The sequence below is a fragment of the Chenopodium quinoa genome, unplaced genomic scaffold (genome assembly GCF_001683475.1).
Source record: "Chenopodium quinoa cultivar QQ74 unplaced genomic scaffold, ASM168347v1, whole genome shotgun sequence".
Classification (NCBI taxonomy): Eukaryota; Viridiplantae; Streptophyta; class Magnoliopsida; order Caryophyllales; family Amaranthaceae; genus Chenopodium; species Chenopodium quinoa.
The window spans coordinates 1570839-1642927 of record NW_018745650.1 but is presented as its reverse complement, the minus strand read 5'-3'; the positions used below and the strand labels follow the sequence as shown (position 1 = coordinate 1642927).

The 72089-nt window shown below is 37.2% G+C and overlaps 4 protein-coding genes and 1 long non-coding RNA gene across 6 annotated transcripts in view; 4 read left to right on the top strand and 1 right to left on the bottom strand.

The window, feature by feature from the left end:
- LOC110717049 overlaps window positions 1-4659 on the top strand; it is a 10867-nt gene extending 6208 nt beyond the window's left edge. Inside the window, exon 2 of the long non-coding RNA XR_002510663.1 lies at window positions 4243-4659. This is a non-coding gene — a long non-coding RNA (uncharacterized LOC110717049). The remainder of the gene's footprint in view (window positions 1-4242) is intronic.
- Window positions 4660-19443: 14784 nt separating this feature from the next.
- On the top strand, window positions 19444-21481 carry LOC110716870. Its single transcript, XM_021895521.1, has 2 exons — window positions 19444-20124; window positions 20818-21481. The coding sequence occupies exons 1-2, from the start codon at window positions 20105-20107 to the stop codon at window positions 21194-21196; spliced, it is 399 nt and encodes a 132-aa protein (XP_021751213.1). The 5' UTR covers window positions 19444-20104; the 3' UTR covers window positions 21197-21481.
- Window positions 21482-31718: 10237 nt separating this feature from the next.
- Window positions 31719-32755, top strand: LOC110716928. Its single transcript, XM_021895580.1, has 2 exons — window positions 31719-32050; window positions 32185-32755. The coding sequence occupies exons 1-2, from the start codon at window positions 31946-31948 to the stop codon at window positions 32509-32511; spliced, it is 432 nt and encodes a 143-aa protein (XP_021751272.1). The 5' UTR covers window positions 31719-31945; the 3' UTR covers window positions 32512-32755.
- Window positions 32756-34611: 1856 nt separating this feature from the next.
- Window positions 34612-36039, bottom strand: LOC110716890 (protein FAR1-RELATED SEQUENCE 5-like). The gene is made up of 2 exons (XM_021895541.1): window positions 35326-36039; window positions 34612-35283 (listed from the first exon to the last, which is right to left on the bottom strand). The coding sequence occupies exons 1-2, from the start codon at window positions 36037-36039 to the stop codon at window positions 34612-34614; spliced, it is 1386 nt and encodes a 461-aa protein (XP_021751233.1).
- A 15796-nt stretch (window positions 36040-51835) lies between these two features.
- Window positions 51836-57545, top strand: LOC110716811 (probable E3 ubiquitin-protein ligase RHY1A). 2 transcript variants are annotated; one of them, XM_021895453.1, is made up of 3 exons: window positions 51836-52224; window positions 56441-56622; window positions 56759-57545. In XM_021895453.1, exons 1-3 carry the CDS (start codon window positions 51955-51957, stop codon window positions 57165-57167), a joined length of 861 nt encoding a protein of 286 aa, XP_021751145.1. In that variant the 5' UTR covers window positions 51836-51954; the 3' UTR covers window positions 57168-57545. The 2 variants fall into 2 exon arrangements, with proteins under 2 accessions (XP_021751145.1, XP_021751144.1); XM_021895452.1 differs by having other exon boundaries at window positions 51838-52224; window positions 56750-57545.
- The last annotated feature ends 14544 nt before the right edge of the window (window positions 57546-72089 follow it).

The window sequence follows — 72089 nt, the reverse complement described above, 5'->3', positions numbered from 1 at the left end:
TCGTGTTTTTGCAACCAAACGTGATTGTCAACATGATTTCATTATTGATTTGAAAAGAAATGAAATGCATAATTACTAGCAAGTAGCAATTACTGTATATATTACAATGTTGATTGTACTAGGATTGTAGGATTATAATACTCAATTTTAATGTAATATTGGTTTGATGATCTTTTTATAACGTACAATTCTCAATAATACAATCACTGCTTCCAAAAATGCATTTTGAATGTATAGTTATGTTTTGCAACAAAACGAGACTGTATGTCAACTTGATTGCATTATTTTATTATAGGAATAGTTATATTTTATTGTTATACTAATACTATAATACCCAATTTCAATATTTAGCTAAGAGTGTAGGGACGTCATTCACATGCATAATTAGCAACCACTTTTGTATTATCATGTGATAATCAGTAACTAATTTATATGCAATGTCAAATTTGGTGTGCAAAGGGGTTAGTAATAAGGAACGAAGCTAAGGGAAATGAGCATTATGATCTCATTATACACATAAATTGTATCAAAAAATTGAATCATATATATCATGTGATCAATAATCAATAATGCTTATGTACTATTATATGCAATAAATTGTATCAAAAAATGTGTCTGATGTGCTCGAGGGGATGGAGCAAGAAAAGAGAGGTGGAGAAGAACAAGAAGTCCATTTTAATGAAGAGGAACCTAGTCCCACTTTTAAATGTAGTCCTACTGAACCTCCACCATTAGCAACACGATCTACTACCAAAACAAAGAAAGTAAGGACGAAAACCATTGAAGCCTTGAAGAAATTTCGAACAAGTTTGCAAAAATTAGTGACGTGATGTAGAGGTGAAACTAATACGGTTTAAAACCGAATTGAACCGCAAATCAAACCAAATTAGTAACGTGATTCGGATTTTTTCTTAATATGATTCGGTGCGATTTGAGAAATTAAAAAAAATTGCGGTTTGCAGTTTGTTTTGGTTTTAGGATTTGAAAAACCGAAAAACCAAAACTCAAATTGAAGTATAGGCCCATATTTAAATGGAAAAATTAATGGGAATAATCCCACCTTTGGATTATTTTTAAATAATCCCACCTTTGGGCCCCGATCTTTTTTAATGGTCCCAACCGGTCAAGTAAGTTGTTATAATAATTTACCTGACACGTGGCGACATGTGATTGATAAAAAAATTAATAATTAAAAAATAATAATAAAAAAAAACAGAATAAAATACTCCCAGCCACCACTACTATAAATAAGCCGATTTCCGACGGACACGTATTTACGTCGAAAAAATTAGAAATTCCGATGAATTTTTATTCCGCAGGAAATCCGTCGGCAATTTCCGAAGGAATATAAATCTGTCAGAAAATATGGGCTTTCCAACGGAATATTCCGTCGCAATAGAAATTTCCGACGGAAATAAAATCTGTTGGAATTTTATGACGAAAATAAAATCCGTCGGAAATTTCCGACAAAATATTTAATTTTCCTGCTGGAATATGCCGTCGAAATGTAATTATATAATAAAAAAAAAACCATTAAAACCCTAAACAATCGCCCCTCCCCCTTTATTTCATCAGTTCTCTTTCTCTCTCCTTCTACTGATTCTCTCTCCTCCTCCTTTCTCATTTCATCTTTTCTCTCTCCTCCTCCTTCTCTTCCTCTCTCCTTCTTCTTCTCTTCCTCTACGCCCCTTCTCTTCTTTTTCTCTCCTTCTCCTTCTCTTCTTCTACGCCCCTTTTCCTCTCTCGTTCTTCTTCTCTTTCCGTCATTTTCACCGACATCGACAACAACAAACACCACCATTTTCATGGTCATTTTCGCCATCAACAACAAACACCACCATTTTTGCCATCAACATCAACAACTCAAGGTTTTCAAGTCAAATTCGACCATGAAAACTCTAGATCTAGAGTTTTCACGGTCGAATTTGGCCTCATAAACCCAATTTCGAGGTTTTGTGTGGTTGAATTAAGGTATGATCTTGTTTTTTTTTTTGTAATTAATTTTGTTGTTTTTTAGGTTTTTTTTTAAAAAAATTTATGGTGGTGGTGGTGGATGTTGGAGTTCGGATTTTGGTGGTTGGGTTGGCGAGGTTGTGGTGGGTAGATCCGGGTTTTGGTTGGAATTTTTTTATTTTTTTTTTGGTGGTTTCGGTGGTGGTTTGGGAGGGTGTGGAATGGCGAGGTGGGTGGTGGTGGTTTGTAGATCTGGTGAGGTGAGTGGTGGTTTCGGTGGTGGTATTTGGGTGGTGGGGAGGGGATACGGGTTAGGGTTAGGGTGGTGAGGAGGGGATACAAGTTAGGCTTAGGGTGGTGGGTGGGTTTTTCGATTGGACATGGTGGTGGTGGGTGGTGTGGGAAAAGGGGTTGGACGTGGTGGTGGTAGGTGGTGTGGGCCGGTGGTATGGGATAGGGGGGCTTGTGGCTGGTGGTGTGGCCGGGCTGGTGGTGGTGGGTGGTGGGAGCTATTTTTTTTGTTTTTTTTTTATTCGCTTTTCCGACGGAAATTTCCGTCGGAATATACCTCTTCCGACGATATATTTTTCGTCGGAAAATTGCGACGGAATCTCAATTAAAGTAAAAAAAAGCGCCGACAGAAATAAATTCGTCGGAAATTCCATCGGAAACTAGCCTTCCGACGGAAATTCTGTCGGAAAAGGTCGAATTTCCTACGAAGGGTTTTGCGACAGAACATTCCGACGAAATTCCGTCGGAAGACCAATTTCCGACGGAATTTCGATTGATTCCGACGGATTATTTCCGTTGGAATCAAGTTGTTTTCTGGTAGTGCACCCCTGTTATTTCCTCTTTCCCCTGCCCTTACCCTCTTTCTCACCTCCATGAATTCCGACATACTCCCAGCCACCCCAGCCACCTTCACCGCCCTTCCCAACTTCCCTAGCCACCCCAACCACGACCACCCACCCTCATTCTTCACCTCCACCCGAAACCCAACCACCCCTCTACTCGACCCCAACCACCGCTAATTTACCACCTTTCTACCCCACTCGAAACACCCGAAAATCACCTATAATCGTAAACCATAAACAACAAAAACCCACCCACCACATACACGCTCACTCCCACACCCACACCCACTCAACCCGAAAACATGCGAAACCCAACCAAGAGCAACCCACCCACGCCCCAAAACACAGAAGTCATCCCATATAGCTTGAAACTCACTAGATCTGAACCATCCCTTTTTTTTTTAAAAAAAAAAAGAAAGAGATGAAGAAAGAGGAACATGAAACCGGTGGTAGATTGAATGAGCTTGATTTGGGGATTTTAAACTCAATATCATCTGAGCTTTTTTCCTTCATCTCTTTGCTAAGTGTTTCCGGTTTCTAGCGTTTCGACGAGGGTGGATTAATTGTTGTTGCTAGCTGATGGCGAGGTGGAGAGAGAGAGCAGCAACAGGGTTTGGAAGTGGCGGTAATGGGGCTGCTGCTGTCTTGAGGTTGTGCGTGAGAAGGTGTGGCTGATTGGTGGTTGTTTGTTGCAGGTTGGTGGCTGATTGGTTGCGCAGGGTGGAGGTGCGTGGGCTGAGAGAGGAGGTGTGGTGTTTTGTGTGGTGGCTGCATTGGTTGGAGTTGCGAGGATTTTCAAGTGTTGGCCGGAAAGAGTGGGAAAGGAGACTAGTTGGCCGGAAAATGGGAATTGAGGCTACCGGAATCCATGGGGGACTTGGTTGTGGCTTAGGGGAAGGCGGGTCATGGGTTGTTAGGTTGCTGGTTTATTTTATTTTTTTAATTTTTTTTTGACCAATTAAGAAACTACACGTGTAAATTAAACTTTAAAAAAAAAAAAAATTTACATACCCAACCGATTTCAGGTAAAATGGGACCATTAAAAAAGAATGGAGGGTAAAGGTGGGATTATTTAAAAATAATCCAAAGGTAGGATTATTAAAAACGAACGGCCTAAAGGTGGGATTATTCCCATGAATTTTTCCTATTTAAATTATAACCCAAATTTGATTTTCAGCCTTACAATATAAGGCCAAAAATAGGTTATGTTGAGTCAAACTAAAAAAAAGTTACAAATCAAAGCTCAAATCGGCCCCAAAAATTGTGCTGTTTTTTTTTTTTTTTTTTTTTTTTTTTTTTTTTTTTTTTATATATAAAAAAACCGAATTAAAAACATTGTGGTTTAGTTTGACCAAAAAATTATACGGTGCCATGCGGTTTGAAAAATCCCAAACCGAATTAATATCGTTTGGTTTTGGTTTGTGCTATAAACTAGACCATAAATCGAACTTTCACCCCTAACGTGATGGGAGGTGCAAGTGAACACATTGGTCGTCTTGCTAGTTGTTTTCAACACGAATCTAATTCTGCAGAAAGAAGAATGAAAGTGACAAGAGAAATCATGAAAATGGAATGATTATCTCCAAATGTGGTTCTCAAAGAAGATTTCTCTTAATCCTCTTCAGTCGATTTCTTTTTCAACCTTCCAGATGACTACAAATATGCTTATGTCCAAGGTTTGTTGATTTCCGATTAAAAGATATTTGTGTAAATATACTATGAAGAAGGAGAGAGTAGTACCTAAAAAGATAATATGTATTGCTCTGAAAGTTTCTTAATTAGTAGGAACTATTATTGTTATATTTTGTGATGATACACTAAATTACAACACTAATATATATATGTCGGTTAATTACTGTTGTTGCTGTGCCGATCATAATATTTTGTGCAGCTTACAGATTTAGAATAGCTAGAATAAATGTATATTTTTTGAAGGCTTGTAACTGACTATTAATTTTATGGCTTTCATCAAGTGTGTGTGTATATATATATATATATATATATATATATATATATATATATATATATATATAAGGGAATGAAGGAGAAAATATTTCATGGCTCTTCTTAAAAAAAACTATACTAGTTGATGCATGCAAGTAGAAATGTGATGTTTATTTTGCAGCTGATGTGGACTAGTGGAGCATGTAGTTTAATTTCCATATGATTGAGCTTTGATATAGTGGACTAGCTTAGTGGAGCATGAAGCAGCCATGAATGGATGCAAAGAACGTTATTAAACTCTTATTAAAGAAAGAAAGAAAAAAATGAATAAAAAAAGAATTAAGAATTGTTTGTTTGTGACAAGTTTCAAAAAATAAGGAATGTTTTATAATTTTGATAAAAGGTAGTTAAAGTTGTTAAAATTCATGGAAAATGTAGCAAGTGCACCAAACAAGATAGGAGAAGTAAAATCCTAGGAAGTTAAAATTTTCAAGTATCAACCAAACAACCTTTAGCCAATTTCTAGGAATTACATGAGGTAATTAAATTTTCATGTATTGCAAATTCCTATGGGAAATAACTTCCCATTGCAACCAAGCATTGACACAGTATGAAAAGGTGCAATGTTGGTTTAAAAGAAAGGAAAATACATCCTCTGTTGTTAAAAGATTGTCCTAAATCTCAATTTTTTTATTTTTTTTCAGTAGAAAATGCAAAAAATATCAATTACATTTTTTTTTCTTTCAAGAAGCAAGTGCAATAAAAGTGTTGGAAATTACTGAGTGAAATACAAAGAAATTAAAGAAGAGTAAAAATGAAAAGTGAGAAAGTCCCGTATAAGAAGAATACCAAGCTTGCTCCTTATTTGTTACTTGAGTGGTTTACTATTATTTGTTAGAGAAGTGGTAGGAGGGATTATGGACTATACACGTGCAGCGATGGTGGGCTGCAGAACAATATGAGTTGAGCCGAACGAGTTTTAATTAGGTTATAATCGGACGTGAACAAGCTTACAATTAAATGCAATTGACGAGCTTAATATTTTTTTTCAAACTTATTTGTTAACTTAATTGAGTTAACGTTTTTACTAAACTTGTTTGAGAAAAATTCATAAACGCATTAGATCATTTACACCCCTACACGAATACGCGGCGGCCAAGTCAAGCTCGAACTCTGTCTTAGAATTTTTGATTTTTTTAATTAATTATTGCACCATAGGGATTGAGCATAAGTGTTTGGTAGTTGAAAAAAGGATGAGAGAAAGAGGTAAAATATACAAAGTCGTCCATGTGATTGTAAAAATAAAATAAAAAGTCAAGTGTTGAAACGTAAATGTAGATTAGGCATATGCAATGTGAACATACATATTTATTTTCTTAGATATGTGTAATATTTGTGAAATTTCTTTAAAAGACAAGTGGTAAAATATTAAAAACAAACTGATGAAGTACAATTATTAGATTTTTCCTCCTATTATGATCCCTACTCATATTCGCTCACACACTTTTATTTTATTACTACCTTAGTTTCATATTGCAACAAAGAGTTTTGCACGAATTGCTAGCAAGCAAAATTTGTTAAGGTTTTTTAAGAAAGTGATTAAAGGGCATATGATTAAAAAATGTTCTTTGATGCGCATTATTATGAAAAATCATTTAAATTCTGTTTCGGTCAGAAAACAATGGACCTTCAGCAGGCCCTTCAGATGAGTGGAGATGAATCCCAATTTGAGTGATGACCGAATTGAGGATTTCCTGCACAGCCAAACACACGTAAACTGGCCTCGGGGGTTGTGCCGAGGAAGGCCCCTCCGATGCCGAAGTCAGTACGGATGCAAGATAATGAGAGAAAAGCTATGCAGGAGAGTTTGTTGTTTGAGGCATTTAATGTCTATCCATATAATTGTACAAGAATGAAAGCTTTTATACCTTGCTCCAATTAGATGGATTGGGCTTGAGGAATCAAATGGGCTGCCATTTGATTGGGCCTTGCTATACCTGACTTGGCAAATATGTAAAAGAGTGTTGAACCTTGCCTTTTGGGCTATAATTATTTTCATTGTGGACTGGGCCCAAATATAAGTTATTTGGACCCCAAACAACTTGCTCCCCAGACCCGATTCGTGAGGATAACGGGTCGGGTTTCAGCAGTTGAGGGATTTGGAGGGAAATAAATGAAAATAATTTGAATGTTTTTGAGAATTTGTACAGTTATAATAACCGTAAATGATAATTAATTAACCTTAATGACGGTTAACTAATGATAATGGGGAAGTGGAGTACACTTAGTGGAAAATCAATTCTGGTGGTTAGTAATTGGTTTGGGAAGAATTTGAAGAGTTCGTGAATTAAAATCAAGTTAGTGGGATTTTTTGCCAGGTATTTAACTTGCATTTGCATCATTATTTCCGGCATTCCCAAATTAAACACACTTCGCTATTTGCTTTCACTTCCCAGCGAACTCGCACAAATTCCCTTTTCTCTTTCACCAATTTCCGCATTTTCCGAAGCATTTCAGTGAAATTCGTTGCTCCGAACCACTAAATCGGCGAATTCCGAGTCAGATAGAGGTAATTTTCTCCGAATTTCATTCGGATTTCCCCTTTCTTTAAGCTATTCCCCTTTTTCTTGTCTTTTTCGCGTCGCCGCCGATTTTATAATGGCCTGTAACCTTGGAAAAAGACCACTGGAGTATGAGGACGAGGCTTCCGAGGAAGAAGTGCCGCAACTAGTTTTGAAGCGCAACCGTCCTCTGCCAATGATGTCGTTTCCGAGCGGCCGTAACCCTAATGCCCGAATCGAGGTCGGTTCGTCCTCGAGTGGCGAGGGATTACGGGTCATTCCTTTGAATAGTGCCCCTCCTAATGAACCAGTTGAAGCCAGTACTTCTGGCCGAAGGGTTTTCTCAAGGCCTCGGCCTTTGACCCCTGAAGAGAGGGAGTGGACCGATGAGCATGAGAATTCTGGTCTGCTGATGATCGAGCCATCCTCATGGTGGCTGGAAAATAATGCTCGGTACCGATTCGCCGAGCAGCTAGAAGTATATTACGACATAATGGAAGCCGATGGGTATTGGTGCCGAATGCCCACGGTGCTGGAGAGAATTTATCAGGCCCATCCTGGCTATATTGGGGTGTATGTTTGGCAGCTACAAAACGGGCTGCGGTTTCCAGTTCACCCATTCGTCATCAAAGTTCTGAATGGGTATAATATCTCTTTGGCTTAGCTGACCCCAGTTAGCATCAAGAGGGTCATGACCTATCTCTGGGTGTGCTTTTTCTATGGGCTAGAGCCGAGTGTCCATTGCTTTCGGTGCACACATAGGCTGTCGCCGAACACCTAGTCAAGCAAATGGCATGGCCAAGGCTGGTGGCACATAGAGGACGAGAAGGGTTACTTGACCTCCTATTCGAATGATACCTCGGACAAATTCTGGAGAGGTCAATGGATCTGGGTGCGAGAACCTTCGGACGAGGGCCACCCTAATTACTTCGGGGGGCCTCGCTACACTAGGAAGCCCGATCCATCCATGTCAAGCATCGGCGATGACGATTTCACCGAAGCGGATCGTCAGCAGATGGAGCTTTTTGGCCGATCCTCAAATCCTGGCGCAACTGGCCGAATGACAGTTGTGCCAATTATCTGGCTGCCATGCTGCCATTACATCTTCCAAGAGAAGATGTTAGCAGTTGTCGGCCTCAGCCGAAGATACCAAGGTGGTAAGTGATTCGGCTGGGGCCGAAGCTTTTACTTTTTTCTTTTTCAGTTTTTGCGGTCTGAAGCTTTTTATCTGAACTAATGTTTTGTTCTGACAATTTTTCAGCGATCTGCGAAGAGACTTCTGGTATCGACTACGAGGTGCTGGGGATCAACCAGACTAGAGAGCCGATCACCAATACCCCTCTTATCACCGCTAGAAAGGATCGGCCACTGACGCTGCAGGTGAGGAAGCTTGAAGTGGTCAGCGCTTTTGAGTACTTGGCGCAGAAGCCCTAATACAAGAAGCTTGACCCTTTCTTCCTGCATTCAGCAGAAGAGGAAGCTGCTGCTGCTGCTGCAGCTGCAGGAGGTGACGTTGCATATCAACCACCCCCTCTATCCGAGCCTCAGAGGGAGGAAGATTCAGAAGAAGAGAATACCGAAGAGTTATTCGGTCCTTCAGTAAGTTCCTGATTCTTTTGCGTTTCTTCCATAATTCGTATGAAATTTTCTAAGTATATAACTTCAGCGTTTTGCTTTCTTGGCTTGTGAAGCATTTTTCTGAGTACGTAGCCATGTAGTTTCAGCCCTTAGGTATGCATATTACACGTAGCCTTTCTTGAATTTGTATGAATATTTTGCTAAGTGTAGGTCTTCGGATGCATATCTGTCTGATGCAGTTTGTTTTGCCAAAACTGTTAAGTATGTGGCTTCGGCTGAAATATCTGCGTGCTTCTGCCTTGAGTTTTACTTGCTGTTGTTTTGTTTTGTTGTGTTTGTTTTTTTTTTGTTTCTTACTCGTCTTCCTGCCCCCTCTTTCTTTTCTTCTGCAGTCCGAAGGGGAAGAAGTTGAGAAAGAAGAAACTGCTCCCTCTTCCGAACCTACTGCCGAGGATATGGCTGGCGGGAGAAGAAGGCCTCTGGTTCGCCCTGGTCAATTCAAGGCGCCAGAGCTCCCTGTAAAAAGGCCTCGGCTGGAAGAGGTCCAAGAAGAAGCAGCTGAAGTCACTTCCCCCTCTCGTGAAGTTTTCATTGAAGTGGTCGATTTGCAGGCCGACCTTTCACCTCCTCGACACATATCTGAGCCATTTTCTGAGGAGGTTCGGCATGAGGTGGAAGTGTTAGGTATCCGAACTGAGGATCCTAAACTTGCTGAGAAGGAGAACGAGCCTGAGCTGACTGATGGTGACGTGCCTACACATAAAGATGTCCCTTCCATTTCAGCTGCTAACTCGTTCTAGACCTTTCAGTCAGCTGAGATGGGGTTCGGCTCGATGCCTCTGGTCCCTGTTCCTGTCCATGCCCGAGCAATTTTTGAAGATATGCGCGACTGTGCCCTCTCTTTCTTCGGCAATTTGGGCAACCTTTCAGCTGTTGAAAGGGCCAAGGCGTGGATGCAGGGCGCCGCTGCTGGAGCTGCTGAGTCCTTAGAGAACGTGCCCCATCCTCTTCTCGAGAACCAAAGGGTTCTGATGCAGGTGACCTTCCAACACTTGCCTCTCTTCCTCTCTTCCTTTCTTCTTCTTCTTTTTTTTTTTTTTTTTTTTTTTTTTTTTTTTTTTTTTTTAAAAAATAATTCTTTTAAGTGTTGGACTTCGGCTAACTGCTTAAGCTGCGACTGCTATCTTTTGCAGGTTGTGCACAACCATATCCTCACTGTGGAAATGTTTGAAGAGCTCCAAAGTCAGGCAGCCAAAGTCGAAGAGGCTGAAGCTCTGGCTCGGCTGGCTAAGATGAAGCAGGCCAAGGCTGAAGACGATACTTCGGCTACCCAGCTGGAGATGCAGCGAAGGGATGAGAACTTCCGCACCTTCTTCCGCGGCTTGTAGCAGATTGTCTTTCCTTGGATCGAGGAGGTTCAGTCTCTTATGAAGCAGTATGGAGCTGATACCCTTGTCAAGTTCCGGGCTCGGCTCGAGACTAAGGCGAAGGAAGATGCCGATGCTCGACAGCTCCTTGTCTCTGTTCATGAGGAACAACTAGCCCAGGCTCGGGAAGAAGCTGAGAAGAAACAGAACGACTTGCTCGCCGCCAATCAGAAGCTGAAAGATGACTTGGAGGCTCAGAAAACCGAGCTGCAGGATGCTAAAGAGCTGCTCAGAACTCGAGTTTACACAGAAGCTGAATGCGCTGAAGGGTTTGAGAATGGCTGGAAGACAGCTCGGCGTTTGGCTCTGCATGATGCCCCTGATATGAACTGGGACCAGGTTGAGGCTTGGTCGATGGACCCTGACAATCCTCGAATCAACGAGGCTAGTCAAGCTGAGATAGATTTCCTGGTTCGTCAAGCCGAAACCGAAGCCAAGGAAGCTGAGGAAGCTGAAGCTGCTGGTCCTGCCTCTTCTTCAGCTGCGGCTGGTCCATCTGGAGTTCCAGAAAATGCTGAAGCATAGGAACTCGGGCAGCCGTCTTCTGAGTCTTGCGGATCGACATGCACTTAACTTGTAAACGCCGCATCAGCTTTTGCCTATTTCTTTTGTTTCAGCTTGCCTATATACAAACTTTATAATTTGTTTTTGTGTACTTTCGGCAGCTGTGTTTTCCGCTATGTGGGCGGCTGCCGACTTTGAATTTCTGTCTTTAAACATTCTGAACTTGGCATCTGTAGCTCTTACTCGATGCTTGTAATTTTCAATTTTTCTGAATAGATGAAATAGAATTCCAGCTGTTTGCTGTTTTAACAGCTTTGAACGTAATTGCATTTTCTCGAATTTCTTCAAAATCTAGCTAAGTACAGAGCTTCGGCCTGGAAGTCTTCAACTGATAATCCCTTATTTCCCAATGCCATTTTACTTGGCCTTTTATGAAATTTTTCCAAGTACTGAGAGCTTCAATTAGGAGCTCAGTATGTGAGTACCTTCTGGTCCCCCCCAGAACTTTGAAGATGATGTCTTCTGAGTGTTATTGCCCTTGATCCTTCTAGTGTGGCTGAAGATTTGTTATAGTTCGCGCACTTATACTCATTCCTTATATTTTGCCTGGTTTTAATTCATCCGAGGGAATGACTACCTTGGACACAGTGCCAGGGCAGCGATCATCTGAAGTGCAAGGCATCATTATGCAATACTTCAGAGGTGCAATCGCCACCCGGAATTGACTCGCCGAAGCACAGGGAATCACTATGCAATGCTTCGGGCATTTTATCAATTCCTATTTTCGGCTATGTCTTAGATGAGCCTGTGACCTCTTCGCCGAGAGCAGCAAATCCGTCCGAGGTTCAGTGCATCATTATGCAATACCTCGAGGTTCTATTTGTTACTCTCATATCGGCAGGTTCTTCGGCTTGCCGAAGTACAGTGCATCACAATGCAATACTTCGGATAGCACCGGGTGTAAACCTTGAGTTTTTTCAAAAATCGGCAAAGACGAAAATAATGAAAGCAGAATAAAATTATGAATAATTGTGGCTCAAAGGCCTTTCATTGATATGAAGATAATGTACTTACACATATTTTTACACATGGAATTTTCTAAGTACATCTGCATTCCAATGGTTTTTCAACTCAGTTCCATCTAACTGCCGAAGACTGCCGAATATGCAAGCTTTATATTTCATCATATATTTCATAAGGCCCTTCCCAGTTAGCTGAGAGTTTTCCATGGATACGGCTTTTCTGAACAGCGGCAGCATTCCGAAGAACAAGGTCTCCAACCTTGAGGAGTCTTGACTGGACTCTTCGGTTGTAGAACTTGTTGATTCTCTGTTTGTATGCTGCCATTCTGTCCCTTGCCGAATCTCGGATCTCGTCTAAGAAATCGAGGGACTCTTTCATAAGATGCTCGTTTTCCTCGGCCGAGAACTGATTGACTCGGAGACTTTCTGAGCCAATTTCCACTGGCAAAACGGCTTCGGATCCATACACCAATTCAAAAGGTGAATGCCCCGTGGCCTCTTTTTCAGTTGTCCGAAGTGACCATAGAGTTCCAAGAAGCTCTTCTATCCACTTGGACTTTTGATCTTCAACTCTCTTTTTGAGAGCGTTGAGTATCTGTTTATTTGCAGCTTTGGCCTGGCCATTACTTTGAGGATGGCAGACTGCCGAATATGCCAGCTTTATGCCGAATTGGTCTGTGTACCGCCTCGGCGGCAGATTGTCAAATTGCCTTCCATGATCGAAGACAAACACTTTTGGAATGCCGAAGCACGTGATGATATTCTGCCAAATAAATTTTCTGATAGTTTGCTCAGTTATGTTTGAAGCTGCCTTGGCTTCTATCCATTTGCTGAAGTAGTCGATTCCGACAATCAACCATTTTTTCTGATAAGGTGCCTCGGGAAATGGTCCTAGAATATCCAACCCCCATTAAGCAAAAGGGAGTGGATTCAGGATCGGCTGAAGGTCCCTTGAACGCCGATGAATAACAGGTGCGAATTTTTGGCATTTTTCGCATTTCCGCACCAAGTCCTTGGCATCTTGGATCATGGTTGGCCAATAATATCCTGCCCGTAATGCTTTATGGGGTAGGTTCCTCCCCCCTATGTGGTTTCCACAAATGCCAAAATGGATCTCCCGAAGGATATAATCCGCATCTGTTAGACCCACACATTTCAGCAATGGGGCTGAGAAGGATTTTTTCAGCAGCTTTCCCTTGTAGATAATGAACTTTGAGCCAACCCTTTTCATTTTTGCGGCTAGGTTCCTATCCTCGGGGAGCGTTCCTTGAAGCTTATAAGCTAAGATGGAGTCCATCCAGCTGGGTTCAGCTTCAGCGCATTGGACATCAATTTCTTGGTCAATGCTTCTGTTTCGGCGCACCTCCACATATACGGATCGGTTCAGCTCAGTAAGAGTTGAACTTGCAAGTTTGGAGAGCGCATCGGCTTGAGCATTCTGACCCCTTGGGATTAGCTCGATTTCAAAAGTTCTCAGCTTCGCTATGACTGATTTAATCTTGGCAAGATAAGAGATCATGGAGGGCTCCTTGGCCTCATACTCGCCCCAAATCTGATTAGCGACCAGCTAATAGTCTGTTTTTAAACAGACATGTTCGGCTTCGAGAGCTATGCATAGTTCTAAGCCAGCAACTGCTGCTTCATATTCTGCTTCGTTGTTTGAAGCCTTAAATGAGAATTTGAGTGCATACTCGAAGTTTCTGCCTTCGGGAGAGGTGATCACCACCCCAGCTCCCGAACCATTTACGGTGGCTGAGCCATCCGTAAACACGGTCCAAGTCCCCTTCCCTTCGTCGAGTGTTTCCTGGTATGAACATTCGGCTAGGAAGTCTGCTAGGGCTTGTGCCTTGATTGCTGCCCTCGGCTGGTAGCTTATGCTGAACTCAGTGAGCTCGAAGGCCCACTTGTTAGCCTGCCTGATTTCTCAACTTTGCCGAGGACTTTCTCCAGCGGTTGATCTGTTAAGACAACTATTTGATGTGAGTCAAAATAAGGTCTTAACTTCCGAGCTGCCACTACCACTGCATATGCAACTTTCTCGAGCAGAGGGTAGCGCATTTCGGCATCAGTCAAAGTATGACTGACGAAGTAGTTCGGTTGTTGAACCTTTTCTTCTTCCTTCAGCAGCACCGTACTCACTGTAGCAGGGCTAACTGCCACATACAGGTACAAGACTTCTCCTTCAGCTGGCCTTGCCAGTGTCGGAAGGTTTGCCAAGTGTTCCCGGAGCTGCTGGAAGGCTATTTTTTGCTCATCGTCCCATACAAGCTCCTTTGATTTTGGAGATTTCAGCGCCTTGAAGAAGGGCAAACCCTTGTCCGAGGCTTTTGAGATGAACCTGGATAAAGCAGCCATCCACCTAGTAAGACGCTGAATATCCCTTTTTGTCTTCGGCTCGGGAAGATCCAGAGCTGCTTGAACTTTGGAAGGGTTGGCATCAATCCCCTTCTTACTGACCATGAAGCCTAGGAATTTTCCAGACCTCACGCCGAAGACACATTTCTTCGGATTCATCTTCATTTGGTGCTTTCTCAGAGTGGCGAACGTTTCGGCTAGGTCTGCAACATGGTCTTTCGCCTCTTTGCTTTTGACGATGGAATCGTAAACATAGACTTCCATGTTACGACCTTTTTGCTCGGCAAACACGGTCCACCAGCCTCTGATATGTAGCCCCGGCATTCTTGAGGCCGAAGGGCATCATTTTATAGTTATACACCCCGGCGCTTGTAACAAATGCCGTTTTTGCTCTGTTATCGGGGTGCATGAAAATCTGATGGTACCTAGAAAATGCGTCCATGAAGCTGAGCAGAGCATGACCACTCGTCGAGTCAACCGGCTGATCGATTCTCGGCAAGGGATAGAAGTCCTTCGGACAGGCCCTATTCAGATCCGTGAAGTCAACGCACATTCTCCAGGTGCCATTAGCTTTCTGAACCATTTCTACATTCGCCAGCCATTCGGGGTATTGGCAGGGCTTAATAAATCCCGCGTCCAGAAGTTTTTTGAATTCGGCTGCAATGTCTTGGTTCTTCTGAGCGGAGTAGTTCCGCTTCTTTTTCTTAACTGGCCGACATGTGGGGTCGACCTTAAGCTTGTGCGAGATGAGGTTCGGATCGATTCCCGGCATGTCAGCTACTGAGAATGCGAACACATCTCTATTGTCCCGAAGAAATTGGATTAATTCAACCCGGAGGCTCGGATCGAGCCCTTGTCCGATGCTGACACATTTTTCAGTATCTCCCTCGGTCAACTGTATTGACTCAGTTTGCTCATCTGACTCCATTTCTTTGGAGCCAGACTCTTCTGGTTCGGGTCTACTGTCAATATCAGCAGACTTTCCTTTCTTCGGCTGTTCTTTGTCCGAATCTTTCGGTCCAGCCGAAGAGCTTGCTTTCCCAGTCCCCAAAGATGCTTTCTTTTTCGGGGACCCCTGAGCCGAAGCACTTAGGCCCTTCAGCCTTTTAGTACCTCGCTCCTTTTCTTTCTCTTTTTCTTCCTCATCATCCTTGTCGCTTCGGCGACTCTTGGATGGCTTGAGGAAGTTACATTCTCGGGCCTCTCTTTGGCTGCCCAATATTTTTTCGGAGCGTCCTTCGTCTGAAACATAGATCATTGCTTGATGGTATCTCGAGACAACTCCTTGAACATCATGGATGAGGGGTCTCCCCATAATGACGTTGTATATTGATGGGGCATCAATGACCAAGAATTCGGCCATGATGCTTCGTCTTGCCCGGTCTTGGCCGAGGCTGACGGGAAGAAGAATTTTCCCATCTGGATATGAAGAAGAGCCGTTGAATCCAGTGACCGGATAAGGAACTAGAGTCAAATGCCTGCTCTCCAACTTCAGCTGGTCGAATGCCTTTCGGAAAAGTATATTCGTCCCGCTTCCACCGTCTACCAGTGTCCGATAGACGTTGTGGTTCGCGATGCTTGTCATGATCACCAGGGGGTCATCATGGGGATACACCACCCCCCTGCAGTCTTCGGATGTGAACATCATGTTCGGCACCGGAGACTGCGGTTTCTGGAACTCGGCATGATGAATCTGATGAGTGAGACCCCTCAGATGGCGCTTTAGTGCGTTCCGAGATATTCCACCGGAAATAGTCAGGATGTCATGATTCCCTCCTTCGGGAGGTCTGTCCCTTTTCCGGTGATAGTCCAGCTCTTGCCGAGAATCTTTCTCAGCTTTCTTTTCTTCGCGACGTTCCGCGACATATTTCTTTAAATATCCTTTTTGAACCAGCTCTTCGATCTGGTCCTTCAGCTGAAGGCAGTCCTCGGTGCGGTATCCACGAGATTAATGGAACTCGCACCAATGGTCCTTCCCTTTCTTTTGATGCCAAGAAGGAGGTGGCTTCGACTTTTTGAATCTTCCCTCTTCCCTCGTCGCACTAAAGATCTTAGTACGTGGTAAGGTGAGAGGAGTGTAAGATTCAAATTTTCCCAGATAGGGAGCCTTATCCTTCTTCGGCTCTTCGGTCAAGGGAGGTTCTGAGGCTTTTGCCTTCCCTTTCCTTGACCCTGGAACTTCAGCTTGCTGTCTTGGATTCGCAAGCCCTGACTGAGATTGCAGCTTTGCCTTGTTCCATTCCTCGGTTCGGATGAATTTATCCGAAGCATCGAGGGCTTCTTCCAAGGTCTGCGGGGGTTGCATGACTATGAAATCCAGAAATTTGCCAGCTTGCAAGCCATTCCGTAGTGCGAATACGGCCAGGCTTTGATCCAGACTTGTGATTCTGGACGACTCGTTGCTGAAACGAGTCAAATAGTCTCGGAGACTTTCGTCCTCCGCTTGCTGCAGGCCCATGAGCTCCGCAGTAGTTTTCTCTCGGCGGTTAGCCGTGGAAAACTTGCTCTTGAACTTATTGGCTAGATCGCTCCAGCCTGTTATCGAGCCTTCCTTCATCCCTTTGGTGATCCATGATTGGGCAACACCTTTGAGGGTTGTAGGGAAGTATTTGCACCAGGTAGCTTCGGACCTGGGGTTAAGGTACATATGCCCCTCGTAGGAGGCTATGTGATTCTTCGGATCCGAAGTACCGTCATATGTAATGTGTGCCGGAATTTTAACCGTCGGCACGTGTTCCTCCAGTATCCACCTTTGGAATGGGGAACTGGTTGGAACCATTATGGCATTTCCCTTCTGCCGCGCCGAAGGAACCCTGCTTCTCCCTCTCAGAGAGGTGGATGCAGGGGGTGTCCCCTCGCGTGACATAGAGGCCTGAGGCCCTTTTGGATAGGTGAGGCAACTATGCACCCCTCCTTCTTTGCCACCTAAGCGCTCATGAACGCTTCGGCGAGAAACATTGTGGCTGTCATGATGATCCTCGGAGTTTTCGAAGTGGCCGGAGCCCCTCCTCTGATCCTGCCCGGAACCACCTGGATGCCCAGCCCTTCGGCTGCCCTCCCCTTTCGAGGACAGAGCCTGCCTCTCTCCCTCGGTTCCACTTTTCCTCTTCCGATCATGTGATCTAGGAGGGGGAGAGGGTGATTTTTTCATCGACAGGAAGTGTCCTCCCAAAGCATTCATAAAGTCCATGCACACAGCCATGGCCTTCATGACCTCCTCGGTTGACGGACCGGTAGGAGGAGTCGAACGCATGCTAGGCGAAGGATCACGCTTATGAGCCTTGCTATCCCTCGGAGAATTCCCATTTTGGTAATCCCGTTGGGAAGGAGATCCTTCACGCATATTTTCTCCCCTCGGGGAGTTGGAAGCGGTCGGTTCTGGCGACGGTGAAGGTGTTCTACCGGCCCTTACCGTTATAAAGCCCATCTTCCTAGCTTTTTTTAGAGCTCTTTGCACTCTTAGTCATTTTTTGCGGTGGCTAAGATTAGTATGAGATTTTTGGCTGAATTTTTGTAAGTATCCCCACAGACGGCGCCAAATTGTTTCGGTCAGAAAACAATGGACCTTCAGCAGGCCCTTCGGATGAGTGGAGATGAAGCCCAATTCGAGTGATGACCGAATTGAGGATTTCCTGCACAGCCAAACACACGTAAACTGGCCCCGGGGGTTGTCCCGAGGAAGGCCCCTCCGATGCCGAAGTCAATACGGATGCAAGATAATGAGAGAAAAACTATGCAGGAGAGTTTGTTGCTTGAGGCATTTAATGTCTATCCATATAATTGTACAAGAATGAAAGCTTTTATACCTTGCTCCAATTAGATGGATTGGGCTTGAGGAATCAAATGGGCTGCCATTTCATTGGGTCTTGCTATACCTGATTTGGCAAATATGTAAAAGAGGGTTGAACCTTGCCTTTTGGGCTATAATTATTTTCATTGTGGACTAGGCCCAAATATAAGTTATTTGGACCCCAAACAAATTCTTTTTCCAAACAAATGATCAAAATTACACTTTTATATGTGCTCTTATTATAATCCATAAACATTTATACCTTCTTATGTCAAAAATAAATAAATAAATAAATTAAAATAAAAAAACACTTTAGTGGTCACTGAAAACTTTCAGGTCAAGCTAATTTCCAATTATAAAGAAGAAATCCAGCTTAAATTATGCAAAGCTGTGTAAATGAAACGAGGAACTCTCATGCACCATCAACCTCATGCTTTACTAGACACATTTGTCTCGTCAAATCTGCCAATATTTGATCATAATCTCTCAAAACAATACGTCTTTACTAGTAATGATCAGAAGATTGTACGTAATAAGTGCTATATATAAATTTGAGGAATAAAAAAGTTAACTTTATAAAAGATGCTCTAGCTCATCCTATTACCCAAGGTGTTTTAATATTCGGTTATGATGTAAGGAGTATACAACTTAATCCAATTACGAGTATTAATTTGAGAGTTGATGACAACATCAATTGTTATTGACGATTTTTATTAACCCTACCTCCATTTTCTTTCGTTTTTGTGAAACACAGGGAGTACTATATTCTAATGAAAACATTATATTAAATAAGGGCAAGATTTTTTTTTTTATAATTATAATTAAAAATTAGTCACTTAAAATATTAAGTTAAAACTACAGTTAATAGTTCAATACGTATACTTTGTGATAGTGAAAAACACAAATAATTGTGTTTTTAATACACTTTGGGATAGGGAAACAAGTAAATAATTGTGCATTATATACATAAATAATTGGAATTTAGAATTAAAATGAGATCAGATTATTTTGATAAAAAAAAAGGTATTAAAGATTCCTAAAAGGAAGAACTTTTAAAAGTTCCTAATGGGAAATATGGTGTAAAAACAAAAAACAACAAACATCAATGGTGGGAGTAATTCTTAATCTTTTCTATTTGAATTATAATTTTATTATATACTTATTACAACTTTTGTTAAAAAAAAAAATACCGTAGTATATACTTATCAGTAATCACAACTTTAACTATTTTATGTAATTTTTTTCTAAATTTTTTTTTCTAAAAAAAATTTTAAATATATAAATTGAACATTTTTAATTTGGTGATTTCCATTACTTAATTTTGTAATACTACCTATGCCCTTAATTAATTGACATACTACTTCCGTTACATATTATGTACAACTTTTGATTTTTTTTTTGTATCTAACAAATAATACCCAAAAGGTGTACATAATATATAACGAGGTAATATAAAATATAGATCAAATAACATTTCTAATTTTGGCCACTTAGAATATTATGTTTTGTTATAAATTTAGTGATGGATGAAATATTTTGTTGTACATCAACATAGTAAGACCATCTTACACAATTTAGTTATATGCAAATTTTACATAACTTAAAATGGCCTTAAATCAACCATACGTGACGGATTATTCAGTGACAAAATACTTTACTTTATTTATTTTGTCAATGAAGATAATCAAAAGTACTGGCCCATGGTTTTTGTCCAGTTTTTAACTTAAAACAGCATATAACATTAATATCAAGAGCTTTTATACCACTAATTAAATTTGCTTTAGTGTATATAGTATTCACATCATAATAAACGAGGCAAAATACATATGACAAAGTATTTAGATACCTTTTTTCTATAACCTTCACCAGTTAATGAATGCAAGAGAATATATTCTTGGCACATTATTGTAGTGCTATAAATTTAAGTATGTTGATCAAGAAGAGCTTAGAGAGTTTTTCGGTCACTTAACATCAATTTTCTCTCTTCACCAAAAAAAAATATCAATTTTCTCTCTATATAAGCATAACATACATCGAGTTTGTTTAGAAGATAATTACATCTTTGTCGCTTTTGTTGTTCGAGATATGTCAAGGACTACCAAGCTCAGTCGCACTGATGAACATCACACAACTAAGGTGAGTATATAAACCATTTTGAATCCTTTCTATAAACTTCGAAATTAATTATAGTCAGATCAATAATCGATCTATTGGAGTGATTTGATAATTTCTTGTTTATACTACGAACTATTTGTTACTTTTTTTTTACAATAATGTAGCTATGCATTATGGTGTATAGTTTTGCATATAAGTATACAATTAACTTTTCCATAATTTACGTCATTGCATATGGCTTGTCTATCAATTCCAAGCCTATTAAGAGGGGGCGATGTTGTGGTTGGCTTTTCATGCATATATACGTGTTAGTAAAAGAAAATCGTTGCATCGCACTTTACACATAATCTACCAATTTTATTTTTTTGTAAAAAACAAAGTCAATGGCATGACACTTATAATGTGGATTTTTATAATTAACTGTTCTCAAAATCCTACTAGGTTTTTTTTTTTTTTTTAATTTTTTTGCTTTACATTTGAATAAAAAGATTTTATTTAAATTTTTTTTTTTTTTACACGGTAAGATACGTGAATGCCCCTCTTATCACGGCGGGTGGGGGTGTGAGGATCAAACCTTGGTCACAATTACTTTCTTATACACTATACAAATTAAACATGCTCTAGTTTCTAGCACTCAGTATTCATATAAAATTGTACATAATATATGTACAATATTTTCCGTATACATTATAAAATTTTCATTATTCTATGCAGGGAAGCTAGGAAGGCTGGTCATCAACACCACTACATGAGCCGATTTGCTGCCGTACAGGCAGAAGAATACAACCAAGGCCTCAAAAGGGAACAAACCAACATCGAAAGATTCGAGGAATATTACCTTAAAGAAGACGTAGGAGGAATAATGTCTAGCAATAAGGGTGACAATGAGAAGGTGAACAAAGAATGGGTACCACATCCACGTACCGGTATATACTTCCCTGAAGGACAAGATTGGGTGCTGAATGATGTCCCCAAAAACTCGGCTTCGCTAGGACAATCACAGTATTGGCTAAGGAACATTCATGGAGCTGAAAAGCATGATCCTGATATGCTTTCTGCTGACCATTATTTCCTTACCCAACCTCATGAATAATTTAATTAACATGCATGCATGATATGCATGTATGTTAATTGAGCTACATAACATACGTGTATTTATTTATTGCAACTGACTATTTCACGATTTTAGAACTCGTGTTACTAATAGTGCACTAGTAATAAAGTTCCCTAGTTCATCTTCTGTCATAGGCTACTTTATTTGTGAGTTTACTTCATGACTGAGTAGAAAAGCTAATTAAGTAGATAAAAACTTATGCATGCAGTTTGTCTAACTATGTATTACATTAACAAAATGCTTCCTATAAAATATATACTGTTACAGTTGTTTACATTAATTAATACTCCATACGTAATCACTATATGTTGTTACGTACGGTTGTTTGTAGTGTAAATCTTTCCTACTATTTCATAGTTTGTTGAGGTTTCGTAGTGTTTCATATGCTCTAAATAAATCGAACTAACAATTTTATGCATTGCCATGGTAGTACATTTGTCAAATCCACATTCATTGAGTTGACTTGACAACAATCTATTATTTTAATTGCCATTTAATTAAAATTGGCTCTATTAAAAAAAATCCAAAATTTGTTCATTGCTGTAGCACTGTCAAAAACCGAACCGAACTGGTTCAAACCGATCCGATTAAAAACCGATTTTTTGAAACCGAAAACTGACCCGAACCGCATTTTAGTAAACCCGAAACCGAACCGATCCGAGTAACGTTAAACCGTTTAAGAACCGAACCAAATCATAACCAAACTGAAAGGAAACCAAACCGAAAATGAATCGAACCGTTTCTAACCCGAAACCATTTGAACTGGCATAAAAACCGTTTACACCGAACCGTTAACAAACTGCAGCCTGTTTGCACCGAACCGTTTATAAACCGAACTGATTATAAACCGAACCGCTTATAAACCGAATCGTTTATGAACCGAATATATCCCTCCACTAGTTTTCGTATGCATTCAAGTATCATACAATCTGAAACTGGTATTTGAGACAGATAATAGTCTACAAGAGTAACAAACAAAACAGAGATTAATCTAAACGAAAACATAAAACATCATTAGTGGGGTTACTGGGGTATCATCAACTAAATCTCATTTCTAAAACAGGTCGAGTTAAGAATGACATAGGCAAAACATACCTGCAACTAGAGGACTCTAGATTAATTAATAGTTATATGAACTATATTTATTATGGCTCTTGTCTATTGTGGCTAAGTAGCAGAAGTTATCTTAAAGGAAAAACTATGTGTTCAGGTAGAGGCAATGTCAAATTATGCTGCAAGTAGAAGCAAATGATGTCACAGAGTCTTCAGAAACGATTACTAGAAGTTACTAGTTGCAATGTCAATGAATCATTATCAAATAAACACTATTACAATCTAGGAAAACAAGATTTCAAAACTAAGATTAAAACTCATAATCTAAAATCGCCGCGCCCTCTCCGCTGAAGGTCGCGCCCGCAGCCATGTCTGGAGAGGCCTCTCCAGACCATCTCCAAGGCATCTCCAGAATGTTTGGGAGTTTTGTACCTAGCTCGGAGAGGCCTCTCCCCTTGCTGCCACGCCCTCTCCTGGGTTTCTCCTAGCCATCTCTTGAAATATAATTAAGCATTAGTGTAAGAAATGAAGCAACATTTATCTCAATAAAAAAAAAAAAAAAGTAATGAAGCAACACAATATAAATTAAGCATCACTACAATACAACATTCATATACCTTCCTAATTAGATGCAAAACTTTCATCTATCACTTCTTTACCAATTTCAAGGACGTCTTCTTCAGTATCACAATCATAACCACGTAACCAATTTTGTGTGGTAACCAACACCTCAACATTTATAGGCAAAGCACTCCTATACTTGTTTAAAATACGACCACCCATGCTAAAAAAAGATTCAGAGGCTACCGATGTAATGGGAATGGCCAAAACATCCCTAGCCATAACAGCTAATATGGGGTAGCGGTACACACTAATTTGAGATTCCCAATACTTGATAACATCATAATTCTGCCCTTCATAAGTTGGTTTCCGAGGAGTACACAAATAAGAATCAATCTCCATCGATGGCCGACTTGATGGGCCATCCTCATCATCATCATCAACATACTAGAAAAGTCTAGGCCAGAAAATGGAACACACAAATTATACAATGCCAAAAAATTATACATATACTCATGATTCTAATGTTCTAAGCCGAGAAACAACCTAAAAATCAGAAATTAAATGAACAAGAAGAGCAATATAAATTAAAAATTACATGAACAACAGTATAAATCAGAAATTATATGAACAACAATATAAATCAGAACTAAAAATCAAAAAATAAAGACATGCAAATCCCGTCAAACAACAAATCAGCAACAAAAAACCGAAATGAAAACAAAAAAAATTAACAGAAAATTACCTTTGAGCTTTGACGGCTTGAAGGAGAGGAAGATTTGAAGATGGAGAACTGGAGATCGAAAAAAAAAATCGAGAATGGAGAACTTGAGATCGAAAAAAACCGAAACGAAAACAAAAACAATTAACTAAAATTTACCTTTGAGCTATTGAAGGCTGAGAGTCTGAGACGTTGAGCTTGAGAGTTGAGAACTTGAGAGTTAAGATGAGAATGGAGAATTCAACGCTTCAATTTGAGGATGAAGAAGAAGAACCGAAGAATGAGTGAAGGCTGTGGAAGAAAACGGCTGAATGAAGAGGAGAGAGAATGATGAGAGATTGAGAGGACCTAACCTAATTGGCAGTGTTAGCTAATTTAATTTCACGTTTCACGTTTTTTTCTTTTTTCTTTTGCATAATATATGAACCAAATGTTTATTTAATTATTTAACAATCAAAATATCTAAATTCTAAATCTAAAATTTGTTTTGCCTTTTGGTTTTTGAAGGGAAATTTCCCACCATTCATATTTTGACGAAATTGTCAACAAAAAAAAAAAATGAAATCAACTTTCCATTTTGTAAAAATCAAAATTTATAATTTTATTTTAATAACATTAAACAAACTTTTATACAATTAATTAATTACATGGCTTCAAAAAAAATAAATTAATTACATTTCTCGAATCCCGATAAAACGATATATACCTTCATAATATCAGCTTTTATATTTTTTTTTAACACACACATTAACTTATTAAGTTATTTAAATTATAAAATGTGAATCGATTAGCGTGTAAATGTCTAGCGTTGCGATTAATAAAAAATCGAAGGCCGTATAATAATATAAATATGTTATATCTTAGAGAGTTAGAAGTACTACAAATTTGTTATATGATTATATTTATATCAGTTTAGTTGTGCCTGTAAGCAATACACTTGTAATCGTGTAAACTTATAAATGATAGAATTGACTAGTAGATTAGTACATAAATACAAATTACTTAATTAGATATGACTACATGAGTGATTGACTAATATGACTATATGAGCAATTGTCAATTTAGCATAGTTGCATAACAGATTAACAGCGTACTAGACTATCCTACTCGGTAATATACTAATAGCATTTCAGTATTTGATTTATTAGGCTCAAGTTAAAAGTTACTCTTTCTTATTAACTTGTTAGTATAATAAAGTAATTACTAATTACTAATTAGTGACTTAAGCCTTAGGGGTAAACCAGTAAAGGATATACAAAAATATAATAATCTTATGTTTCTCATCCCTTTATACTAATAAATATTTAACTATGAGAGTATGAGATGGTCAGATGTTATGTGATTAGGGGATTTTAACCCCGCCACGTGGACCAATTGTACTCTGCCACGTGTCATCCACGTGGACCAGCCAGAGTCCGCCACGTGTCACCTATTGAGAGGTCCAAGGTGGACCAATCAGGCCACGACATGTAAACACTACAAGAAAACAGCTTAATTTCGACAGAAAAAATCCGTCAGAATCATTAAAAATTCCGTCGGAAATCAACTTTTCGACGAAATTCAATTGGAATGTTCTGTCGCGAAACTTTTTGTAGGAAATTCGACTTTTCCAAGGGATTTTCCGTTGGAAGAGGATGTTCCGACGGATATTATTCTGTCGGAGCTGTGTTTGAATTGATTTAAGAATCCGTCGCAAATTTCCTACGAAAAAAGTTCCGTCGGAAACCTCTCTCCTACCGACGGAAAATTCCGTCGGAAGATGAGAAGGTTTTCGACAGAATATTTCCATCGCCATTTTCCGACAGAATTTTTTTCAGTCGCTACCTACCTTTTTCGACGGAAGTTATCATCACAAATTCGTCGGTAATTGTCCTGCTAATTTACCTAATTTACCGATTTTATTTGGATTTACCACCATTAGAAACTTATACTTCTTGCACCTAATTCAAGATAAAATTGAATTCATGATTTAATTACCGAAATATTTACATATATATATATGTATATATATGTATATATATATGTATATATGTGTATATATATGTGTATATGTATATGTATATATATGTATATACATATATGTACATATATATATACATATATATACATATATACATATATATATATATATATATAGGATCATATGAGACCACCCCCCTTATGTGAGAACCCTATTTTATGTGAGGACATATTACAACCGTTGGATCAACTACATCCAACGGTCATAATACAACCCGGTAAAACGAACAAAACAAAACAAATTTATTCAAATTTATTTCCTGCGTTTTTTCTCTCTCCTCCTTCTTCTTTTTCGCTCAATTTTCTCTCTCCTCCTTCAAGTTTTCCGGTATTCTACTGTGTTTCTCTCTGAATTTTCATCACAAGTTCTTCAATCTTCATCAATTCTTCGTTAATGTGAGTTTATTGTTTATACATCTGCTGTTTTTCAATTAATTTTAGGTTACATTCATTGTTTTATTTTCATTTTGATGTTCGTTTAATTTGTTCTGATTTTAGCTCATTAATTTTAACATGCAATGTGTCGATTATGTTTTAGTTTTATTTTCGTTTTCTTGAGTGATTATCTAGTTAATTTTAGTTTTATTTTTCCTGAATTTTGGTCTTACTAAGTGTTCTTGTTTTGGTTGTGTATTTGAGAAATTATGTTGTGGTTTTGTTGCGATTTTTGCTTGATTTTGTTGCGGTTTTTGCTTGATTTTCGTTTTGCTTTTCGTTTAATTTGTTCTGATTTTAGCTCATTAATTTTAGGTTACTTTGTGTCGATTATCTTTTAGTTTGTTTTTTTGTTGATTTTAGTTTTTTTTTTCCTTTTTTTGAGTAATTATCAAGTTATTTTTAGTTTTATTTTGTCTGAATTTAGGTTTTTACAAGTCTTCTTGCTTTGGTTGTGTATTTGAGAAATTATGTTGTGGTTTTGTTGCGATTTTTGCTCAATTAGTTGTGAATATGTTGCGTTTTTGTTTCTATGTTGTTGCGATTATGTTGTGGTTCTATGTACATACATTGTTTTAGCAGCTTGACCAGTCTGAGTGTATATTGACTCTGTTGAACTGTGTGTTTGAGTTACTAGTGACTATGACTCTGTTGAACTGTGTGTTTGAGTCACTAGTGACCATGACTCTATTGAACTGTGTGTCTGAGTGTATATTGACTCAAGGCTGGGGTCCCAAGGGGCAAGGCAGTCAAGGTACTCAAGGCTGCTGATGGTGGTATTGTTTCTGCTATCATGGAACTGACCACCTATAAGTTTGCGTTCTCTTCTTTTGTGTTTTTTGGTGCTTAGTTAGTCATTAGTGCTTCCTGGCTAATTATGAAAGAAAATTTTAATTCGGAATTTGTGATACTCATAACCTTATTTTTTTTATTATGCTCAATCTTAGCTATTTTTATTCGGAATAGGCAAGCAAATAACTCAGTGTGTTCTGATCCTTGATATATAAATATCTCATGACAATTGAGGATATGATGTTGAATCAATCAACTTAAAATGTTATGCTTTGGTGCTTGTATAATAGTGTATCTGTGGACAGTTTGCCTCCTGCCATGTTGTCTCAAATATAGATAGGCTAATTAATTATCCCGTGTTCATGTCTAATTAAGTTGATTAGGCTTTGCTGGCCAACACTAACAGTATTAGAGCAGAGAGAACAGATGGGGCAGAAGAAAGAATTTATCATGCAAAGCAATTGAAATGTATTCTTCTCAAGTTTTTTTAAGCTAAATAATGTATTGAGAGAATGGACAGAAGAAGAATGTATTGAGATAAAGGGTAGTGAGTAGCTTTTGGTTGTTGCTGATCTGAAGTTTTCGTGTGTAGTTCACAAAGATGTATCCTTCTCAAGATATAAACCACTTGAAAGGATATCAGTTTCTTCTATGTGCTAGATAGTCGTCTAATATGTCTTTATCAGTACTCGAGAATGGTTATTTTTATGTGAATTTCTTAAATTCTTGTTTTGTTAAATTTAGATCTAATTGATCTTTATATCTCTTAAAAAGTAAAATAAATTTCTAAATGTACACTAGCTGTTTGACAAAATGCCCCAATAAAACCTATCATTTTATCCATTTCAAATGTCGATAAAAACTAAGTAAAAGTAAATCAATTATGTTTTAAAGTAAATCAAAAGATTAAAATTATGATATTTCAATTTCTTAGCTTCCTCGTTTCTATGTCATGGTTCTTTGGTTGTTACTATGTTATTAAGAGCTTGTATGTGTTGGATTTGTCTACTCTTAATTTTTGCTTTGTTGTTAGGAAACCTTGTTGTTGTATACAGGTGCTTAGAGTAAGTTATAATTGCTTTCGGATCGAAGCTTGTATGTATGTTAAATGTGCTTTGTTTTTTATAATGTCGGGGCTTGGATTTATGGGGCTATAGGCTATTAAAATCTACTCTAGCAACAGTGGATGTTGTATATAACTTTTTTTGTCAATGGCAGGACTATGTATGCTTAATGCTTTAGTTAGGGTCCTTAACTACTGCTACACTTGAAGTACAAAAGAAGGTCTTAAAGATCATAGAGAGCACTTCCTAAGCATGCCTTATCATAAATCTAAATTGATTAGAGTTTATAGATGGATATATACGAGTTGTTAGTATGGCAATAGAAAGCAAAGTTTGGAATGACATTCTAGCAACATGTGTGTAAATTTAGTTTACATTAAACTAAATATAAGTATACAACTCAGAGTTTATAATTTTAATTATCCGTCTTTGTATTAAACATTTCAAACAAGGTCAAATGGTGAAGCATCTTCGCAAGCTTTTTAGAATGGTTGGCATTGTTTCATGTCAGAGTTGTGAACCTTACTGCCAAATTCCCCTCTATGATGGATCAATCCTATTTTCTTGTATTGTGTTTTGTTTAAATGGCTCTGCAATCATTTTTAAAAAAGATAAAACAAATAAGATATGGGTTTCTTATAAATAAGATATGGGAACTGACCACCTGATAAGTTTGCGTTCTCTTCTTTTGTGTTTTTTGGTGCTTAGTTAGTCATTAGTGCTTCCTGAAGCATGGTCTTGAAATTTGAGGAATTTTCAGAGGTTGTTTGTTTACTTTCAGCTGTTGTACTGGTGAAACTTTGAGAATATCTTATATGTGATGAAGCCAAGCACTTGTTTGATTAGCGCATGGTTCATTTATAGGTCTTTTAAAAGTCTTGTCAATTTCTTTGGTTTCTCAGTTAACCTCAGTTTTCAGTGAGTTAGGTTTATCTTTTTGAAGTATGTGGTACCCTGGAATAGCTTAAAGGAGAAAATCGGCAATGACTCAGTCATATGGCCTTATATCCTCCGTTCTGCTGAACTGTGTGTTTGAGTCACTAGTGACCATGGCTCTATTGAACTGTGTGTTTGACTTTGTTGAATTTGTTAACATGACTCTGTTGAACTGTGTGTTTGAGTCACTAGTGACCAATCTTATGCTAGTAACCTGTTCTGACAAAGTTGAGCTTCTTTGTAAACTACAGCAGTTCAACTAGAAAACCAGTTGTTGCCTTTTGTATATAGTATTCTAGAAATAGGTGATCTAAGTGAAGAAATGAGTGTCCATTTCTAGATTTGTCGGGGTTAGGGAGGAGTGCATGAAGATACACTTGCAGAAAGGAAAAAATGTTCAATTGGAATTGTTTGTTTGTAATGTAGACTTTCCTTTTTTTTTTTTTGGTAAGTAAGCAAGTATTATTAATACCAAAAAAGAGGGAAGCCCTCAAGGAGTACAAACCCTAACCAAACCAAGACCACCCTCTAGGAAGGGTGCCTTGGAAACGGAAAGGGAAAAACAGTTACAAAAGGAAACCACCTTCTAGGAAGGGTGCTTCTCACAATGTAACTGTCAGCAACAAAAACAGAAACCCATCCTCCCAAAAAAACTTACGTAAGCCTCTGCATCAAAACAGAAAAAAACACCACAGACAAAATACAACCAGAAAAAAAAGAAAACCAATAAGGAAACAAACATAAACTAGCTTGCATTCCTAAGTTGAAACAACCATCTGACTTGGGCTCTTGTCCATCTTCTGTTTATCAGTTGTTGGCTTCTGTTTATAGATGCAACATTGTAGATTAAGTTACCTTACATTTTTTTTGGTTTTTTTTGTAACAGTGCTATGGATTCTTCAGTTGCTACTGATATTAACAATGCTAAAGATTATACAGATGTACATTTGAAAAGGATAATGTACGTGTTTTGTTATTTCCTTATTTTATGTTTTCTTATTAAATGCTTGTTGATTTAATGAATTATTAAAGAAATGCTTGCTAATTTGACATATGAGCAAATAACTATTTGTTTATTTTCTAAATGAGCAAAAAACTGTTTGCTCATTTCCCAAATGAGGAGAAAACTGATTGCTCATTTCCCAAATGAGTAAACTAATGTTTGCTCATTTCACAATTGAACATCTATGGTTTTGCTCATTTGTGTAAAATTAGCAACTAAATATTTGCTCATTTGACAAATGAGAAACTAACTATTTGCTCATTTGTTAAATTAGCAACTAAGTATTTGCTCATTTGACAAATGAACAACTATCTATTTTGCTTATTTTAGAAATAAGTAACAAATTATTTGCTCATTTGACAAATGAGTAAACTAATGTTTGCTCATTTCATAAATGAGCAACTAACTATTTGTTCATTTGACAAATGAGCATCTATGTTTTTCCTTATTCGTTAAATCTATGTGATATTTGACTTTTTTTTTAATGATTTTGTATCAGCAGGAATTCTATTTAAAAGGAGTCTGGTGCAAATGCCGGTTCATCAGGGGCGGCTATTGTCGATGCCGGTTCATCAGGGGCTACTGTTGAGGTTGGTTTACCAGGGGTTGCTGCCGAGGCAGGTTCATCAAGGGCTGATGCCGAGACTGGTTCATCAGGGGCTGTTGCCGAGGCAGGTTCATCAGGGGCTGTTGCCGAGGCAGGTTCATCAGGGGCTCTAGTGGCAGAGGAGAAGATCAGTGAAAAGAAGAAAAAGAAAATCAAAGTAGTTGCTACAAAGGGTAAAGGAAAAAAGGTTGAAAAAAGAGTGAAAGAAAATCATAATGTGAAGTTTGAGGATCCAGACAGTGAAGATGTTGTTGATGAAGTGCAGAAATCAAAATCTGTTGTTTATGGGACGTTGCGTAATAGGATGTCACCTTCATCTGTTGTTAATGTTTTTAAGGAGTTTTCTGAAGATCAGTTGACTGCCATTAGAGCTATAGGATTTGGGTCTTTGGAGTTTTTGAAAGTGTCCCAACTGCCTTTGCAATTGGGTTTTTGGTTAGTCAAGCACTTTGATGCTCATAGTTGTACGTTGAATATTCCTGATTCCGATCCTTTCAAAATAACGGAACAACATGTACATGATGTCCTAGGGCTGCCAGCTGGAGGCATGGAGATGGATGCTAATCTTTTTTCAAAGGATGATAAAGTTATTAACCAGTGGAAAAAACAGTTCCCAAAGAACTCATTATCTGTGAACATTGGGGAACTTTCAATGTACTTGAAGAACCATAAATCAGCTGGGCCAATGTTCAAACGCAATTTTGTAGTTCTTTGTGTTTCCACTTTATGTCAGGTAGTTTTTTCATTTTCATATTTCTTATTTTAATTTCATTTTATTCATTTTAATTTCATTTTGCTCATTTTAGTTTCATTTTGCTCATTTTAGTTTTTGTTTGATCATTTTTTTTAATTTTGTTATTTAATGTTAGGAGGACAAAACAAGAATGTTAATCATGTCGTTCTCAGATATTTGAGTAATGTTGCTAAAATCAAGGATTTAAATTGGTCAAAGTTTATCCTTGATTCTCTTGTGAAGGCGAAGATCAAATGGGATGAGCTTCCTACTCGCTACTTTCTAGGATCTTTATTATTTCTTATGGTATGTTTTTATGTGTTGCATTTTATTGTTTGAAAAATAGCAAGATCACCTGCAACCCCCTTCCTCCCTTAAACAAGAACACACACACACACTTACACACACACACATACACATAAATACACATACACACGCACACAAACACACATATATGCATACACACACACTGACACACACACACACACAGACACACACACAGATACACTCACACACACATACACACAGACAAATGCACATACATACATGCACTCACAACCTATAATAGAATCTGAAATCAGAATTGAAATGTGTGGGTAGGTGGCAGTAAGGGCTGGGGCTGGTATTTTCTAATTTTTTTTATTTTTTTATTTTTTATGCATTAACTGTTATTTATTTGTTTAATTTTAATGTACTAATCTTTTCTATCTTACTTGTTTGTAGCTTTTATATATTGATCATTATGTCATTGAGGAAGTTAGAGCGAACCGAGAAACTCCTATTCTCAAAGGTTGGACAACCAATATGTTGTCTAGCCGTGAGAAATTGGAAATTTTTAAGGGGAGGCTTGGAATTTTCGATAAAAATCTGAAGGTTGTTGGTCCTTCTGGCAGCAAACAACCAAAAATGGTATTTCACTTTCAATCAATACTTAGCTTTTCTGCCTTTTAGAATTAAATTGAATTGGACCAAATCATGTTAGATTTCATTCTAAACGGTCCCAACTTATTCTGATTTTTTTTTTTTTTTTGTTTTGCATTCAGGAAACATCTGTTCCAACTGTTCCACAAACTAACGAAGATGTTGAAGTAGATCCAAAGAAGGTGCATTTTGACATGTTTATTTTCCGAGAAGTGCATTTTGCAATTTTGCAATATGAAGGAAATGTGCAGAGCTCTGTGTTGTCAAGTGATATCAAGCGCATGGAGCATGTTACACTTGATTCTCCTTGGAAGTCTACAGATAATAATCATTTGCACTGTGGAATTGCATTGATGAGGATTATGGAAACATACATGGGTTTGTCAAAGTGGGCATCAAGTTTGAAGAAGAATAATGTAAGTCTTTCATCTTATATGAATTGTCCTTAGATACTTGTTTGCTGGATTTTACAAGGCGTACAATTTTTACTTGTTAATTTCTAATACTCTCTGAGTTTATAGGAATATGGACATGTAAAGTGAAAATTTGAATGATAAAGAAAATTCATGATAATAAAAGGATATTAGTATGTTTATATGCACCACCAAGATATTTTTTTTTTTATTATTCTTATATAGAAATTTAAATAAATCTTGCTCATTTGTCAAATGAGCAGCCAATAATTTGCTCATATTTCAAATGAGCAAGCAATTATTTGCTCACAAAACGACACAATTGATAGAGTACCTGGATAACAATTGCCATTAACCATTTTTTGCAAGTTCATTATATAAGTGATTCCATGTGCTTGGACTTTTGTGAAAGTTGCTGCATTGTTATTTGATAGTTAACCAAGAAAGGATCAAATTGTAAACTTTCCATATGTTAAATATAAGGTCTTTAGGAAGCGCTACACTTTCAATGTTAAAGTTGGTAAGCTCATTTAAGTAGTTAAAGAGAGAAAAACTAAACTAGTGCTCTAGGCTGTGGATTATGCATCCTTGATAAGTGAAATCTTCCAAGCTTCCATCTTCTTATGAACACTAAGGCAGCTTCCTACTCTGGGTTTTTTTTTCTCTTGAAGTAGAGGCTTTGCACCAAAATTTCAATAATTAAAAAAACAGGACATAATTTCCACAACTTCTAATAGAATTCTGTTTATGTCCAATATAAACTGTTTATGTCCAATATAAGTAGTAGATGGTTCTAAGTGACCTTGCACACCGATCATCCACCTTCCCTTTTCCAACTTGGCTGAAACTTGGACTATAAACTGTAGAGCAATTGAGCCAAAATTTAGTGAACCCAGTGAATAGTCTTAGCTTACATATCAGGTATGCTGCTTATTCTATTACTTATTTTATTCTTCTGCTACGTGCTTTGTGCTTCACCCTGCTTTATGCATTTATATTTTTTAAAATTTTCTTGTTTTATTTTTTCTTTCCAATTTCTTACAGGTGATAATCATGGAAAAACTTCGTGTGAAGTACACCTTGGCAATAATTTCAAGCGAAATAAACACAATTCAATCCGTTAAAGAAATTCCTCAAAAGAAGAAAAAGCAGAGGAAAGTTTCTCCTAAGACTGAAGAAGAAAAAGTTGAAGAACAAAAGGGTGAAGAAGAAAAAGCTTAAGAAGAAAAGGCTACTTGTTAGTGTAACCTCAATATTTTGCTTGGTGTAGTGTTGATTAAGGTGTTGACATAGCTTTCTAATTTTAGGGAAGTAAAGAAACAATGATTTAATCAAGTTGTAAATATTTTTTGAATGATGTAAAAATGGTGACTTTTGATTATGTTGACTTTTGTATTCGTTATATTTAAATTGGATGTTTTGTGTTTGCTTGAAATACTTTGTCATTTATACCTACCGTTTATTAAACTATTTGTTGACTTACAAATGAGCAATGAACTATTCGTCCAATTGACAAATGAGTAAATAAATATCTGCTTGTTTGAGCAAATCAACAAAGAACAATTATTTGCTCAAGGGTAGAGAAAATTATTCTTTGCTCATTTGACAAATGAGCAACTAAGTTTTTGCTCATTTGAAAAATGAACAAAGAACAATTTGCTCATTTGACAAATGAGCAAAGAATAATTTGCTCATTTGAGAAATAACCAAAGAAATGCTTGTTTATTTAATAAATGACTAAAAATAAATTTTGCTCATTTGACAAATGAGCAACTAACTATTTGCTCATTTGACAAATGAGCAACTAACTATTTGCTCAATTGATAAATGAGCAACTAAGTTTTTTCTCATTTGTTAAATTAGCAACTAAGTATTTGCTCATTTGTTAAATTAGCAAAAAATTAATTGCTCATTTTCTAAATGATTAAGTAATTGATTCTGTTAAGAAATATAAAATCAACAAAATATTAACAAAATTTAAAACACAAAATTTATAAATGTTTAATAAATAATGAGGAGATGTGCCAAAATATTAAATCTCATTTTTATATAAAGTTATCATTACACTTTTTTTGGACAATTTCTAATATCATGATGACTCAATTCACCACAACCTCTGCATAATCTCTTCTTTTTCTAGTTTTGTTCTACAACCTTTTCTTTTTCTCCCTTCAGCCTTTTTGCACTTCTACCTCTTGTTTCAACATTTGGCACATCAATCTCAGCCTTTTTCTCTTTTGAAGTCTCTTCATTTGATACATGAACTCTAGTCCCTTTATTCTTTGAAATTTTTGGAGGTTTGACAATTATTTCAGTTGGCACACTAGCTCCAATCAATAGATCAATGTCTTTTCCTTTGTTGTTTGCACTTCCTGTTGTTTTATTATTTCTTGCAATCCTCTTAGCCTCCAAATCCTTTCTTATTCCTTGAAGATTTATCACAAGATCTTGAATATCTTCATCATTTCCTTCTGCCAAACTTACACAAGTGTGTATCTCTGACCATAAATCATTTAACAATTTTTTCTTGTCAATTAAATTAGCACATTGCTCCAACAGGTTTCCACCCAAGTCAAAAATTGGTTTTTTCAGTGCCATAGTAGTCCATCTGTGTAGCATATACTGCTCAAGAATGGTTTCAAACCTTTTTGCTTTCCAAACCCACATCATATGTCTACATGGAATACCTTGTCTATAAAATAGCTTGCAAGAACATGTGGTGTCATAGTTAGTTGGATTAAACACAACATCAAATGTTCTAATCCAATTTCCATCACTTACTTTTGCGACTCCCAATCCATTTTCTTTCTTCAATTCATCAACACCACAAGATAAACAAGCAATTTCAACCTCATATTGAAATTCATAAAAGACGGAGTTAGTATATAAATGTGAGGCATGCTTTTCTATCCCTAGTGGTGTTTTGCACTCAGGATATTTATGCTTTGAATCATTATCATTCTGACCTTGAGTGTGTCTTTGGGCATCAATTGCAGCTTCATATATCAAGTAAAACTCAACAAGTGACACATGAGGATTGATAAAGGAGCAGAAAAAGTTGTTTTCACTTTCGGATCTTGATGTTGTACGCATTATTCCTCCAAGGAACACATCTCTAAAATACGCTGGAATCCACTTGTTCCTTATCTTGTACATATAATCTAACCACTCATGTTCTTCCAAATGGTATTCAACCATCACCTTGTTCCACCTTTCTTCAAACTCAGCAGGTTCAATTTCAAGATGCCAAACACAAGCACATAATTTTTTTAGGAAACCAGTTTCTTCTTGCATGATTGATTTCTCCACCTTATCTGGTAACTTTTTCATTATGTGCCACATACAGAAGCGATGTTCAGTCTTGTTAAACACACTTTTAACAACAATTTTCATTGCTGGATCTTGATCTGTAATCATACAATTCGGTTCATTTCCACCCATTTCCTTGAGAAATGATCTGAACAACCACTCAAATGACACTATATCTTCCTTTGCTATGAAACCAGCAGCAAAAGTAATACAACTATTATGATGGTCAATCCCTGTAAATAGAGTAAACACCATGTTATACCTGTTTACACATATAGATTAAATTTTAAATGAGCAAATAACTACACACACACATAAATACACAGACACACGTACTTAGAAACAAACACACGCACGCACACACACACATACACATACATACATACATGCACTCATAATCTGTAATAGAATCTGAAATCAGATTCTGAAATCAGAATTGTCATCAGCTACTGAAATAATTCAATGCTCATTTGACAAATGAGCAAATAATTGATTGCTCATTTGTGAAATGAGCAAATAAGTCAATGCTCATTTGTGAAATAAGCAAAAAATTATACTAAGTTCATTTAAAACAAAGTTATTAAGTTAAGCTATAGTTATAACATAAAAATGAATTGTGATTTTTATGAATTACCTATTGGTTTGGTATGTGGTATCAAAGGATACCATATAACCAAATAGAGTATAACTCTTTTTACAAAGGGGGTCAGCCCACAATGCTCTACAAAGGCAATAATCTTCATCCATCTCAAAATCAAAGAAAAAAGCGCTCCACATTAGCTTTTTGTTGGTAAAGTTATCCACGAACATTTGAGCATCACTTCCTTAAATGTATGCTTTCAAATCTCTATGAAATTTTTTGAAATGTTGCTTAGATGCACCGATGTTATCATATCCTCCAACAATTTCCTTCATCATTCGAAAAGTTGTAACAGGACCAATATTCACCTAATTAAAGAACAAAACAGTTTGGTAAATAATTTAATGCTCATTTTTAAAATGAGCAAACAATTCAATTATTTGCTTGCTCATTTGAACAATTTAATGCTCATTTTTCAAATGAGCAAACAATTTAATGCCCATTTTTCAAATAAACAAACAATTAAATGCTCATTTTTCAAATGAGCATACTACTTTTATTAGAACATATAGAGAATTCATGAAACATAAGAGACTTTGAAAGTCGTACCTTAGAATTATTCACAATTATTTATTTGTGCAATATGTTCATTTTTCTTCCTTCGTTTTGGAAGAGATTGCAACTAGGTGTATAAAGTGCAGGAGTATATCCCTCATGAAATTTTGAAACTATGAATTTGTTATCATCACAATGCTTTATGACAATATGTGCCTTGCACCCAACACGAGTAACGAGTCTCTTCCTTTTGATTGAAGTTTTTTCTTCATTGCTTTCTCCTTCGTTGTTATTTAAATCTTTTTCAACAGTAGCCTTTCTTTTCTCTTTGTATCCTTCTTTATTGCATAAGATATATTGTGATTTCAATTCTTTGCTTCTTCTTTGCCTTTTAGTTGTAGACTTTCTTGTGTTGAATCCAGCAGCAAATGCGTATCTTTTATAAAATTCAAGGCCCTCTTCAAGATTATTAAACTTCATCCCTATAGCTGGTTTCAACTCATTGGGGCATATTGGAAGCCATTCTTTTGTTCCTCTAGGAGTGAGCAAAGGTGATACTTTAGGAGAAACTACTATTGTAGGAGTAGTTGGCACATTTGTGATGGTACTAGAATGACTGTCAAGTTCTTCGTTGTTGCTCATCATTTCTGACATTTAATATAATAGAAATAACAGGTCAATAACAATTCCATAAAATAGTTTCAGGAAGCTCATTAAAAATCTCATACTAGAACATTATGTTGCTGAATTATGTTTTTAACCATACTAATTACTACTTACAGCATAACTCTTACACTTACTCACACAAACACACACACACACACACATAATAATAATTTCATAATCTAAAATAGATCTGAAATCAGCTTCAGAAATCAAAAGTGGAACAGAATGATGAGGGGGCAGGGGGGATAGGTTTGTATAAGGAATTGTAAGAAGGGAGTGTGGTTGGTGTACAGGAAACAGAACAAGAAGAAGGGGGGGTGAGGCTTGTGTGCAGGCAAGAAAACCAAGGAACTCAATGCTTTGATAACAGAAACTAGATGATTTGAAAACTTGATAATGCTACCCTTCACTATGATTTGCAAAACCTAGCATATATAGCATTCAATATAGCATATGAGGACGTTGTCAAATGAGCAAATATCACACAGAAGTGCTCAATCTAAGAAGCACAATCACTAACAAACCAAGAAGGGGGGATAGGTTTGTGCAAGGAAGTGGAAGAAGGGAGTGTGGTTGGTATGCAGGAAACAGACCAAGAAGAAGGGGGTGCGGCTTGTGCACAGGCAATCACACTAAGGAACTCAATGCTCATTTTTTAAATAAGCAAACAATTCTTTGATCTTTTGTCAAATGAGCAAATAATTAAATGCTCATTTGTCAAATGAGCAAATAACTCAATACTCATTTGTGTAATTAGCAACTAAGTATTTGCTCATTTGACAAATGAGCAACTAATTACTTGCTCATTTGATAAATGAGCAACTAATTACTTGCTCATTTGATAAATGAGCAACTAAATATTTGCTTATTAGCTACAGCCATCTCTTTCACTTTCACTGCTTCTGCAACTCATGTTAATGAGCTAAATGCCATTTCTCACCCTCTTTCTTACACTGTACAATCACCACCACCACCAAACTCTCTCTCCTTCCTCCGCCCATGTCCCTGCACCTTACCACCACCACTGTCACCACCACAACCTGTCTCACTTACACTCCCCCGCTGCCGCCTCTGTCCCGTGCACCCTACCACCACCACCATTTCCAACTTATTTTGCTCATTTGCTCATTTTTATATTTGCTCATTTTAATTATGTTTGCTCATTATATTTTTTTTTTATATTATTACAAATATTTAGGTTTGCTCATTTTCAATTCATTTGCTCATTTTAATTTGATTGCAAATTTTCAATCTCTATCAAACCTAAATTATTGATTTAATTCAAAAAATTTCAAAGAAGTAAATTCAATCAAATGAATAATTGATGCAATTAAACATGCAATTCAATGAGAATAGAACAAACCTTAAAAATCGAAAATTATCATGCAATTATCATGCAATTCAATAACTGGCGATTGATGCAATTAAACATGTAATTCAATGAGAACAGAACAAACCTCAAAAATAGAAAATTATCATGCAAGTAACATGCAATTAACGAAAATAATTCGAACTACACAATTTGAAATCCTCAAACACTAAGCTTAACATGCAATTGAAAAATATTAACAAAAATTAAGAAAAATACATTCGGAGAAGACTAAAACTTTTGTTGATTATTTACCTGTATAATCTTTGAAGGTTGTTGATTGTTGTTGCTGCTGAAATTGACAAAAATCGAACTGAATAATGTTGAAATTTTTGAACCTCACTTAAATTGAAGCTCACAGCAGAGTATATGTTTGATATATTGCAGCCGTTGATATTGTTTGATCCTATGGTTTAGATTTGTCCTCATATATAAGGAGTGTCCTCACATAAAGAGTGGTTCTCACCGGATCCCGACCCTATATATATATATATATATATATATATATATATATATATATATATATATATATATATATATATATATATACATTGTGCACCTAAATACATATACAAATGCTAAGCTACAGCCGGAGTACCCTACCCTGCACCGCCACTACCTGGTTCGTCATCCCTAGGGTCTCGAGGATGAGATTGAATGGTAGAACATGTGTCGTTACCGAGGAATCGACGCATCATCTCATCCTACCTCTCCTGGTTTGTTCTCTCTATTGCGGCCATTCGGGCTTCAAATCGAGCTTCCATCTCATCTTCCAGTTGACTCTCGATTTCCTGCACCCTCTGCTCCACCTGATTTTGCATCTGGGAAACAATGGAAGGTGTGTACTGCTGTGAAGACAATGAAACTCGACCCAACCTGTTGCCATAGTACATCTCTGCACTTTGGCCAAGTCCCTTAACACGACCCTTCTTGTTGCGGCCACCCACAGTTTCCCACTACAACTCATGCGGACTCTTCCGAATCCCTCGAGAGCTTGCTTCTTCAACTTTCTTCTGGTAGGCGTCCTACATGATATACATATGAAAAAGAACATAGATATAAGTTAAAATAAGCTTTATGAACAAAATAGAACGAAGTAAGGCATAAATGACTTCTACTTTGCCAATTTTCTACATTTCTTACCAAATGAACTCTTTCTTTCTCATAACATGTCAATTATAGGTGATTTTAGGCCTCCATGGCTTGAAATCACAAAAAAAAAACCAACTCCCTAAGTTTTAGGAACCGTTTTCAACCAAATTCATCTATACACGGCCTAAATGACTTCTATTTTGCCCATTTTCTTCATTTCTTAGCAAATGAACTCTTTCTTTAACAAAAAATGTCAATTATAGGTAGTTTTAGGTATCTATGACTTGAAATCACAAAAAAAGACCAAGTAACTAAGTTCTAGGAACCATTTTCAACCAAATTCATCCATATACGGCCTAAATGACTTCTACTTTGCCCATTTTCTTCATTTCTTAGCAAATGAACTCTTTCTTTCACAAAAAATGTCAATTATAGGTAGTTTTAGGTATCTATGACTTGAAATCACAAAAAAGACCAAGTAACTAAGTTCTAGAAACATATTCAACCAAATTCATCCATATACGGTCTAAATGACTTCTACTTTGCCATTTTCTTCATTTCTTAGAAAATGAACTATTTCTTTCTCAAAACATATCAATTATAGGAAGTTTTAGGTATCCATGACTTGAAATCACAAAAAAAAAAAAAAAAAAAAAACAAGTAACTAAGTTCTAGGAACCATTTTCAACCAAATTCATCCATATACGGCCTAAATGACTTCTACTTTGCCCATTTTCTTCATTTCTTAGCAAAATAACTATTTCTTTCTCAAAAAATGTCAATTTTAGGTATTTTTAGGTATCCATGACTTGAAAACACAAAAAAAAAAAAACCAAGTAACTAAGTTCTGGGAACCATTTTCATCAAAATCGAACCAAATACGGCCTAGGTGACTTCTACTTTGCCCATTTTCTACATTTGTTACCAAATGAACTATTTATTTCTCATAACATGTCAATTATAGGTGGTTTTAGGCCTCCATGGCTTGAAATCACAAAAAAAAAAACCAACTCCCTAAGTTTTAGGAACCGTTTTCAACCAAATTCATCCATACACGGCCTAAATGACTTCTACTTTGCCCACTTTCTTCATTTCTTAGCAAATGAACTCTTTATTTCTCAAAACATGTCAATTATAGGTAGTTTTAGGTATCTATGACTTGAAATCACAAAAAAAAAAACCAAGTAACTAAATTCTAGGAACCATTTTCAACCAAATTCATCCATATACGGCCTAAATGAGTTCTACTTTGCCCATTTTCTTCATTTCTTAGCAAACAAACTCTTTTCTTTCTCAAAACATGTCAATTATAGGTAGTTTTAGGTATCTATGACTTGAAATCACAAAAAAAAAAACCAAGTAACTAAATTCTACGAACCATTTTCAACCAAATTCATCCATATATGGCCTAAATGACTTCTTCTTTACCCATTTTCTTCATTTCTTAGCAAATGAACTCTTTCTTTCTCAAAACATGTCGATTATAGGTAGTTTTAGGCATCTATCACTTGAAAACACAAAAAAAACCAAGTAACTAAGTTATAGGAACCATTTTCATCAAATTGAACCAAATACGGCCTAAGTGACTTCTATTTTGCCCATTTTCTTCATTTCTTAGAAAATGAACTCTTTATTTCTCAAAACATGTCAATTTTAGGTAGTTTTAGGTATCTATGACTTGAAATCACAAAAAAACCAAGTAACTAAGTAAGTTCTAGGAACCATTTTCAACTAAATTCATCCATATATGGCCTAGATGACTTCTACTTTGCCCATTTTCTTCATTTCTTAGCAAATAAACTCTTTCTTTCTCGAAACATGTCAGTTATAGGTGGTTTTAGGTATCTATGACTTGAAATCACAAAAAAAAAAACCAAGCAACTAAGTTCTAGGAACCATATTCAACCAAATTCATCCATATGTGGTCTAGATGACTTCTACTTTGCCCATTTTCTTCATTTATTAGGAAATGAACTCTTTCTTTCTCAAAACATGTCAATTATAGGTGGTTTTAGGTATTTGTGACTTGAAATCACAAAAAAAAAATGAGCACACTCAGTTCTAGGAACCATTTTCAACCAAATTCATCTATGTTATATTGAAGTTGTTACCGCAATTATCTTAGCTTTGGTGTTGACTGGCACTAGGCCTTTCCCAGGCACATCCTTTGCCGCCTTTGATGATACATGCAGAAAATTATCATTATAAATGTCATTCATCCATTAGCTTGAAATAAACAAATACTTTATTTTACTTGCCTATTAAACAAACTTACCATCCTTTTTGCATGTTGGACAACTGACATAGTTACCTGATAGTGGGTTGGTTCGACCACATTTTCCATCGAACCACCCCTTTTGTTCTTCCTATTCTGGCCTGAACTCTTCTTATACGTCGGATCTGAGGCAACAATGTCCATCATCTTCTTGTGGACTTCCTCAAAGAGCCATCCTGGTTTCGCGCCATTCATCTTATGTGTGACTGTGTAGAACATGTCACGTAGGCGAGTTGCAAGCTTCTTTTAAAAATTGACCTTCACAAGATCGTTCAATGGAGGTGCCCATGTGAATTGTTTCTGCGAATGATAAAGTTTATTAGTTATAAACTCAACTCCATCTCACACACTTCATAAAACATGTATTAACTAAGTTAAAAATAGGTAAATTTTTCGAAAATAAGAATATAAGTCCAATTCATTAAATGTACGTACGTACCAGAGCATAGTAGGGTCTAACACCGGCAACTTCGAATCCATTTGTGTCTCATCTCCTAGTTGGCCGAAAGCGGTCTCCTCAGTGTCACCCAAATCATGTGCATCCGCGTCCGCCGATTCCTCGTCGGAGGTGTCGATCACCATTGCAGTTTTACCTTTCGCCCTCGATTTCTTCAACGATTCCCCATCGTTAGCGCCCGCCATGATCACCTAAAATAGTTCTTAGTAACATGACATGATATTATAAATTACAAGTATAGTGCAATGTAATAAAATTTTAGCGTAAACGTAATGATTTATTAAAAAGACCAATTCATATTTTGATTTTACAATACCAAACAAATTCACCAATGAAGATTAACATATTCTCCTATTCATTACTGTCATCACTACTGTCATCTAATAATACATCAATGTCATCATTCTCGTCACTATCACTAGAGTCGATGCTAGATCCATCATCTTCCTCGCTTGAGATAACAAAGCCATCGTCATCATCTTCTTCATCATCATCTAGGACGTAGTCTGGAATGTCATTCGGTGGGCAAAGTGTTGCATGTACTTGTGGGGATGGTGTCTGCAAAAACTCTAAGTCCACCGGAGCGTCAACCACTGACCTTGCTTGTGTTTTAAAAACAACCCACCATTGAACTCAATCCCGTTTCAGGCTAGGGTATGATGCGTAGTACACTTGAGTCACTTGGTAATATAATACAAAGGGATCGTACTTGGGGTATTTCTTAGTATGACTGACTTCGACAAGCTTGTATTGTTCATGTATGTTCATTCCCATTCCACAATCCATCCAACTGCACTTAAAAAAAATAGTCTTGTGCTCTTTTTCGGGACCAGTGTAGACAAGTTCAATAATGTCGTCTAAAATGCCAAAGTACTCTCCACCATCCTCACTTGATACACACACACCATAATTCATTGTAGATTTGTACTTTCCATGGGCATGTGTAAGGAAATTAAATCCACCGACAAAAATCTGCCTCCAAGTTCGAACACGCTTGAAAGGACGCATGCACAACGCTCGCAGGATATTCGAATTTGGTTTCTCTTCAACCACCTAACAACGTTTTGAATATAAATGTCACTTTTCCCTAATTGAATAAATTGAATTGCAAGGAATAGAAAATCATAATTATGTCACGGATAGACCATTTATATCACCTTGTGATGAAACCAATTAGAGAATTCAGCTTCGCAATTCTCCATGACTTCTGCTCTGCGCAGATAAGGTCGAGTACTAAGAATGTAGTCCTCAAACTTCCTACGAGGCCAAAGACACAATGTAAATCAACAATGTAACCATTTTAGTTTTTATAACTTTGAATACACTTCATTTCTAAACGTATTATACCTTTCGTATTCACCAAGGATGCCGGTGTTTCGTAACACGAACAAATGAGCACACTTGAGTTCTTTTTCATCTTAAAACCGAGTTTTACCCTCATTTGACACACGACCGCTATCCACTGTGAACAACTCTGGAATACTAGCGTCGTCCACTGTGGAGTCCATGTCGGCATTCACATTTCGACTGAGATCTCGTGTTTTAGTGTCAATGCCTGAAAGTAATTAGAGCAGAAGTTTGCAATCTCTTCAGTGAGATAAGCATTACAAAAGGGTCCTTCAACTCGAGCCTTGTTCCCAATTTTTCGTTTCAAATGATTGAGGAACCTGCAATTATAGTTATATAAATGTATGAACAAGTCATGACAGTGTGGGTCGGGATGAAGAATATAGGATGTGCAAGGGTCTTTGATTTACCTTTCGAATGGATACATCCATCTATATTGTATAGGACCACATAACTTCCCCTTGTATGGCAAATGAATAGGTAAATTCTCCATGGAGTTGAAGAATGCAGGAGGGAAGACCTTCTCAAGCTTGCAAAGGATCTTAGCTATGTTTTTCTCCAATCGCTCCATGTCACTAACTGATGTTGTATAGCAACACAAATCGCAGAAGAATTGGCTGATCTTTGTAATTGCATTCCAAACATGACAAGGGAGCAATTCCCGCAAAGCAGTGGGCAACAACCTCTGCATGAACACGTGACAGTCATGGCTTTTCATTCCGTGTAGCTTACATGCTTGCAAATCTACGCATTTGCTCAAATTGGAGGCGTAACCATCAGGAAACCACAGCTGTTTAACCCATTCACACAAAACTTTTCTCTGAGCCTTGTCAAGAGAGAATGGAGCCTCTGGCATGAACTCTTATCCTCCACCATCCTCCTGAAGATGAAGCTGTGGCCGTTTACAATATTTGGCAATGTCATTTCGAGCTGATGGCGTGTCACACGTATGATTTTTCACATCCATTATAGTGTGAATTAACTGATCAAAGAAGTTCTTTTCAATGTGCATGACATCTAGTTGTGACGAATGAGCAGATGCTTCCAATATGGAAGCTCCCACAGTGTGCTTTGCTTGAACCACCCCTTTTTTGCTTTTTGAGGCGTTTAAGTGCCTCGAGCCCATCAGTAGCCTTCAGAAGGTCTTTCATACATTCCCACAGTTCTTCTCCTGACATGATGTGTGGAGTTGCACCTTTTTCGACTTTGTTTTTACAGAATGCAGTTCTACTATTCCGAAAAGGGTGATCCGTCGAAAGGAATTGGCAGTGGCAATCGAACCAAGAAACTTTTCCACTATGTTCAAGCCCAAAATGCTTTGCTTTTCTCCATGAAATACGGACAAGCCATATTACCAGATGTGGCCCAACTGGACAACATACCATAAGCCGGGAAGTCACTAACAGTCCATAGGATGGCTGCTCGAAAATTGAAATTCTGTTTCATCGAAATATCGTAGGTATTCGCGCCAAATTCCCATAACTGTTTCAACTCCTCTGTCAACGGTTGCTGGTACACATCCAAGTTGCCCTTTGGGTTTTTAGGACCAGGAACGAGAAACAAAAGGAACATGAATTGTCTTTTCATACAGATTGAGGGAGGCAGGCTATAAGGGGTCAAAATGACAGGCCAACAAGAATATTGTCCCCCAAACTTACCATGAGGAGCAAAACCATCTGTACAAGCCAAGTCGAACATTACGAGGCTCGGAGGCAAACTCTGGAAATCAACTATCGAGGTGTTTCCAGGCTCCACTATCACTAAGGTGTGCCATTGTGCCTTGAACTCGAGGATTTTTCGAATTCCATGTCTTTTCCTCCGAAATGTTCTTGCTTGCAAAGAGCCTTTGCAACCTGGGTGTGATCGGGAAATAAAACATAACATTCAAAGGCACTAGGCTATCTTTAGTAGTCTGCTTGTATCGGTCGCTGCCACACACCCTACATGTAGACAGCTGAGCATCATCCTTCCAAAACAACATACATCCTTTCGGGCATGCATGAATCCTTTCAGGAGGCAGTTCCAACCCTTCACAATCTTCTTCATCTAGTAGAATGTGTCGACCATATGGTTGTTGTTAAGAATCGCTTCATTGAGCAAAGACACAAACCCATCAACACATCTGTGGGGCAAATTATACTCGCACTTTAGACTAGTGATTCTAGCAGCCATCTCTAACACAGACAATGAACTCCCTTCGTATAATGGTCTTTTAGAAGCCTTCAACAAATCCAGAAAATGCTTAGCCTGTGCATTAGGCTCCTCCTCTGATGAAACACTAGCCTGCTCGGAATGCCCTTGATCTTCAGTATCACCAAAAGCATCAAAAACCATTTCACGATAGTCATTGGAGCGCCGATCAGGAACTCCTGGAAACCCTTCCCCGTGACACATCCACTCATAGTAATTGCGATACAAGTGAATTTTAACTGTTTCCGCATCCCAAAGCCGTTTGTTCTTACATTTAAAACATGGACACCTAACTTCATTTGGGTTACTACTCTCGGGATGATCTTTGATGTACTCAATGATTTCATCAACCCCTTTCACGAACTCTGGATTAATACTTTGCCCAACCTTCCTTTCATACATCCAACTACGTTCTGTTCGTTTCATGATCACAACTTCTACACAACTCACGCATATGTATAATCACATCAGTCACAAAGCGTATTTCCTATTGATTATCCATTACAGTGTTATGGAAATGCAAATGAGATTTGAAATGCTTCCAAAGGGTCCTTATCGCTCCAACCTAACCCATCCTTGTACGTTTAATCTCACTAGTGAATGTAAGCCAGGTTTTCAATTCTATGGAAAATCCGCAAGCATTTCCCTACAGTTCTCCAAGTACACGATGTAAGCGATTAAACACACCTACATATGTACCCAGAGAACATTGTAGAGAAATGAGAAGGCAGGATATTCCCTAGAATCAATAACAAGGCATACATTCACCACCTAAGTGAGAATAAGCGTACAAGGACAGTCCCAACCGGGGACTAGTCAAGACATACTCCTAATGTGTATGCCTTGAACGGGTATCTAGGCATATGATTATGCAAATGATTCATTTAAAAAATATATAGAGTAAAGGAAACATGCATTATACTAAACAAATATATCATAATTAAACTAAACTAAACAAATATATCAAACAATTAGTAAATATTATATTAAACATTATATCAAACAAAAATATTAAACTAAATAAACTAACATACACTATATTAAACTATAATAAACTAACATACATTATTATATTAAACTAAACCAAATTAAACTAACATATCATAATACAACAATAAAAAACTAAACTAAACTAAACTAACATATCATAATACAACACATTCATTTCAAATATTTCAACATATTTAAACATAAATAAAATAGCTTGTATACACTACACTAAAAACAATAACAAACTAACATATATCTAAATACAATTAGTCACTACCATGCCAAGTATAAACTAAACTAAGAATTTTAGGGGTTATATTGGGCTAACCTGTAGATCTGCACTTGTTATTCACAATCAAACCAAGTAAATCTACAAATCTTACAAATAATTAAGATTAAAAACATAATTAGGGTTTATGCTGTCAGTTTTTATTTAAGAAAAAGGGGGGGGGGGAAAGACCTACCGGGGCTACAGAACGGCGGGAGGCTGGTGGTGGTTCCAGTCGCAGAATGGCTGAATGAGGATGGTGGTGGTTCTGGTCGCAGGCTTGAGGTCAGTTTTTAACCAAAAAAAAAGGGGGGGGGCAAAGCTACTTACCGAGCAGCGGCCTTGGAGTCACAACGGAATGGTGGTCAACGGCGGGTGGTTGTGGTGAAAAACCCGTGGTGGCTGTTAACATGGTGGTGATGGTTAGGGTTTCCCAAAAAAATTAACTACACTTACCAATCAGCTTTTTGCAGAATCACGGCGGCGGATCGATGGTGGTCGCCGCTTCCTCTTCGTCTTTCTGTTTCTCACTTTCTCTCTCTTCCCCTTTCTCTCTCTGTTTCTGATTCTTTTTTGCGAAAAAAACCAAAACGTAGCTTTTGTAGTTTTATTGTTTCCGACGGAATTAATTTCCCACATAAATTAATTCATGTTTTTATTTTATAATTTCCGACGGAAATAATTTTCCTCGGTAAATAATTCTTCCGACGGAATATTGTTGGGTTTCGTAGTGACCCGACACTACGCGGAAGGAAACCCACCAAGACCCGCCCCTTAATTAAAGCAATTAAACAAGCATAATAAACTTAATCAAACAAGATTAAGGACAAGAATTATACCTTTGACGCGTGCTTCGCTCCCAAGGAGCTCTTACTTTAAAATCCCGAAAAGACGAGATCTCCGACGGATCGTACCCTCGACCCGACCCGAGCGTCCTAAGTCTTGAAGGTTAGTCAAGACCCGGACAAATTAACTATGAGTTTTACGAATCAAAGGTTTACTCTTTTCTTAGAGTTGCCTTTTTAATTCCACTCAAGGTTGTTTTCTCAAAATCCCAACCAAGTGGGTATATATAGAGAATGGGGACTTGAAACCCCTTTTCATGATCAATGTGGGATCATGTGCAATTGCAATAATTTATTTAATTCCAAAATAAATAATTTAGGCAAAAGCAATCACAAGCCAACAAGTGGCAAAAGGAGAGAATGGGTTAGGTGAGGACCATATCCCATGGGGGGGACCATTGCCTTGCTCCCCAAGGGAAGCTTGGTGGCTTTGGTCCCCACTTCTCCTTAAACCGCCACTTACACGGCAGCTAGGCTGGCTGCCACCTGGTGCTGCCAGCACGCACAACCACCTAGCATGCCTGGCTGGCGCACCACGCATCACCCAGCCCAGCACTTGCGTGCTGCTAGCGAGCCACGCCTTGTGCTGGGCGCTGGGCTGCCATGCTATCGCAGGCACACGCACACGCATGTGTGGTGCTGCTGCCTTGCTATCGCAAGCACACACACATGCATGCGTGGCTCTCGCACATCTAGCATAACCATGACCAGCATACGCATGGCACCTAGCACGCCAGCACCACTCGCCCATGCTCGCACAGCTAGCATAACCATGACCAGCATACGCATGGCACCTAGCACGCCAGCACCACTCGCCCATGCTCGCACAGCTACGTGCATCTGGGCAGCACACACTAGCGCTGTGCTTGGTGCGTGGCTTGCGATGGTGCCTAGCACTCACGCAAGGCCAGCGCTGCCTGCCAGCTAGCTGTGCTTGGTGCGTGGCCTGCGATGTTGCCCAGCACTCACGCAAGGCCAGCGCTGCCTGCCAGCTAGCTGTGCTATGGTGCACACGCACACGCACACACGCATGTGCCTAGCACTGCAATGGTGTTGTGCGTGGTGCTAGGGGGCTGCGATAGTGCCCATGCGCACCCAGGCACCCAGGCTAGCATGCTGCTAGCTTGCGATGGGCTGCCAGGGGCAAATATGGTGCTAAGTTATAAATATTAACATGAGTATAAAGTACCATTAAATAGGTAACATTAACTGTTGTTGTGGTATAAATATTTTTCTAATGGTGTAAATAAGTATGTATATTGTCATCAAATATTATACCACTGTCAGATATAATAGTACTACTAAGACAACTTATAATCTGACTGTTTTACCATTATAAATATCAAATGAATGTTTTACCCTCCTATTTGCAGAGAAAAAATATAGGTGCTATGCGCCTAAATGGACTCCTACCAAAACCATTACTATATTAATCATCTCCTCTATACCTTTTTTCATTTATTGTAGTCTAACGTTACCGCTGAACTAACGCTTTATTTGGTTAGAAGGAAGGGGAGGAAAAATGTCGACTCGATTTTATCTTCAAAATTGGAGGTAGTGTTATGTTATTAAAGAGAGAGAGAGAAAATGGATCTCTCCCTCGATCTCCTTTCCCTTCCCCCAATCCTTTATCCAATAAGAGAATATGTGTTCCTTTACTCTTCTTTCTTTTTTCTCCATTTTCTTCTATCTAAACAAAGGGGCTGTTTGGCAATTAGTTTTTTTCCTACCTTTTGGCTTTAGGCTTTTTAGTTTGATCAAACAGCCAAAAACTATATTTGGTACTTGGCTTTTTGTTGGTTTTTAAGCTAGCTTTTTCGCTAAAAGTCAAAAGCTAATAGGAGTAGCTTTTTCTATTGGCTTTTGGTTTGTTAGCCCACTTTATCACTAATAAATAGCTAACAACCATAAATAATTTTACCAAACGCTTTTGTAAACAGCCGACTTAAACAACTAATTTAAAAGGCCAATCTATACTATTAATGCTCAGCTAATCAAATAAATTAAGCAAACAAGCCAACAACCAACGATGACCCGCTGATTGCCAAACAACCTCAAAAGTGTAAACTAATATAATGCAACTTGATAATATAATTTGAACTCCTAATGTTATTTACCACGTGTACTGAAATTAATTCCCAATTTCCTATAAGCAGTTATACGTCAATAGAGATTGGCATTTTCAAAGAATTCAAAAATATCATTTTCAAAGAGAGTCTTGAGCAAAATGTAATATCGTGGCACAAATACCCATGATAAGTAGTATGGAGTACTTATGGAGTTAACAATTTTCCTTTTATAAAAAATTGTCGGCAACAAAATATATACCGTAACAATATTGTAAACGTTTTCATCCCAATTGACATTTCCAAATACTCGTAGTTCAAAAACACCAATTCTTGTTTAAGGTAAATTTTCATTAGATAAGTTAAACTTATTCTAAAATTATTTAAAGTTATCTTTATATATTACAAAAGTTACCATTTTTCTAACATAATTTTTACCCCTTATTACACTTATAATTTACAAGCTATAAGACATATGCACCTTGCGTGTGCATTATAAGAAATCTATATGGCTCGATTCTCCCTTTTTTTTCTTGAAATATCATCTACCTTATTCTAATTAAAAAAATCTTTCAAAAAACTAATTAAAAAAAATATTAGTGGGCTTAAAAATCGATGAAATCATGGAGGCAATAGAAGGGATATGACTTTCCTAAAAAAAAAATAAAAGGATAATACTGTAGTTTTTTTTTTTTTTTTTTTTTTTTTTTTTTTTTAAATATGTAGCTTTTAATATTTTTTTTTAATAAAGGATGGTAGTTTTTTTTATTGATGGTACTTATTTTTTAGAAAAATGAAGGTAGGTTTTTTTTTTTTTTTTTTTTTGATAAAGAAAATAAAAGATGAAAGGGGTATTTTGGGAAAGAAAAATTTATCACCCAAAACCCCCTTTCACTTTATATATTACCATAGATTAGATTAATCATATTATATTTCATAACATGTATCTATTAGAAATTAGATACTCGTATTATAATATAATAAACTCATTACAAAATAAAATTATCCTTCAAGGAATTAAAGTTATTATAAAAATTGTTAAACCTACCCTTAATTTGATTGTATTACAATAAAATTAACGCCAGTTTACTTTATACTCCCTCCGTCTTTAAAGTAGAAGCCTATTTCTTTATTACGTGAGTAATAAATATTAGAAATAGATTTCTAATAAAGGGTCGGATAGAGTATAAAATTTATTAGTTAAAAAAACCATTGATTTGTTGACTGTTTCCATTTCAAAGTACAATGAAAGAAACAATTTGACCATTTGAGAAACAAAACCGTTTTCCTTTCTTTTCTTTATCCAAAAAATCTAATCCATAAAACAATTTTACTAATATAAAAGTAAATAATCCACACGAAATCCATCCGTACACCTACCCTCATCCATTCCTGTCCAAATTATCTCTCTTTCTCTCTCCTACAAATTATTTCTCTCTCCGTTTCTCCTTCTCTCTCCTCCTCCTGCATATGACTAGCGCAGCAGTGCTGTTTTACGGCAGAAGGTCTCGATCTTCTTCTCGAACCTTCGATGATTTAGGCTTTGGTTCTCCTGTTCTTCCTTCTCCTTTTTCTGCTTCATCTTCATCTTCATCTACTTCTTCCGATCACACCAACACTACCGTCACTGCCAATCATCGACACCGTCATCACCACCACCATCATCGTAAGGTTGGTGATCTTCATCGTCGTCACCGTCATGTCAATTTTGATGATCATTCCCCTCGCTCTCCTATTCCGGTAATTCTACCTTCTATTTTCAATTTTACCCTTTTTTGTCATTTTTTGTTTTGTTATTGATTGGGGTTCGATTTGATTGATTTAGTAGTTACCTAAATGGAATTAATTTGTAGACTGATATTATTTGCAATAGTTAGAATATTTGTTATGAGTAGTTGAGTATCTGCTTTTCAGATTGTGGCCTCGTGGGTTTGTTATATCAATTGGCAATTGGGTTTATTCAAAAATAAAATAAAAAAAATAAAGAAAATTGCAGTTGGGTAGCATTTAATTGGTTGCGTATTTTAGGCTATGTTACTCAAGGTACTCCGTACTCATAGGTGTAGTAAGTGTCCAACTCGAGTATTTTGTAAAAACAAAATATCCGTGATTTCAGAGCAAAATGAGGTGTTAAAGTGTCCAGACTCCCGAGCATACCGTGGCCATTTGAGGTGAAATGAAAAGTTTGATTGACACATGTTTTGGAAACTATAATTTTGGGTGACTTTTGAAAATGGAGCTTAGGTTGTGTCTTTGTTTTTTAGTTGAGCTCTATTTTGAGACTAGGAATAGTACTACTGTGATTGGGATAACTAATTAGTCAAAGGTAAATGGTTGACATTACTTGTGACAACATTGAAGTACATAAAATACACTATGATGACTAGGTGTTTTTATGAGAATTTTTGTTTTACAATTCTATTGCGTGATCATTATTACTAATTTAGAAAGAGTGATCCATTGGACATGAATCCATTTTTTCTGGTTGACGTCATTAAGGGAGTTAGAAAAATGGATTTTTGGATTGCGTAATCCAATTGCTCAAATGGATTCTTCTGTATTTACTATCCTTAATAGGAAGAATAAGATAGGATCAAGAAATCATTTACTCCGTATTATTTTCAGGGGAGGCTTCCAAAAAGCATAAACTAGGCAAGGCCTTCTGGGCAACTCGTTTAGCATGGTGACTATATCAGACAACTCTTTCCGCGTTGCTTAGATCATTATAGCATGAGATGCTCACTGTTTAATTTAAGGATTTTTACGAGACTTTTGGTAAATAATTTAGTTTGAAGACAGTTGGTCATTGTAGTATAGCTACACTGCAATTTAGACATTAGTTGTGAAAAAAGAGTGGCCTCAATTTGCGTAAGGTTTATCCTCATTCAACTCTTAGTTTAGCTTTGTAGTCTCTTCCAAGTTCCTTTACTTAGTGTAGTGTCATGTTCTCCTTCTAAATTGGTAATTGAATCGACTCCTAAACTTAGTTACCTCAATTAAACAAGATCAAATTTTTGTTATGGTTTCTCAGCCTTTCTCTTCATTCTTCGAAAATCTTGGAACATTTAGTTGTCGGTGATTAACATATTTTTTCATATTCGGCATTATATTCTTAGAAATGAAACCAGTTAACTGTTTCCATTACACATATTTTGGTATGATGGGTAACAAGGCGATTCGGCTATGCAAACATACTGATAGAATAGAGCCCCAATATTTTTAAGGGACCCCAATCTTAAAATTAGTTGTCAATAAAACAGGTATGATATATAGTTTTACTTTTACAGTTTAACTCACATCACATAAGTTGGCCTAATGGTATTTTGGCTAGAAAAAGTGAAGCTTGTTTATTATAATTGGGTGTCAATTCTCCTTGAATCACTTTATATTAGTCACTGAGAGATTATTTACTTTGCGCTACATTTGTAATTGGCCCTTTACTAGTTTAAGACAGCCTAACAGAGTAACAAGTGAGTAACACACGCCATTACCTTTCAGGGTTGTTCTTGCAATCTTTTAAATTCTTTGATGTACTCTTTAATTGAACCATTGTCTTGCTGCACCGAATTGAGCCTATGATGAAGCACCTTTTTGTAACTTCTAGGCACATATCGTTTCTCAATTTCAATTTAAGAACAACTCTAGAATCAATCTTTTCCTTTCTATCTTGCTTTCTCTTAGCTTGCATGTTCTCATATGTAATTTAGATGAAACTCTACAAGAGGGGGGAAGGGGGTAAATTGTACTATTGAACTTGCTAGTCACTCTTGCAAGTACAGAAATAGTGCAAGAAAGATTTTGAAGAAAGCTTCGTAAGCCTAATAAGAAGTGAAAAACCTCGACTCGAAGGGATTTTGACTCAAACTTTCCAGTAAGGCCGACAATATTATCACGGAACTTGAGCCTCTATTGATTCATGATCCCAATAACTAGTGCAAGAAAGATTTTGAAGAAAGCTTCGTAAGCCTAATAAGAAGTGAAAAACCCCGACTCGAAGGGATTTTGACTCCGAATAGCGAACTAACTTGATTCCTAGCAACAATAATAGGTCATTCAGTTGCTTCATGATTTTCTCAACAATTAATCAGTGCGATTTATAATGATTAGCCACAAGTTTCTCAAAGACCAAGTCCTTGTTCTTAAAGATGAGAGTTTTAAAACAGATTTTCTAAAATAGCAATTAAAATTATAAATTTGTTTGATTTTAACCGAACTTTTAAACCAAGCTCATTTCATTCCTTACAAACAAAATTTCAACTAAGGTCCTGCTTTAAGGTAACCACTTTGAAGTTCTTTTTTCACATGCTTTTGGCTAAAATAAAATCAGATTTTATTTTGTAAACTTGTTTTTTTATAAGATAATATCAAATGTATTGTAAGTCAACTCTAAATCCCTAAAAACTAGGAAAATAAGTTAATCTTGTTAAATTGAAGAAAAACAGATCTTATTATAATATTATATTTTTAAAATTAAATCTATTAGGAAATAATTGTAACAAGTTAAAACTAACTCCCGAGAAAGTAGGCAAATATAATGTAATGACAAATAACTTGGAAAACTGAATTCTAGTGATGTGCAGTCTCGTGTTCTCGTGTTCCTCCTAAAAACGAAGTGGTCGTCAATACCTGAAGTTTTGATATTGATTTTAAGCTTGTTTAAAACAAATTCTCTTGTCCAACATAATTAAAGGCTTCCTAAAAAAATATGCTTCTAGTAATATGTCCTCATGTGCTCCGGTGTTTCTCTCAAAACTTATCTTTGTTTGTTCATCTAGGAACAACATACTCAATGTTCCCACTCATCCTTTTAAAGAACTCAACAATACATTTGTGCAATTAGACTTGTTCTCTTCATTAGGAACAATATTCAACAATGATGTTTATCATACTCAATATTTTTCATGCTTTCGTGACTTGTTCATGCACATCTCTAACACACAAGTTAATTAAATAATCATCATTTGTTCACAATCGTCAAAACCTTACAATATCATACCACCAAGGAAACATATGTAGAAAGATTAAGAGCAACATAGGTAAAGCATTTGACGTCACTTATGCCTTTATGATCAAACACCTTATCATACTTCTGACTAATCCATATAAGTTTTCAGATCAAGGTCGCCATTAAATTCAAGAAGATCAACCAATTTGATTTCTTCTTCATGTTTAAGAAGTTGATTGGGAGGTCTAATTGATGTTTCAACACTATTATTCCTAGTTGTTGACTTTATCTCCAACACATCATCACATGGTTCTTTCACCAATTCCATCATGCTCTGTGTTCTCTAGTTGTCATCCATGTTTAATGCAAAAAGTACACCAATAACTAACATTATGAATTCACACATCTATTACTATAACTATCTATTACTATTACCTGTCAAAAAAAAAAAAAAAAACAAAAATCCTTATTAATTTTTTTCCCCTCTTAAATCCCTTCAATTTTCCTCCTTATTTTAATTTTTTTTTTTTTTTTTTTTTATTATTCCCTAAATTTTAAGAAGGTTTTTTTGTTGGTTCTCTTTAATTATTTCTTTTAGTTTTATTTTATTTTATTTACCTCATCTGTTTTTCACTCATTTGTAACAAATTTTAATGTTGTTGATATTTTTTCAAGACACTTTTAACAATACATGGGTTGGTTAGTTAAATTGATGGATAAGTAAAATAAGGTTTTGATTTCCCTAGAAAAAATTTAGTTTTAATTATTATGTGTATTTCGTTTTAATTTTTAGCAATACCTTAATACCTATATTATACTCTGTTTAAGTTGAAATATCTCACATCACTTTCTTCCTGCACATTTTGCAATGTTATAGCAGGCTAGCAGCTATGTAGTTTAAGTATTCTTTTCTGTCTGTTGTATGAGAAAGTGATGTTTTCTATTTAATGACAGCATTGTAAATAAACTCATCTCTTGCGCATTTGTCTGTCACATTTGGTGCATACACAGGGGGGTGAATCACACCAACAAGGTTGTAATGGCGACTCTTCTTCATGGGAAATCAATGACAGAGAAACTGTGCATGATCTGAGTGGAAGATATCATCGAAACAACATGCTGCCTGGGTCTGTTTTGCTTGCTAAAGAAAGGCTTGTTCAAAGATTGAGAGGTGTATCTGTTTCTGGAAACAGGTCAGTGTTTAAGACTTAAGAGTTGACATTTCCTTTGAAAGAAATTTTCTTAATGCCACAGACTCAGGATTGACGTCATACCTCTTCCATTGTTACTGTTTACTAAGTTGTTCATCCTTTTATGTAGAGACAACAGAGAAACATCTCCTAGTCTTCCCAGCAATCATCAGCTTGTAGTTGGTGCAGAATGGGAAACGGATGTTTCAAGAGAAGAGCCAGCTGCTTATAGAAATTCACCTGAATTACCTGTGGGAGCACATCAGCCATCTGCACCAAGGGAACCACAAAGGAAACCTCTAGGGCTCACCAAAGAAGCCCTCTCCCAGTTGCAACATGATGTTTTCTTGGAGCAACAAAAGCCTGTCACTCAACCAATGTCCAAAGCATCAACTGATTGCAGCATTTGTCTGGAGAGCTTTGTGGAAGGTAACAAGCTCATTAATTTACCTTGCGGACATAGATTTCATAGTTCATGCTTGTATCCATGGCTTCAAACTTGTGGAGAATGCCCGTACTGTCGTACTTGTATTATGTTCACTTCCTAGCTATGTTGCACGGAAAATGGCAGTAGTGAGCTTTCTGTGGGTTGGTGAGATTTGAACAGGGACGGTAGTATTTGAAGTGGGGACGTCTTCGAAGGGGCGTTCCCAAGTATTAGATTCCGAATCTCCGATGAATCACTTATATAATTTTCTTTGTTATTAGCCTAAAACAAATGCCTATGCATGTATAAGTAATCTCTTCACTTTGCTTATAAACTGTTTTTTAGGAACTATAATGTTTGCATCAAGGCTAAACAACTATTGCCTATATTACTTAGATTGCTTTTGGTACTAAGTGGATTGGGATGAAATTAATGTATATATTATGCTCTTTTTTTCCCCTTTAGTACACCCAAGTATTATTTGAGTACTTTTATATGATTAAGGTGTGGTTAAAAATGGTTTTGATGGTTAATTTAATAATTACTCCCTCAATCCTTTTATTTTTGCCCCATTTGCCAAAAATGGATGTCCCTTATGTTGCCCCATGTCTATTACTGGCATTGTTTGCCTCTAATTAATTAATTATGTTTGCTTGTTTAATTCCCATGTCTATTTTTGGCATTGTTTGCCACTAATTAATTGTGTTTGCTTGTTGTTTAATTTATTTAACCCACTAACTTACACCCTATATTTGACCCTTCTCCACTCTCTCTCCTCTCCTCCCCTCCTTTCCCCTTCCATAGTACCTTAATTGGTTAACCCATTCTCTCTCCTCCCCTTCCCTTTAAACTTCCATAGTCCAGGGTGCACATATTTTGCTCTCCTCAAGAAACCAAGTTTCTCTCTCCTCTCACCTCCTTGCAAAACTCGAACGATCGTCACCCACAACCTACCATTGCTCTAATTCTCTCCTACCCTTGACAAAAACCCGACCCACCATTGCTGCCCGAACTTCCCTCTCCACTTAACAAATCACTACCACTATAATTTGGTCGTTGTCGTACCAGCACTACCATCCTTCCCCACGAGTGGGTCTCCTATTTGACCTGCCCCATTAACATCCTTAAGCATGGCGGAGGAAGGGATGTGGTGATGGTGATTAATGGGTGGTAGAGGAAGGTAGGTGATTGTGGTGGTGGCAGACTAGGGGTAGGTAGGTAGGTAGACTGGGGTTGGTAGGTGTAGTGGATAAAGGTAAGTGGTGGTAGCAATTGGTGGGTATGCTAGAGGAAGATAAATGGTGGTGCTTATTGGTAGGTGGGTGAAGGGACGTGGTGGTGATTAGGGACATAAGTGGGGCGGGTGAAGTAGGAGACCCGTCCCGATGGGGCGGGGATGGGTCTTGGTTTGGCGGGTGGTGGGGGCGGGGATGGGGATAAAATCCATATCCGTCATAGGTGATGGGGCGGGGTGGATTTTAGGTTGTACCCACCCCACCCCACTTCGTACTAGGCTCATACCCACATCTATATATGTAAAAAATTAAAATTGTATACATCTATATTATTTTATATTAAAAAGAATCATGTAAAATAAAGTAGTAAATATAATACATTGTAATGAACTTATATTTAAAAATAAAAAAAATAAAAAAATGTACATTAACAAATTTATTTATTTATTTTATTGTAATCTATATAACGTAGTATTGTTGTATTTGGAAGGCGGGGATTAGGCGGGTCTTGGGTGGGGGTGAATATCCAAGTGGAGGGTGGGGCATGGATGATTATGGAATTGTACTTGTTAGGCGGGGATGGGGATGAACTTTGGACTTGCTGCGGGGATGGGGATGAGAATGTTAAGCGGGGATGGGGATGGGGATGGGAAATCCAACATCCATCCAATTGCCTTGTGCTAGTTACTTCCATGTGTTGGTTAGTGGTCGCTATTTGGGTTGGTGGTGGGGACTATTGGGGGAGAGAGGGTTTACGGGTGGAGAGAGAAGATCAATAAGTTTAAATCTTGTTGACAAAAGTATAAAAGCCTTAAAGGCAAGACCCGACTTCTTGCTTTTTCCTTCGACTATGCTTAATAAAGCAAATTTTGGTTATGGAAAAAAAAGGGGATGGATGGAGTAGTAATTATGATTTATGAGTTTTTATCCACTTTCCTTCTCTTCACCTTGATGTGTTGTAGTTCAATTAATACGCGTTGTTGTAATTAAGAATAAAAAAAGATTTTCGCAAGTGAGAGATACCTTAGTTGGTTAGAGCTTCCTTTTCAGTTCAGAAGATTTTGGAATTGATCTTTCATCGCACATCCTTATGGCTAAAGGTGGGCACGGGCCGGGTTGGCCCGCGGGCGGCCCGTTGGAGGCACGACCCGGCACGGTGGCCCAGCCATGGGCCGTGGGCGTGTCGCGGACACCGTTTTGATTTTTTGGCAAAAGCTCGCTTCAAGCCCGTCGTGCTGGCCAGTGTGGGCCCGTGGCACGGCACGAAGGCACGACCCGCCTGCTACGATAAATAACGGCTCTTTTTGCCATTTTTTCCGTTGCTCCAACGGCCATAAACGGCTCTTTTTTCCCCCATTTCTTTCCCAAATTCCCTATAAATACCCAATTCCATTCACTTCCCAAATCACAAATTCACAATCTTCCTCTCTTAATCTCTTATATTCTCTAATAATTCTCTTAAATTCTCTAAATATTATTTCTTAATATCGGAAAAAATTAAAAGTTCGTAATCGTAATTAGTGGGCGTTGAAGCACGGTTGTAAGATTAAACTAATCTTCAATTTATTATAGTTGTTATTGTTATTATTACAATTATTGTTAGTAATTATTATTGTTGTTATTGTTATTGTTATATTTGTTGAATTGTTGTTATTAATTATTATTATTGTTATTATTATTGTTAAAATTGTTGTTATTAATTATTATTGTTGTTATTTTAATTATTACAATTATTGTTATTAATTATTATTGTTGTTATTGTTATTGTTATAATTGTTGTTATTAATTATAATTATTGTTATTATTATTGTTAAAATTGTTGTTATTAATTATTATTATTATTGTTAATTATGGCATCGAACAACCCATCATCTAGGGGGAAGGGCCGACTTACCCGTGGTAGTAGTTCTAGGGAATCACCTAATCCAACGAGCCCCCAAATTCCGAATTCGGCCATTCCAACCAATGACCCCGGTAACATCCCCCTAGGCTTTGAACAATTTAGGCACGATGGTACTTCCGGTTTTCAACCCTACAATATGCCCAGATTTCCACAATTTCCACCATCAAACCAATTTCCACAATTCGGTCAATTCCCACTAAATTACTTTGACCAACAAAATTTTTATTCTAGCCAAGGTAGCCAACAAACCCTAAATGTCTCTGGTTCTACTACTAACCAACCAACCCCCGATTCTACAAACATCCAATTCCCACACACACACATGAGGAATGGTTAACCGAGAGTGAGATGGTACTTGTCAAAAGCCGCAAAAAGTGAGGTATGGCGTTATTTCCTCCTAAGTATGCGAGACCACACAAGAGCAAAATGTAAAACATGTGGTCATTCATTCTCGGCAAAATCCACATCGGGGACGGGACACTTAGGTAGACACATGAAAAGTTGTGCAAAACCAGCTAGTGATCCAACCCAGCCAAAAATTTTCCAATTCAATCCACACGGCTTTACCTACAGCTATGAGAGGGATAGGGATGAACTAGGGAAAATGATAGTACACGCCGAACAACCTTTTCTTTTCTCTGAAAGTGACCCATTTAACACTTACATTAACAAAGCATTACAACCCCAACATAAAAAAATCTCTAGGAAAACCGTTCGTTCCGCCGCCATGAAAAACTTCCTAGAGTACAAAATGCGGTTATAAGCCGAATTGTGTAACCTTAACTGTAGAGTGTCTTTGACTGTCGATTCTTGGGATAGTGGTTATAATTATCACTATTTATGTGTGACTTATCATTGGGTAGATGATCAATGGTTGTTACAAAAACAAATAATCCATTTCAAAATGCTGGAATACCCCCACACCGGTATTAACATTTCTCACCAATTAATGCAAGCAATAAATGAAAACAACCTTCGAGATAAAATGATGTCTATGACATTTGACAATGCAACTGCAATGACATATACTGCTAATTATGTTAAACAAAACTTGATCGATGTAATATTAGATGGTGATGCACTTCATACTAGATGTGTTTGCCATGTTCTTAACTTGTGTGTACAGGATGGACTTAGAGCAATGGGTCCATACTATAACAAAATTAGAGAAGCTATTATGTCTATTAATAGCTCAAACATGAGATACCAAGAATGGAAGAGTTTTCTAAGACAACAAAAGATAAGGGCACTAAAAATCAAAACCGATTGCCCAACTAGGTGGAATTCCACCTATGACATGTTAACCAACGCAATTGAGTACAAGAATCCGTTGACAATGTTTTACAACCAAAAATTTCCAAACAATGCTATATATGAGGATGATTGGGCTAAATGTGAACGATATATGCAATTTTTTACAGTTATTATATAACATGACGTATTGTTTTTCTTCTGTTTATAATCCTTGTGCTCAAAACTTTCTTTCAACTTGCCCAACTTTTCGCTGATCATCGCAACCAAAGTGATTATGATCCGTATTTTCCAGCACTGGAAACAAAGTGGCGTAAATATTATATTGAAATTCCTTTGATTTATATTTTTGCTTCCATATTAGATCATAGGCAAAAGTATGAAAACACATTTATGTTGGTTGACATTTACTTTCAATGCATGCTTCTTGCCGATGATGTAGAAAACTATAAGACTAATGTGAAGGATCAGTTTTTTGCTTTATATAGAGTCTATGAACCCAAATATGGCACCGTTCCTCGCTCAGGTCCTTCCCAACCATCCAAAAACGTAAGTAAGAAGGCCAAACATTTATTTTCACAAGCTACTAACTTGATTTCAAGGTTTTCAGGTGATTCATCAATTAGGAGAACGCAAAGAGATGTCTCGGAGTTGCAAATGTACCTGAGTTACGACTTCACCAAGGGAATGGACGACGATGAGATAAACAGCCTCGACCTCCTTGCTTGTGGAAACAACAAAGCACGAAGCATCCAACTTTGGCGGCAATGGCACGAGACATTCTTGCTATTCAAGTCTCCTCCGTTGCCTCCGAACGAGCTTTCAGCGCATCCGGAAGGGTTTTAGACGATAGAAGAACAAGTCTAAAACCCAAAACACTTGAAATGTGCGTGTGGTTCAAAGATTGGTTGGATGCGGAAAATCAGTCACAAGACCATTCTTACGACGACAACGAAAACGATGAAGGAACCTCCGCTTCCGACCGTTCAGGTTCGGCTAGTTCCCAATCTATGCAACTAGCCGATGACCTTGAAATCGAAGACGAAGACGAAGACGAAGACGCACAAGAAGAAGAAGAAGAAGAAGAAGAATAGATAATTTTTGTATATTGTATGATTTTTATCATTATCAATATTATCATTTTAGGATTTTTATCATTATCCAATTTTGTTTAATACCCTTGTACGATTTTTATCATTATTATCATTGTACAATTTATTCAGGTAATAATAATATGAAGTATGCATTATTCACATCCAAAGTCCAATTTGCCCTTTTTTTCGTTAAATTATAATTCATAATTTAATATAACAAAAATAAAATTATAATAATTAATAATTAATAATACAAAAATAAATGTAATAAATTATAAAAATTAAACTATAAAGTAATAGTATAAACAAAATATATAAATTTAAATATTAAATATAAAAAATAACAAAACATAAACATTAAACTTAATTTATTTTAGAAAAATAATAATATAAGATTATAAGTTATAAACTATTAATAAATTAATAAATAATTTTTTTTTAAAAAAAAGAAAAATAAATAAATAGATAAAAGGGAGGAAGGAAGCAGGCAAGCCCGTCAAGCCAGCAGCGTGTCAGCCCAGCAGGCCAGCACGACACGAGCCCGAATGGCACGTGGGCCGTGCCGTGCCGTGGGCTGGCCTGTGACTTTGGGCGGCACGACACGGCACGTCTTCTCAGGCACGGTGGCCCGCCAGGCACGGCCCGTCGGAGCACGTGGTCCGCCAGGCACGGCCAGCGGCGGTACGGCGCCCACCTTTACTTATGGCTCTCTAAACACACAAAAAATTAAAATCACGTAGTTACTAATACGTTTATTTTCTTAAATTCAATTCAATGTATTCAAACTTTCAAAAGTAATTATCTATACTATTAAAGTTGATGTGAGTTTTTTTTTCAAAAAAATACAAGTTTATCTTTATGATAAACAAAATAATGTTTATCTAGTGTCATTTCTGTAAATAAATCATCCACTTTTATTAAATGTGGATCTCACAAATATTAATTTATTTAAGAAAGTGTCATGTTGATAGAGATATTTTTGTTGATTTTATTTACCGAAATGCCACTAAATAAACGATTTTTGTTTATCATGAAGATTAAGTGAAGCTTTCTCGTTCTTTCTATGTTAAATAATCATCTGTTACTCACCAAATCCACTATTTTCTATTATATATACCTTTTAAATGAATTAATATCTACTAAGGGTCAGTTATGTTCACCTTCTTTTCACTTATTTCAGGTTTAATAAGTTAAGATAAGTTCAGATAAATTTAGTTCAGGAAAAATAAATTCTGATAAGGGTTGCTCAAGTTCAAATTACAACTAAAATAAGTTTTAATAAGGTGTAATAAGTTTAAATAAGTTCAGATAAGATCTTATAAGTTCAGATAAGATCATATAAGTTCAGATAAGTAAAAATCAGGTGAATAGAACACACTCTTTAAAGTACATTCATTTTCCTAATATTAGTTCCTTTGTCCAATTTTAGTTGAGATGTTTTGACTTATGACACTAATCACAAACTCTATTTTGAATTTTGTGATCTATAGTTATGATAAAATGTACGGAGTAGTCATTTTTTAGTTTTCCCCATCCGGTTCACCGGACCTTATCTCTGATTACATTCGGATCCGACCCGGGTTGCACACCTGACTTATGATGGACGAGTCTCCCAACAAGAGTTTCGGAATAGTTATTTAAGATCTTGTAAGAATCGTCTAAATTTATATTTGAAGGGAATAATTTTTAAAAATAAGACAACTACTTTTACCCAAAATCTATAAATGACGACCTTTTGATTATCCTAAAATAATTGAAATATAGAGATTTATAACAAACCCGACAGAGCCAAATCTCTTTATAAAAATGCATCAGCTAATAGAATCATTTTTATAGCCTTTATTTTTATTTTTAAAGAAACCCTCACTAAGACAATTACACCACATTTAATTAAGAGGTGATCATCTATGTAGGGCTAGCAAGATCCGACCCGATAACATGACCTGAACCCGACTCGAAGTTACTGACATAAATCCAAACCCGACCCGACCCGAACCCAAATAACCCAAATTAGACCCGCTTTGACACAAATTTCATATTTCGTAATAATATTAAGTTTTACACTATTTTGATTGTTTCTAAGCATAACCCGAAATCTGACTCGAATTCGACCTATTGACCCGAATTGCCACCCCTACATCTATGTCACGATCTGGCCCAGCCTAAAAAAGTGTGGGTTTGGACAAGGCTAAAAACACATTTTTAGTTCAAAACTTAAGTTCGGCTCGAAAAAGCCTGAAAACCGGCTTTGGCCCAATAAGCTCTACACTATTTTGCAGATCTGGGCACAAGATTTTTTGCATAGGTTCGACCTAGCCCATTTTTTAACAACTCTATATTTAAATAGAGAAATATTCAATTCTCGTGAATTTTGCTACTTTTGGACAACCTTTAGAGAGTTTCATATTTAAATGTCATCATCCAAATGCGATATAAGTAAGCTGTGACTACGTCCATCAGACTTAAGTAGTCAAGTCCTCTAAATGGTTACTAATTAAAAATCTAAATTTAGTTGCATGGATCCACCATAGGAGAATGTATATTCATAATCCTGGTTTTTGTGAGAATCCTTGTGTAACAAATTATGACTTACATCATAAAAATTTACTCTTCGTATTTCTTTTTCGTACAATGACTCATTTATATCCTACTTGCTTTACACCTTCAGGCATATAGACTACAAGTCCTAATATTTCTCATTTTTAAAGAGTTTGTAGTTATGTTTCAATTACTTTTTTCCATTATGACCGACCATCTCCGTTTTCGCATTTTTCAATAAGCTTTGGCTCATGATCCTTATTAGCATTCGTAACATCTAGCATCGTATTTCATGCACAAAATCACCATAATTGATTCGATATTGGTTTCTCGTTATTTGAGAAATGACATAATTGTTTGAAATTTCTTCATTCTCAAGTACCTAAAGCTGGATATGTGGCCTGGAGGTATGTGTGCAATAAGAAATCAGAGGGTGGACTAGATGTACAAGATGCAGAAACCTGGAATACTGCAACTCTTGGTAAACATGTATGGGCTATAGCTCAGAAGAAAGAGAATTCATGGATCAAATGGGTGAGCAGTGTATATTTGAAAGGGAGGGATTGGTTTGAGTACAAGCCATAGGCTGATGCAAGTTGGTATTGGAAAAAACTCTGTGAAGTAAAGGAGAAATTGAAGAATCATTACTCTGTTGTTCAATTTGGATAGGGAGAGTACAAGATCAGTCAGCATTATCAAGTCTTAAGGCCTAGACACCCTAAATGCAGATGGGATAACTTTGTTTGGGAAAAATGGGTAGTTCCAAAACACAAGTTTATATCATGGCATGATGGTAGCCTCGAGTTTATGAAATCAGTGCAAAAGAGAGAAAATCCTTGCAACCCGCCATTTTTGACCTTCAAATCTTCGGAGTGAGCCATGTCTAAGGGTAATAAATCGAAGAGAAGCAAGAATTCTAGCTCTAAATCGAAGAATAAGCAGAAATCAAAACAAAAATCGAAACCCATGACTCGAAGTTATACAAAGCGAAAGGAACAGAGCATTGCATCGGAGGATGTCTTTGTAGAAAGGTGGATGGAGTCTACAATGGCGGATGGGATACCGGTGAAGGAGGTTACTGAAGAGGACCAAATGCAACACCAGGAGTTTAACGACTGGGTTCAGGTAACCCATCATTCTTCGACCTCCATTATATTGATGCTGAGTTTAATCATGTCTCTGATTTTGGGAATTCTGGTAGTGGGTTTGTCAATCCTACTCCATTGATGATTGTTGGTGGTTCTTTGAGCTCTAGAAATGGAGATAGTAATTTTCCCCAAATTTTGCTAACCCAGATCAACAATGCTCTGTTTTACGAACTCTTGCTATTCGAAACCTTGTTTTTCAATCTGCTTCTGCTAATGCTAATAGTAGGAATTCTTGGAAAGATAATCTGTTAAAAAATGTTGTAGACGGGGGTATAAATTTGTCTAATCCTGGAAGAGATGATGGTATGAATAATGGGAACGATAATGGGAAGATGTAGATCTAGATTGAAGACATTCAAGAGGAGGTTGATTTCTGGAATTCAGCATTAATTTGTTATGTGCAGAGTTCTAAACCTCCTTATAATGTCATTAATGGGTTTGTTCGAAGAATTTGGGGGAAGTTTCGTGTAGATAAGATTACTATGAAACCTAATGGAGTGTTTCTAGTTCGATTTAAATTCATTGATGGTAGGGATAAGGCTCTGAATTCTGGTCCTGTTCTTTTTGATAAAAAGTCAGTAATAATAAAACAATAGGCTCCTAGAGTCAAGCTGGATGAGGAGACCATTTCAGAGGTCCCAATTTAGATAAGATTTCCTGATCTGGACTTGAAATTTTGGGGACAATCTACTTTAATAAAAATAGGATCCTTAATTTGGAAGCCTATTAAGACTAATAAAGCAACTACAAGTAAAGAAAAGCTAGATTATGCCAGGATTATGATCGTGGTACAATTCAATGGTCAGTTCCCTGATGTTGTGGAGTTCTTGGATGAAACTGGGAAGAATATGATAGTAGTGTATATATGAATTGAAACCGGTGATATGTAAGGAATGTGGAGGGATGGGACATGGGTGACCATTGTCCTAATCATATTGTTCAAACGGAAACAGAAGCAAGCTCATGTCAAAAAGGTGTGGAGGCCTATTCAGAAGAATGTGGTGACTAATAATGTTGATCACATCATGAACTATGATGATATTGGCCAGGATAAGTCTGTAGGAGCTGGTGAGGGGGGGTGATGATGAGAATAAGGGTATAACACAAGATTAGGTGAGGGTTATAGAGAAAAAGCAACGTAATGTGAGTGGGAGTAGAATTAGTGCGTTGGAAGGTATGGAGGAGGGGGTGTGCTCACACATTATTAATGTTTAAGTGGGGTTTCTGGAATGTCAGAGGTCTTAACTAAGCAAGTAGAGTGTGTGACGTGCTTTGGTTTCTTAAACAACATGGTTTAGGCCTCTTTGGGATTGTTGAGACTAAGGTGAAGGCAGGAAATTTTGGGAAAGTCTTTTCTAGATTTGGAAATGACTAGTCTGCAGTAGCTAATTAACTATGCAAAGCATGCTGGTGGGAGAATCTAAGTGATCTGGTTACGTCATATCTTTGATGTTACTGTTTTAAGGACAGAGGCTCAGTTAATCCATATGCAAGTAGTTCACAAAGCTTCAGGCTATGCTTTTGATTGCTCCTAGGTGTATGGCTTCAATGATCCTACTATAAGAGTAACTCTATGGGATCAGATTATTAGGGATGTAAGTATGAATGTGCAGGACCCTTGGATTGTGGGAGGAGATTTCAATAATGTATTGAATGTTACTGAGAGGATTGGTGCTCCTGTTTTATTGTAGGAAATTGACCCTTTTAGGCTTTGCTTAAGACAAAGTGGCTTAGTGAATTGGAAGGTGGGTGGGATGTTTTATACTTGGAATAATAAGCAAGTGGGTCAGGGGAGGGTTTATTCCAAGATTGATAGGGTGCTTGTCAATGGTATTTGGGCTGAGAATCATCCTGCTATGCAAATGAATTTTCTGCCAGAAGGGATCATGGATCACTGCCCCTGTGTTGGGCAGGTATTTGGAAATAAAATTGTGGTGAAAAAACCTTTCAGGTTTTTTAATATGTGGTGTGATGCTCCTGAGTTCAAAATAGGTGTGCAGGAAGCTTGGAGCACTGGAATTTCAGTAACTAGCATGTTCTAGGTGGTAAAAAGGATTAAAGAAGTTAAGAAGAGTTTAAAGGCTCTAAACTTAGCTAAGTACTCTTGCATTGAGAGTGTTGATTTTGATGCTGAGAGAAAACTACAAAAGGCTTAAATTGATTTACAAAATGATCCAGAGAATGAGGAGTTGATTAAGCAGGAACATGAAGCAAGGAAGGTGTATTCTTAAGCTCACAAGGCTAAGTTTCAATTCCTTAAATTGAAAGAAAAAGCTCGTTGGCTTAAAGGGGGTGACCTGAATTCTACTTTCTTTCATGATGCTATTAAAAAGAAGAGTTCATAATAACATCTATTCTATTATAAATGTTGAGGGAAAGGTTATCACTGAGCCTGAGAAGGTGTGTGATGTGCTTTTGGAATATTACAAAGGTTTGCTTGGGACCAATGCTACTACTTCTGGCAGGGTTCATGAATCTGTCATTGCAGAAGGTTTTGTCCTTAACCTTGAACAAAGCAATGCTCTTTGCAGAGACTTTTCTGAAGCTGATGTGAAGAAAGCTCTCTGGAGCATTGAGGACGATAAAGCACCAGGTCTTGATGGCTTTTCAAGCAAGTTTTTCAAGGTTTCTTAGGAGGTGGTGGGAGTTGATATTGTAAAAGCTATCCTGGATTTCTTTGCAAGTGGGAAATTGCTTAAATAGGTTAATTCAACTACCTTGACTTTGATTCCAAAAGTGATAATGCTACTAAGGTGTCTCAATTTAAGCTCATAGCTTGCTGCAATGTACTATACAAGGTAATCTCCAAGATGATTTGTGAAAGACTGAAAGAGGTGCTTCCTGATCTTATTGATCCTTGTCAAGGTGCTTTTGTGGCTGGAAGATCCATTTTGGATAATATTCTTGTTTGTCAAGATATGTTAAAAAGGTACAATGATAAGAGTAAGACCCCTAGATGCACAATTAAGGTGGATCTTAGGAAGGCTTATGACTCAGTTAGCTGGGATTTCATAAAAGGAATGTTGGATGATGTGAAGTTTCCTGCCAGATTTACAAATTGGATCATGCAATGTATTTCAACTCCCTTTTTTTCACTCATGATTAATGGTGGCATGTATGGTTTCTTTAAGGGCAGGAAGGGAATCAGGCAAGGAGACCCTATGTCTCCTCTGGTGTTTATACAGGTAATGGAGTACTTGACCAGAATGCTAAAGAAGATTGCCAAGAAAGAGTAGTTCAAGTTTCATCCTAGGTGCAGACAGCTAGCCCTAAACCATTTAATTTTTGCTGATGACTTAATGCTCTTTTCCTATGGAAATATGCAGTTTATATCACTGATGATTAGGGTTTTGAAAGCTTTTGAGACCAGATAAGGTTTGCAGGAAAATTATGAGAAAACAACCATTTACTTTGGGAGTGTGCAGACAAGAATAAAAAATGACATTTTGCATATGTCTGGATTTGTAGCTGGTTCAACACCTTTTAGGTATTTGGGTATTCCTCTTGATGTTAGAAGTTTGAAGATTGCTGACTATGATGGGCTAATTGACAAAATGCTCATTAAATTGCACTGTTGGAGTTCTAGAAATTTGTCATATGCAGCTAGAGTTACATTGGTAAACTATGTCCTTATGAGTCTACATACTTATTGGGCCCAATGCTTGTTGATGCCTAAGACTGTTATGGACTGAATAACTCAAATTGTAGGGCTTTCCTTTGGCATGGTAATGTTGTGCTCTCTAAAGCTCATCTCTTGGATTGGGAATGAGTTTGCTAGCCTAAGAAAGCAGATGGGCTGGGAATAAGAGACTATATCAGTTGGAACAAGGCAGCTTTAGGAAGTTATGTGTGGAAAATTGCTAAGAAGTCTGACTCTCTGTGTGTTAAATGGGTTCATGTTGTCTATATCAAGAACTAGGATTGGTGAAGTTATACTCCCTCCAAGCATGCCGGTTGGGGCTAGAAGATGTTGTGTAAAATCAAGGAAAATATGAAAGCAGGCTTTAGTAGTCAGAATTGGCTAGCTAAGAAATATAAAAGTGCAGATGGCTACAAATGGCTTCGGGAACTACATATGGACAAGGTGAATTGGTGTCCCTACATTTGGAACAGATTTAATGTGCCAAAGCATGCTTTCATAGCTTGATTAGCTGTGTTGGGAAGACTAAGAATCAGAGATATGCTAGCATGATTTGGTGTCTGTGATGATGACAACTGTCTGCTATGTGAAAAGAAGCCTAATACCAATGTTCATCTATTCTTCGATTGTAGGTATAGCAAACAATGCATGATGGATGTAAGTGGATGACTTAGGTTTAATGCTCAACAATTCATCATTGCTAATACTTGGAAGAATTGGTAGAGAAAGGCTAGAACCTTATTCAGAAGAATGTGATCATGGCTACTTTGACTACTCTGGTTTATTACATTTGGATTGCCAGGTGAAGACACCTGATTGTGTCTCCCCAAAAACCAAACCCAGTGATGAGTACCTTTCACGTTTTGATTATCGAGGTCGGTGAAGAGTTGAAGAGTCTCGTGAGGTTCCCTTTAGCCTTGACCATTCATAACCTTTCCTAAAATGTTTTAAACCAAAATCATTCATTTCGTGTCCTCTTTATAAAACGTCCAAATCAGTTTATTTTGGTCCATAGTGTTGGTCCAATTATTGTATAGTTGGATGGGATTTGAAAAGAGCTTTCCAATAATATATTATAAGCCCAAATTTGACTTATAATGAAAATTTATGTCCAAAATACTAAATCGAGCCCAAACCGAGCCTTACCTGCGACCCAATGACCATGTGGAGGGTCCATTAACGTTAACCTCATTCCTAAACCAATAAGGATTTATTAAAAGTTTCTAGAATCATCTAGAAGGTTATTTTCAATCCTAAATCCATTAGGATTTATTATTAGCTTCTAGAATCCTCTAGAAAGTTCTAATTTATCCTGTTTTCGAAAAGATAAAGATTTAAGAATTTTACATCAGATAAAACATCTGTTTTTCAATGATGTGAATCCCGGTCAAATTAGAATACGTACGAAAATTTGATTAACCAAATCCGATTGGAAATCAGATTCCATACGAATTCAGTCTTTCCAAAACCATCGCTGAGCGACAACATTATTGCGCCGCGACAACCTGTTTTACTCCTTGTCAAATTCTGACTCTTTTCTGATCCTTCGACCCTCGTTTTCCCCTATAAATAGAGGTTGTATCACCCCGTTTTTATTCATCAACATTCCTTTAATCTCTTCTCTAATACTCTTTCTCTCTCTCTCTTTCTTTCATGTTTCTAGCCTAGCCTAAACACATCTCAACACACATTCTTGATACTTTTCTTAATCAAACACCATACCTCCTTCATGAGCTTTGAATACTCCTAGCCAATCTCGAAGTTACCTTCGACCTCGACGTGAAAGGTTGATAATTCTGAGGGTTTGGTCCCAAATCCATATTTCAAATCATACTTGATTTATTTGTTTGATTTAATCTTTCTTGAAGTTTACTAATGTGTGTATTGTTTTGATAGAAAGAGATACGAGGCATCAAAGTGAGTAATTTGATTACTTAATTGTTCTTTTGATATAGAAATCATGCTTAGAATCTAATATTTAAATTCCTAGTATCATGTTAGGATGTTGATTTTGATTTCTAGTATCATGTTTAGGCTAAAGCTTTGATCTTTATTATTAGTGACATGCTAGGATTTGTTATTAATCCGTTTAGTATCATGTCTAGGATCTTGCTTTTAATTATGTTTTGATGGTATTATTACGATGATGAGTGTTGTGTCAATTATACATTGCTTAATTATTCATGATTTATTGTTATTGCTTGATCACGCCCTTTCTTGCAGGATTAAAGGGA

Excerpts from the sequence above, each read along its gene's own strand:
- LOC110716870 (XM_021895521.1), top strand. The coding sequence starts at position 20,105 with ATGAACATCACACAACTAAG. Across the intron at positions 20,125-20,817 it reads ATGAACATCACACAACTAAG|GGAAGCTAGGAAGGCTGGTC; the intron begins GTGAGTATATAA and ends TATTCTATGCAG.
- LOC110716928 (XM_021895580.1), top strand. The coding sequence starts at position 31,946 with ATGTTGTCTAGCCGTGAGAAATTGGAAATTTTTAAGGGGAGGCTTGGA. Across the intron at positions 32,051-32,184 it reads GCAGCAAACAACCAAAAATG|GAAACATCTGTTCCAACTGT; the intron begins GTATTTCACTTT and ends TTTTGCATTCAG.
- LOC110716890 (XM_021895541.1), bottom strand. The coding sequence starts at position 36,039 with ATGGTGTTTACTCTATTTACAGGGATTGACCATCATAATAGTTGTATT. Across the intron at positions 35,284-35,325 it reads TTTATGAATTTCAATATGAG|AAAGAAAATGGATTGGGAGT; the intron begins GTTGAAATTGCT and ends GATGAATTGAAG.
- LOC110716811 (XM_021895452.1), top strand. The coding sequence starts at position 51,955 with ATGACTAGCGCAGCAGTGCTGTTTTACGGCAGAAGGTCTCGATCTTCT. Across the intron at positions 52,225-56,440 it reads CCCCTCGCTCTCCTATTCCG|GGGGGTGAATCACACCAACA; the intron begins GTAATTCTACCT and ends GTGCATACACAG. Across the intron at positions 56,623-56,749 it reads GTATCTGTTTCTGGAAACAG|AGACAACAGAGAAACATCTC; the intron begins GTCAGTGTTTAA and ends CCTTTTATGTAG.